Consider the following 67473-nt stretch of genomic DNA (forward strand, 5'->3'; position numbering starts at 1 on the left):
AAAAATTCTCTTTTTTCAGCCACCAAAACTTTGTTCACTATTTTGTGTTTTTTCTTTCGAAACATACCTATCAAATCCCTACCTACCCCTTGCAGTAGGTAAAAGCTGGTACCTAAATATGGCGCCAAAGCTAACCCACGTTGTGTCAGTCGGCGCACGCGCACACGCGCACACGCTTACCGCATTAGTACGCAAACAGACAAACAGCCGGACGTTTTCACCGCTAATCTAGCTTTGTTTGAATTGTTCGATTTTTAAACTCCGGTTTTACGCATGTTGCAGTAATGTGTGAAGTATAAGACTTTGGAAGAATGGTCTAATTTCAGAAATGAAATACTTTTCTAAATTAATTGTTGCTTGTTGCTTTTATTCAAGGTTTGATAGTTAAATAAACGTGCAGAGTAAACTTTCAGTCAATCTCTTAAACTAACTTATTACTACTTATTTCCTCACTTAAAGTTTAAAAATAAAACGTCTTCTTCAGCAAGGATCACGCCTACGTTAACAAACACACAACGTTTTAAAACAATTTGTTTTCTGATTCACAAAAAAAGCAACAAGAATACACATACTTTCTCGAGCCAGAAAAACAACACAAAAATGCACATTATTTATTGAATAAACATCAAGTTGGAGATTAAATCTTAAAATAAAGGATATTCATTCTGAAGGACGAAGGCGTCTTCAAACCCATTAAATAACCGTTAGGTACTGCCACAAACAATGCCTATGTTGACGCACTGTACACTCGATAAATAAAAATGAAAGAGTTGTTGGTTTTGTAGCGAATATTAATAAAATATCCAGAATTTTTTTATTCGCGTTGATTGTGAGGGGATTTTAATTAATTAGACATTTAAATCATTTTGTATAGGTATAATTGTAATGATAATTAAAACCGTAATGAACATTACAACTCACAAATAAAAATTAAAACTATATAATAATATACATAAATTAATAATGTTTGTTTTTTTTGCTCCTTCTTAGACTTTACTTATTTTTAGGCCCATTTAAATCGATATCCGAAACAATAACACTTTGGAGCAAACAATCAAAACGGATACCTACCTAAAAACCCAGACATACTTAAAAAAATCATTTTACTAATTTTCACTACAACATAATATAATTAAATACACAAACAAACGCACGGAAGTACAAACAACACATGTTAGTTCATGTTCTAACTGACAAACTGGTTAATCTTTGTACAAAACAATAATTAAAGTTAAAATAACTTACCTTATATAGTAATTAGTTTTTGTTTTGGCGATGCTTGCCTTCATCGCACAATGTTATGTCAATATTGTAGAGCTTATGGAAAGCGACGTCAAAACATAAGAAAATATGCAAATTATTTTGTTTACTGAAAACCCATGGGAAAACAATTTCTCATCATCATTTTATTCAAAATGCCAGGCTGCACATTCCAAAACGAAATCATATTCTATTATATATAGACGAAGCTTATAATTAACTCGATGCTTTTAACAACAAGATAACGATACCAGCAATAAAAAATAATGAAAAAGAAACTCGGTGTTGCAATCCCTAATCGTGGTGCAAGGGCGTCAAAATTTAAACCAGTAGCATCAACGTACAATTATCATTTAAAACATGTCCGCCCACAACTAATGCATACATTAAACACTTAACTATTAAAGCTACGATAATAAGCTGTTGGACCACTTAATTCTGGATTTTAAAACAATAAAATGCGAGTATATTGGTTTTATCGATAACTTTACTCGAATAAAACCATGTAAGTACTCAGTCTATCAGAATCCCATTGCGAAACGGCTATAAAAAAAGCTCTTATCACTAAAAATGTACTCTCTGTAAACTCCGTTCATTAATACTAATCCCAAGTGGACCATATTATCTACGCTAGCAATAAATTAAATGCCTGCGGTTAGCCAACATCCCGACTTGGCTGTATAAAGAGTTACCATGGCCACACACGGTGTTTAGAATAAAAAAGTTTATTGACGCCGCATTTCGTCTATGGCTGTTGCCCGTTGCACTTTTTCCTTTTGATAAAAAAGCTCTTATTATGCATTTAAATCATGTAAGTTGGATTTTATTAAGATAACTTGAACGTTGTAAAGGTTTTTAAGATTAGTCTTAGACAAATTGGTGGTTTTGTATCGTTATATGGAACAGAGGAAAGTAGGGGGAAGTGCCCAAACATTGTCGTGGTACCATGTTGACAAACTTATTAAGAATTAAAACTAAGTATAACTAGTTTTCAATTTTCTTAAAAAGAAGAAGGGCTAGATAAAAATAGAGCGTTGTTTTAACTAGATATCAATTCGATTGCAACGGCACTCGACTCTGTCGATAGAAACGTGTTATTATTTCCCTACGTCGTTGATCTCATAACAATGTCACGAGTAGTGTGCATGCCAGTTCCTCCTACTCTCCTATACTCTATGCCGAAACGAATATTGTGACAGGCTCGGTCAAGGATTTATTATGAGGCTGATGTTAATCTATGTTAATAAGGACACAGTGACATAGACACAGTTCATTTAGTTGGGGACGTTAGATTGTAAATAAAAACCCCACAAAAAGTTTTATCACAGTTTTACTATGCACTATTGAAGAAATTATTATTCTTGAAGAAAGGAGGACAAATAATTTGACCCTTTCGCCAAAAACTGGACTGAGACAGCTATAGGCTGAGACAAATGAAAAGATTTTTTAGAAATAAAATTGTTTGAATTACTTTACCCGTCGTTGGAAGGCTCTCAATGCGAGATATTGCTAATAAAACAACTAACCACATAACCAAATCTTTAAGTGATGTGTTAGCCACAAATGTTTATAACGATAATATTTGTTTGCAAATTTTGCGGTGTGGTATCTTGCAAAACTAACAACAAAATGGTTGTTGTTGTAACTTGTTGTAACTTAGCAACTAGACGAAACTTTTTTAAGGGATCCGAACCTAAATATAAAAAGGGGCTCTGCTTCTAAGGCTTCTTTGTGTGTCCACTTGTCCTTTCAGTTTTTATAAAATCTGTTATAAACTTATTCAACATTTTAAATCTGATAAAAATGGCCATGTCATACCCACTCGTTATCGACCTACTTTGAGACCCCACATTTTTAAATTACAGTGATTGTGATATTGGTATCCAATAAAACGCAAAGAAAAAGAATTTACTAGTTATTCTTAATATTATTTTAAACTATTTAAAATACAAATTTCGATATTGCACAGAACTTGGCACTAACTTAGAGCTCTATTATTTTTGCAGCAAAGCCGTGTTGAACTTGGCTCTCATTTTTTAAATTAACTATTTTTGGTGCGATTCTTGTTACCGACAATACTTCTAACAACACCTCCACACAGGGAGTAGCCAACTCTATTTTTTTAATTGAGGTACGGACATGAAAAGCAATAGAGTAGATTTAACTGCATTTTTTAGTTCGTGAACATTAAAAGCGTATTTTCTTTAGGAAAGTCTTGTACTTGATGTGTTCAACTGTAATTTTACTGCTTTAGCCATCGTAACACTGCGATCCATTGTAAACAATCGGCCATTGTTGCCCCCCAACATTGGTACAGGCACGTGCAAAATTACATAACTACACAATTTGGTACAATGCATTTGAGGATAGGATTTGTCTAACACCATATTAGATTTTAGATTTAAATAAAAATAATAATCTGCTGAAGTATGAGTTGGACTCGTGGCACGCAGGGTTCTGTACAAATAGGCAAAAGAAAAATGGCTCGTGACCCCGCATCGTCTTATGTGAAACTAGTCGGGCAACCCCGATAAAATACGCGTGAGAAAACCGTTGCATCATAAAAAAGGAATTGTCGTGCCAACCGTTGCATAGCTATGATTTTTATTAGTTGTTGTTCGAGGGGCAACAGAGCCAACAGAAATACATGTTCTTAAGACAGCCCGGTGACAGACGGAGAGACAACAAAGGCTGACACTTTTCTAACATTAAAATTTAAGTACGAAATACTAAAGACTATGTTTTTATACAACTTTTCTAATAAAAGGACAATTAGTTGTTCCTAGGTTTACGCGAATGTTAGACATTGAAACCTTATTCGACGAACGCCTTCTCAGTCTGCCCGTGACCATGATACCTGCAAAGGTTTCGAAACGTCGGGAACTAAAATCTAAAATTAAACCGCGATGAAATCCGTAAAAGTAATTTCATTTCAAAAGGACAATTATTACAAATTTTAACACCAGTTTTTTGTACAAGGTACTTTAGTTTTGCCCATGAATGTACACCTATGAGTATTGCGTAAAGGTGGCCCAGTATTCTAAGGTTTCCTAAGTTTAACTTGAATAGAACTCCATTATTTAACGTTTCAAGCCAAGTAGATTTAGATATTCCTTACGACTAAATCATTAATATAATTGTCAACCAAAACAATGGCTTACAAGTAACCTAGTATGAATAATGTATTTAATACATTTAAGTAGCAATATCTTCTAAGTGTTTATGAATGTGACGTGTTTTTAGGGGAATCTCAAAAACTATTGAGGATTTTTTTTTAATGTATTAATCACATGCAGTTAAACTGCAGTCTTCATCAAACGATTAGGTATCTACTTATTGATTGCACTGATAGCCGAGAGGCATAGGCCGCCACGACAAAACCACAACTCGTCGAGGATTCGATTCCTGCGTAGGACATGCATTAGTGTGATCCACGAATGCTGGTTCTGAGTCTGGATGTCTTGAGTATTTGACTTGAATGTTTGTGAAAGCTGTTCCAACACAAGCATTAAATTCGATACTGCGGGAGTCATTATAAATAAAAATATTATGAACGAATATAATATACTTACGACTTATCGCTCGTTTAATCAAAAAATAAATAGGTACCATCATTGCAGGTTGGATCGGTTACCTTATTAAATGTACTATGTAATTGTAAGGTAAGTAACTTATTTGGTAATCGAACCCGCTAACCATTTCAGTCTCCAGTGGCGGGCCTAGCGTGCCACAGGACGCAAACAGATTAATGCAATTCATTCAACATTTTATTTACAGTTATTTTATCAATAAACTACAATCAAGCGAACATTCTGCTTACAAATGTTTTGAATGCATGTGAGCTGTCATACTTATCATTATTAAAGCTCCAATGGCCAGTATCATACTACAAATTTATTTATACAGGTAAATGTGGCGCTAGTAGCAATGCAATTACTACAAGACTATAGAAAAAATGTTTGGCCAGATTTTAGTTCCAATTTCCGTCACCAGAAAAAATAAATTTGTCCTGATTTCTCAATTTTTTTCACCCACGATGTTCAAAATTAAGAAATGCTTTTTTAAAACAAAAAACTTATTTATGGCAATTTAAATGCAGGGATAATATTTTGTGGGCAATATCGACATTATTGATGGTGACTTTGTGCAAATGAGAATAGACAATAATTTACGTTTTTATTTTGTTTATGGGCATTGGTCGTTGCAGCCGCGTGCTGACTCCCGACCGTTAAGTAATCACCGTTCAATGTGGTTTTACAGACGTAAATCTTCGGAAAGTATTTATAAACAATGGAATATAAAATAATGTTTTATAGATTTATTATACTGCTTGTTTATTTCTCCAACTTGTCTCCACAATAATGGACATAGGAATGAATGGTGCATATTGTTTTTGTAATTATTAATTATTTCAAATATTTACCATACCTACGATTTAAAGATAATATAGTTGTGAAATCGCGATACACGGCGTAGACCGATATTTCTTTCACAGCCACAATTATTTGTCTTTTAGACGTGATAATAGGGATCCCTGGGTTGAATCAAATCAATTTTAAAACATCGCACATGAATTGGTTCACTTATTGAAATTGCACTGAAGAGTCATCAGTTTAAATCACTTATCCTCTGAACGTCATAATAAGCTATTAAATAAAAAAATAACAACCTACATTGGAATGTTCCTACACAAAGAGGTGTGCATAACCCCTTTTGTTATTTATTGAGCAATGCGCCGACGCTCGTGGGTGAAATAGTCTAAAAGGCAGATGTTGTCAGTAACGACTACAAGTCTACAACATAAATATTATCTTGTGGATCTTACTTAGTTCTTGTTAAGGCTTGGGAAATTGACAATGTACGTGGGCAGGACACGGATTTATTGTGAAAGATGTAGGTATGTCACCTAGTCCTACAAAATAATCCGTTTGAGTAATCTACTACGGGGCTGTTTATTCATTTACAGTCTTTTTTATCATTCATAAAATGTGAAGTTAATCGCGTTCAAGTAGCAAACGATAATATAGTGTGGAGTAGAGTCATTATACAACATTTTCTATTTAAATTGTTAAAAATAATTCGTTTCAATTCAATTAAAAACATCAGTTATCGAAATAACGGTACCTACTACCTATTCCGATTTAATTGAACACACTCCATAAACACACGCTAATAACTGTCAACTCCAATTTTTGTCATTGACATTTATACATTCAGTCAAAAATCATAAAAATCTACAAGATTGCCCCTGTACTTTTATTGATATTCTAATAGAATGTAAGGGGCAAAAAATGTTATAGTCACAACGTCTTAATACAATTTTAATATTTATTTTGGAATCTATTTTGACCGTGTTACTTTTTAATAAACGGTACCAGAAAACCACTTGTTTTCGGACGCATGTGACAGATGTCTAACAAAAACAGTGTTATTAATTTTTTGCTCAGATTTTAGAATGGACTTCTGATTCATAGAAGTGTTGTTACTTGCTAGTCCAATTTATAAACTGTTATTACCGTGCCGCGAACACTTTACCTAACGGTGTTCTTATCTACCAAAAAAGACTAGGCTGTATAACATCGGTTCTTTGCCTGCTCGTAGTCAACGACGAACAGTTTTCGCTAAAAGGAAATACTGAGCTGAATTTATAACTGAAAGAAAATTTCAAATGACTCATGTGGTTTTCCAATTGTGAAATTAAGTGTTAACAGTGTTAAGTACTCTGTTTCAATGTGTTAAAGTTTTAAGTGAAAAGAAAACACAACGATGGATAAAATAAAATATTTGTGGTCTAAAACCAACCGGTGGCATAGAGGTTTGTATTTTTATTCGTAGGTATATATTTAATCGTTAATAAAATTGCTCATTAAAACGTCCGTAAACGGATTATTTTTAAGGTACTTTTTACAGCTTGCGTTTACAATACCTACTATATTTAAATAACTGCGATCAAGTTCTTGGCACTAAGCTGGTATTTAATACCTAGGTAAGTAAGTAGGCATCTACCTATTACAATTATCTAAGTAATTATCCACCTTTACATAACAAATTAAAGATAATGTTGATAACTGAAATGTAAACAAAAAATGTAATTGAAGTAATAATAATATATATTATTATTTTTATTTATTTGTTAGAGTATTATTGTTAAAAAATAAACTTATAGCTCCCCAATTTTAATAAGAAATTTCTAAAGTGAAAATATTAGAGCATTACAACAATATACAATATTTTAAACTTTCAATTTATTTATTTTATTATATTAGGAAAACTTACAGCTAATAACAAAGATTGAACGAGCTTATAGCGAAATTCAATTCAATTCTTAATGCCATTTCTGAAACAATGAATTTTTATGATTAAAATTCACTATCCGAACGTTCTAATTGAGTATGTATTTCGTACAAGAAACAAATTAATACAAAAAATGTTGGATTAAGGCAGCAAAAAGGTTTTACTCTCTCACAATTGTTTTACAGCACTAATTACATATTACACTTCTCTTAATCATTCAGTGTGAGTAGTTTACCTACTATTTGTCATGTTTAATTAGAATTATTAACATGAATTTCTTTGTCTCTTAGTCCTGAAAATTCAAAGAATTCTCTTTATTAATCATGCTAGTATTATTTGCTTAAAGTTACTCTATAATGTTAAAATCAATAGATAATGTGTTTTTACAAATAAACTACTGTGTTAACTGCAGGCCAATTTATTAATTAATAATCTGATGAAAAACATTGTTAAAAACAGAATTTAATTATATTTATGTATTGTCGTCCTTAAATATTGCTTGTCTTATTTTTTTATTATTTAAAGGTAAAATTAATGTTATTTTAATTACTTAAGCAATTTGTCTATATTGCATTACCTATTAGTATTTTACAACTTGAAAAAGAAGCAGGAGCTTGATTTATCTGTATTTTGTTTATCTTAGAACTTAACACTAGATGCTCCAATTTTGCTAAATTTACCTCATGTAATGTGAAATAGCTGTCATTTAAAGTCATCAAATTTTGCTCAGTAGTTTATTAAATAAAGCTTCAGCCTTCTTTTTGTTGTTAAAACAATAATACCCTGAAATGTAAAAGAAACTGGTGCGTGTCATGATTTTATTTGAATAAGGATATATTTATACAACTTCTGCATTGAAGTCATACAATAAATTTTAATAAACATACATCATAGTGTTCATTAATATTCTATTCATGTACAACTCTTTAGATTTGCAAAGTTATCATGACTGTTTATTAAAGAAAACATTGTGTCAGTATTATCTGTGTATCTACTTGTCTGACGCAGATATGAAATAATAATATGCAGATGCATGATAAGATATCTATGATTAATTAATAACTCAACCTTTGAGCTTGACACAATATTAATTGTAATACCTATCAATCTAAATTATTATCTGATATTAGAAAAAAGGGCAAACATGAGATATTAATTGTTATGAAAGATTTTTTTGGCCAAATTGTTTCATGAGGTGCACATTTATTGATTTTATATTTTACTTATATCTTAATCATGTTACACTTGTTAATGGTTGAGGTTATATATTGAAATGAAATCGGATTGCATTAGTCATTAATGTAATTATCGCAATAATTGAAACCACATTGGTGAACTAAACACGGTCAATTTCGGTCGTAATCAGCGACCAAAATCCTTGATCGCGATCATGGGTTGTGATCGCGGATAGTGATCGTCAGCCAGTTTTATACTAAAAAAGTACCTGGATATACCTACTGAAGCGCAGTACTTCAAGTTTCAAATTAAATAAATAATGAAAAGGCAACTAGAGGGTTAATACTCGCAAGTGTGGTAAAAACTGGAGTAAGGAAAATGTTGGGTAACAGGCTGATTTTCGAAACGGAATGTGTTGCGAAACTAAACGCTGTATAAATTTAAAATAGGCGAAGTTCAATATTTTCGAACAGCAGAAACCCTTTTTTAATCGGGAAAGTCCTCATTTTTATACCGTAAGGAAGGCGACAAGTACTTATATTTTTTTTCTGGTTAAACCACCAGAATTCTTCACCCTTCCCTTGTTCCTAGGAGCATACTACTATAAACTAGACTACCGCGAAACCGATAACATTAGATGACCTACTCATCATTAAAATATCATAGTTTATGTTCATGACACAAGGCAACATATATCTATTAATAGTATTGTAGGTTAAGCGCATACATTACTATAAACTGTTCTATTTTTAAGATTTCATGTTTTTTTCCTGCCAAAGGCCATGCATTTTAATAAGACAGTCAGTCATAAAAAATAATTTAAAACCCTTTCGGTTAAAAACAGTTTTAATATTGCCATGATAACGTAATTAAATTAGCATTTTAAATTAGAGCCTTGTATATTTTTGCGATTTGTTAATTTTTACGAGCGTGTCATTCAAATGCGTATTTGATCTTCCATGAGAACTAGATCATAGTTTAATGTTCTCCTTAATTAAAACTGCAGGTGTTTAGTAACAACACACGTTCGATGGTTTAGCGCAGAACTTACGCAAGAGATCCCGTGACTCAGTCTAACCCTCTGGTTAGACTGAGTCACGGGGCGGGGCATTTCTAGTCACTTTATGTCCCTAGGTTTCCCTAATAATAATGGGCTAAGGTCACATGTACAATACTACATCTGTTACAGCATCATCATCATCTCTTATCCCTATTATTTTATTTGGAGTCGGCGCAACATGTCTTCTTCCTCCATACCTTTCTATCGGACGTCATCTCACAAGAAACACCCTTTGCAGTCACGTCTTCATCTATAACTTGGAGTTCTTAAGACTGAATTATTTAGTTTAAGGCTGACTAAAACATCGTGTCATCGAACCGGTTATATCATCTCAGGGCAGCTTAATGACATAACTCATATCGTGTCGTCAGTCGTTTAAAAACTGTAAACTATTTTAGGTCAATCGGATACAGGGAACAGGATAAAATTTAGCTTTTTCGAGATATTTGATTGCACAAAAAGAGACAGGTATTCTATTACAATTTTAAAATTGTAATAGAAAAATATGATTCTGTGACGTGATAAACCCAACAAGTCTCTCTCTAATACGTATAACGTTCTATCCATTCAGTTCTGTAGAACATTTTCCTCATTCCGAGTGTTATCTTTGTGATCTAATTGGATTCACCGTCATGCTTATGACTGCGTTATTGCGGTAAAGTACGCTAGTCTCTGTAAATAAAATGATCATACGTTGAATTGTAGAACTCAATGAGATAACTGCCAGTTATTTGTTTTGGGAGACTAGTAAGTTAGCAAGTATTAGGTAAGTGACCTACCCCCAAATTTCCTATGAATATTTTGTTGATGGAAGAATAGGGTCTATCAAAAACCTAAGCGATATTTTTTGGAATTTTCCAAAAAATATTGCATAGCTATTTTTATTTTACCTTCTAAACTAAAAATGAAGGCGATTCAGTGATTCAAAATCTCGTGTGACGTCACTTAGCAGTACGCTTTTTAATGGCAAATTATGTTTTTAGCCCTAATAGATTTCATAATTTGTATTGCTCCGAATTCTTTAATTTTTAATTATGTGATAAAATTATTAACAGCCTGCACAGCCCCTTTCCAAGTAATGTTCGATTCGGCTTCCAATCTCACCGGATTCATTTAGATATCATATTTCACATGGAGCGACTACCTATCAAACATCCACAAGCCATTATACCACCAAACTTGTTAAACTTTTTGTGTGCATCTCTAATAATCTGGTAATCATTCCAGCCTTCTTCATCTTCTTCGTGGTGGAGTCCAAGGTCCTGCCTGCAGGTCAGCTTGGGTTTACGTGCAATGACCCCGCACTATCTTACCCATATACTGGAGATACGATCAGCTTAAAGCTGCTGCTAGCTACCACGATAGTACTTCCATTAGCTGTGGTGAGTATTTTATCTCTAGATATTTCTATAGGCATACACAAAATTTTCTGTATGCGGCCCATGCATGCTAAAATTAATTCTAAGTATTGTGTCTATTAAACTCTTTTTGTCTTGAGTGAAAAGCTAATGACTTCAACCCTAGCCAAAGCTGTATGTCAGTATTCTTTTCTTAAACTCTCAGTACTTATGTAGTTCTATCTATTTAATAATACTGCTAATATAAATTATAATTAATTCTCTTTCAGATGTTAATAGTCGAGCGGAAGTACCACAGCGACAAGACAGTGAAACCGAAACAGCAAGCATTACACTGGTTCAAGGAATATTTGTTTGGAGTACTCCTTAACCTCATCGTGATACAGGTTATAAAACTCATAGTGGGATCCCCCAGACCTCACTTCTTTGACACATGCAGCCCTAAAGAAGCTTTGACTTGTACAGAGTAAGTTTTTGAAATATTCGATCAGCGTCTTCTACTTTGATAGCTAAGGAGACTCATGTATCAAATAATGGGAATAAACACAAAGCATGCATTAACTTTTGTTCGAGTAACTGTCGTCACACATGCAATGCGGAAATTAAGTACGGCCTTCCGAAAGTTAAAATCTTCATTTCTATCTCGAAACCTTTCATACACTGGCCAACAAGTCTCCAATTAAATATACGTCCTGAAAAATCTGTAATGGAAATATGGTTTGTTTGTTTTTTGTACACTTGAAAAAGCTTAAAATTTCCACAAATACTTTATTTCGGCCTCCCCTAGTATTACTCGCGCATAATCTGCTATTAGCCTATCAAACTAAATAATTTTTCTCTATAAACATCCTTCTTCTTCTACACCCACAGTTCAGAATACGTTCCCACCTACACGTGTACGAAGGCTCACTGGATGAGCCAGTCCGACCGGAGCTTTCCTTCGGGACACACGTCGCTCGCCGTGCACACGGGGCTGTTCTTAGCCGTAAGTATAAAGACCATGATTCTTCTGAGGTATCGTTGTCGGTTTGCCAGACAATATAAACTTTATTGAGATTAGAGAGGAAATGGCTTCATTCCTAGACAGGGTAATTATAACTACCTTGAGGTTTTTGGGACTATGAGGAAGATACTTAGAGGCGGGAAAAATACTTTTTGAGTCTGTGAACTTCGTACCGCCTAACAGATGATAAAATACAGACAAAATACAAAAATTAAGTAGCTATCTTATCTTTCAAGTTGGATTACGTAATTTGTACTAGCTGTTGCCCGCGTACCTGCACGCTACAAATCGAAAATGATCTGAACATAAAATCGGGATAAAAACTATCCTGTGTGTTAATAATCCTAATAATATTTTGTTAATCTTGGTTATTTAACTATCTGTCTACCAAGTTTTTTCTAAATCCTTTGTGGTCTTTGAGTTGAGGAGGAACTAACATCTATACATACAAACTTTCGTGTTAAAAATATTAATAGGGGACATTAAAGATTTAGATTCTCCACATCATCCTCAGCCTTTGTCCTCCCTCTGCTGGGCATAGGCCTCCCCTTTCTTGTGCCAGCATCATCCAGACTCGACCCGAGACGTTTACTGTCATCGACCCATCATGCTCCCGGACGACCGACGCTTTTTTTTATTCCTCCACATCAACTGAACTAATCCTTCATTCTTCCTCCTCTCTAGTACTACATCCGTCGTCGCACATCACGGCCGTCCAGCAAGACGATCCGTTTGATCCAAGCAGTATGCATAGCGTCCGCCGTCATCTGTAGCGTATCCCGTATGACGGACCACAGACACCACTGGTGGGACGTGCTGGCCGGGGCCACGCTAGCGACACCTATACTGTTTTATACTGTAAGTATTTATACATAATGTCTCTCTTTCATGTTCTTAATGTGATGTGGACTCTGTGTACAAAAAGGGATGAATCGAACAACTGCCATGCCAACAATACGTAAAGATATTGATGATAAGTAGTATGGGTAACCATCTTTGTCATAACGAGTTCCTCCGTGTTTCGGAAGGCACGTTAAATTGTGGGTCCCGGCTGTTATTCCTACATCTTTGACAGCCGTTACAGGTAGTCAGAAGCTTGAAAAGTCTGACAACCAGTCTAATCAAAGGGTATCGTGTTATCGTGCCTAGGTAACTGGGTTGAGGAGGTCAGATAGGCAGTCGCTCCTTGTAAAACACTGGTACTTAGCTGAAACCGGTTAGACTGGTAGCCGACCCCAACATAGTTGGGAAAAGGCTAGGCCGATGATGATAGTATAGGTACTAATACTGGCTGTATTACAGTAACACTCATTTCATAGGAAATATGGAATTAATTAATAAACACATTCTGATTGTTGGTTATCTTACACAAATTATATTTTGATAACACAAACAGTTTTGTAACCGCAATTGTTAATTAATTAGTAATTTAGTTAATTAACACTATTTATGTGCCGATAATAAAGTTGGTTCCTAATAAGAACGTAAGCATTCAAATGCAATATGCACGGAAAACGATAAAACAGTCTTGTGCGAACACAATAGTCTTTGACAAAACACAGTATTGAAATATTAAATTACTCTTTGAAATATGATTTTGTTTGACCCATATATTTTTCGTTTCATCTAATATTTTCTGACACGTGATTGTGTGAAAGACGATATGGCTGTAAAGAGTGTTTCTTGTGAGATGACGGCCGATAGGAAGGTATGGAAGAAGATGACATGTTGCGCCGACCCCAAATAAAATAATTGGGATAAGGGCAGGGGAATGATGAATGATGATGACGTTAACCACGGTCTACCCCTTATGAACCTCTTTTGACCCGATAGTTATCAATTTACTCAAGATCTATTAAAACCTTTCTTTGTCTTTCAGGTTTACTCCTTATGTGAAAACTTCGAATGTACCAAAGTGTCTACGGAAGACCCGACAGGTGTCGACACTAGAAACGACGCGCCATTAATAAGTACGAGAGAAACGTAACTAAAGTTCAGTATTACTATATTTAACTATTAGATAAACCGGGTGTATAGACTGGATTTAATTATGACATTAAAAAACGAACCTTATAGCTTGTGATATAAAGTGTATAATTGTTTGAAAACATCGGAATATGCGAGTACTTTAATTGTTTTTTTTTTCTTCAAACAATTATGAATTTTTAATTGATAGACTTAAAGTTCGTTTTCGAGTGTCACAAAAGTATGCCGGTCATAAAAAGAGTACCAACTGAGCTGACAATTTACAATCATGCAAGGAAATAATAAAAATGGTAAACATTTACCATTTTACCATAAATATGCAGAATTTTGACAAACAAAATGTTAAAATGAACGGAATTGAATTATCGCAATTTATAATATATTTAATTTAAATAACCTACCTTATACGTGACTTAGTAGTTATTTTAAACTGCTTTGCTTTGAATGTTGTGTAAATTAGTACCAAATTTTTGATTGAGAAAAATGATCCTTAAGTGCAATCGTTGTCTTCTTCTATAAAATGTCAAATCAAAAAAGTGTGTGGAATGTGGATGATACTTAAATAACAGTCAAGCCCTATACTGAATATATCTATTCTGGCTATTAATCAATCAGCATGAATGATGACGTCATTTCTTAGTCTTCCTCCTTTTTTCATACGTAGTAATTTAAAAATGTGTTCTGAATTTTCTACTTTTTGTAATACCTTTAGTGTATTCATCTTAAGACTAAAACCACGGCTTCTATAGGACTACTCACACTTATTTGACGAACGCGTCCGTGCAACTTGCTTATGCGTACGCGTCGATGCAAAATCGTTATTTTCCATATAGTCTATGGTCATAAACGGATAGTTTTGGCGAATTCCTTATTAAGTAATTGCGATTTCTGAATAATATCTTAGTAAAAGTCTGTTCTCATAATATGGATTCCATACAAATTTTGATGAGATGATGCAAAGTTTGTAGTTAGGTATTTTTTGACTGGTTTTCTAATAGAAAATTCTTTATTGTGTTATAATAGTCCAATTTATTTATTTTCCTCATAATTTTACTGTATTCAAAAATCTTCAAATTCAATTGAAAATAGATTGGTATCAGAAAAATGTAGGTACGAGTATATTAAATTATTATTTTCTCTTTTTTTGTGATTTTTATTAATTAGGTGTAAGCGATTAGTGTGGTTTTCATTATGTACCTTTGTATGTGCTGTGGCTTAGATGAATTATTATTTATTATTCTTATTCTTTTTTGCAGATTTCATGTTTTAATTAATATTGTCATAAACTAGTCCTAGCAATCTGTATAAGTCCTAGTTTTCAACTAAACCACGGTCTATTTACGACCCACAGCTGGGCACAGGCCTCTTTCCGTATTGGAAAAGTTTGACACTGTCATTGTAATGTGTACTGTATATTACAGATGTCGTGTCGTTGGTAGGTGTTTCGTTATATTTATATTAGTATCTATAACACCATAGCTCATAGAACAGACTTAAAGAAAAAATACGCTTAATGTGTTGATTTTAGTCCAATCTTACGGGCGGTTCGGGTTACGGGAGCTAGGTATTTATAATACCAAGCAGCTAGTTAATCATATTCTAAATAATAGTCATAAATTAGAATTCATTAGATTGACAAAAGAATAATAGATTAATACTAAAAATGATATATTTATTCCAATAACTATTTAAATGAAATACAGAAGCAATATCTAATGTGATCCATTTTAAAGTGCCTGATAATCTATAAAAAATAGAAAACTAAAATAGTAACCTCATATATTATGCTAAATACATAAACATCTAACTACAGTTACCGTAGTTTGAACCGCTAACCGCTAGCAAGGCTTTTAAAATAGTATAGTGAGATTATTGTTGATTCCAGGTTATATAATGTATTTAGATATTAGTATCCTTGCCATCCTGCAACAATAGGTATAAGTAGTATACCTATCGTTCCCGGATATATTAAGATACCTGTATACCTCAATATGATCCTAATAAAAAAACATGTAACGTGACGTTGATTTTTCTAGCGCGTAGTGTGAGAAAAGGATAAAAGATATTGTCGTTTTTTGCATGCATGGATATCAGCGTAATTATAAGTTAAGCATGTGTAAGAGAATTTTTAATACATCGCAAAGTTATATTTTGTAAAATGTTATGTAAAATATGTTCTATGATGCCTTGCCTTGTAATAATCACTTGAACCAAATATGAATAGAAAATGCATTTTTTATTGTTTTATATAAGTACACCACTATGTACTATGACAATGTTTAATCGGATAAAATAAAGATGGTATATTTTCATATGTTGTTTTATCTTGTCCTTCAAAGGTAAAATTATCACTTCGAACATAAAAGAAATAAGTGCTTTGGGGGCAAGAGAATAAGTAAGTGACGCAGCGTTTAAATTATCTCTGATTTTATCGTATGTATTATTTTCTGATTTTAATTTGATCATTTCTATTTTAATTTATACAGTTACAAATAATTGAGCCGTTTTAATCATGCCAAACAAGTGAAACCTTACAAAATGTACCTACTTCTTTTAATTACATAAAACAGTTTTTAGTTTGCCAATATGGCTTTACCTCATAAAACATTCATACCTCAAAAAGCCGTAGTCACGAAACCTATAATCAATTCATAATTATACGTTCTCGGTAAAGCGACAAACAGTTATTAAATATCAAACTAAAATCTATTCCCAATGCCTACTGAACCCCTAAATTATGATAATGGTGCTTCGAATTGATAATAAGGGTAATTATAAACAATTTCGTAGCAAAATCACTTGCAGAGCTCATTAAAATTGCAAGCTTCTAAAAGCGATAAATACGTGCGACTTGTGAAAAGCTTTCGACATTGTTGAGTTACTCAAATAAAGCAGTCAACTCATAACTAAGTGACTTCTTGAAACTTAGAGAATTTGTTTTGACTATTTTTGATTGTATCAAATAAGTATTTAAAATGAAAATAATCTTTAAGGCGTTTGTAATAGGGTTGTTATTAGTAAATAAGGTGGTATACGCCAGGGATCTATCTTGGGCCCAGTTTGTAACGAGATACGTTGCAAATGAAGAGAAACCAACTTTTTTGATTTTGAGTGATTTATGTTGGGGTAAAAGTAAGTTTCATAATATTTCCGAATAATTTTAAGATCAGTTTTGATATGGTTCTGTGTTTTAATCATATTTCCAGATGTAATTGTGAATCTTGTGAATGAAATATCGAAGATCGGAGGCAGATCGTCAAGCGAAATAGACATCGGCTCAAAGTATACTCACCATAATTTACTTTTTCTCATCGATTTGGATTGCCCCGGAGCTAAAGAAATTTTAACCATGGTAGTATTTTATAACAACTTTTATTGGGATCTCTCTCTCTTTCTCTCTCTCTCCTACTTAAGATCTGGATATATTGGTAACCCTCTAAACCCTCAGTCTGATAATCTATAATTCATCCTTTTTCACACGGACGGAACATTTACATTGCTGTGGAGCATTTTCAGACTAATCTAACATTTTATAATTGACGAGGACCTATTTCTTAATCCAACCTAAAGTATAGGAACACAGATTTCTATCCTACTCTTTCTTTGAAACACTCGTTGTTAATTTTATTTTATTCTGCAGGTAAAATATCGCAATCTATTTCGTTCGCCATACCGCTGGTTGGTCCTCACCTCTTCGGCAGATCATGAAAATATTGGCGTTTTAAACAATTTGCCTATTCTAGCTGACAGCGATCTTGTGCTAGCTGCGTCTAATGGCAGTTTCTTTAAACTTGTGGAACGTGAGTAAAAATGTGTTAAAAATCCTTATTATTGTTACATTAACAAGTATTGTTACAAACAAAACTATTTGTCAAAGAACTATGTATTTCTGTAGGTTATTTTACGAATATTATGTTAAAAGTTAAAAAGTTGTTAAAAGTAAGCGCTGATATTTTAAGTAAATACTATGTACATAAGTAATTGTTCACATGGTGTTAATTGAAAACACTACCAATGCACTTTCACTAATACCTAATGTAAATTCAAGGGGTCTATCACGAACTCATACTTTCATTGTGAAAATGAAACAACACTCTTCTCCGTGTTACCTCTTTCTCCAACTGGAACAATCTTATTTTAAGAAAAGAAGAGCTAAATTAGGTGTCCAAGTCTTATTTTTATAGTTACTAACTATTAATTAGTACTACCTAGTTGCAATAATATTAAATTTGCATAAAATTTACTTTTTTTATAATAAAGTCCACAAGCCGTCGGTCAACGGTTCTCTGGTATCTTCCCCGCGCGGCTTTTTCAATGGATCACTTATAGAAGTGCGCCCGCATCGGGAGCTGTATCGCAGACGACGTGACGTCATGGGCCATGCTATAACAATTTCTAACGTCATACAAGACAGTAATACTACGCAATACCATTTAGAGGACCTGATGTAAGTGAATTTATTATTTGAACGATGTTCAAGTTTGGACTTCGAAGGGACGTTTTCTGGACTTAAATTTAAGTCAAGTGTGTCGACACTCGACTGTCTAGACTGCTACGAATGAAAAACTTACAATGAATTTCTACACTAAAGATTAGAAGACTTATTTTAATACTGTCGGTATATCTATTTTTTTTCTTAGGGAACCTCATTTCGATTCAATAACTAAGATCTGTTGGATGAACGTGAGGCTAGCTTTCGAGATGTTGAATGCTACGCCTGGCTACATATACAGCTATCGCTGGGGCTACAAAGTTAACGGAAAGTGGTCTGGTATGATCGACGATCTGTTTTCAGGAAGGGCGGATTTGGGTAAGTCTATTTCAAGGTATACATTTTAAAATTACAGAAATCACTGAAGATTTTTTAAATGTATGCTCTTAATCGCGATCAGTTGCATCAGGGTATAAGTTTTAATGACAAAGGGGAAATGGGGTTACGCCAAATTGCATTTCTTTTATCTAGCCCCCTGCGTCCCACAGCTGGGCAAGGGCCTCCCCCAAATCCTGCCACGATTCTCTGTTCTGAGCCACATGGAACCAGAACCATGGAATTACATTTTGCCTCCAAGAAATAAAGTGTGTGTGTCAATTAAAGTAAAATGTTTAAAGATTCCTCTAATTTTGCCGTTATTTTCGACCTCATGAGTTTCTCATTTTCTAGGAACGAATTGTGTGGTATCCAACATAGAGCGACTTGACGTAGTATCCTACACAGACCGGCTCGCCCCTTTTCGAGTCCGGTTCATATTCCGCCAGCCGCCATTGCCATACGTCTCCAATATATTCTCCATGCCATTCTCCACAAGCGTCTGGATCGCGATGTCTGTCTGTGCTATGATATCTACTCTTACTGTGTATATCGCTACTAAATGTGAATTTAGGGGAAGTAAGGTAAGATAAACATTTGAAGACTGAATTCGACATTTAGTCATTCAGTTTTGTCACTATTGGTCATTTTAAGGGCCCGACACAATTGGATGGAATCGGTGATGCGATGCTGCTGACTTTTAGCGCAATTGGCCAGCAGGGTTGTGACATGGAACCAAAAAGGTTGTCAGGTATGTGTTTCAATACTACAAGTAAATTTTACAAAAGTACGGTATGGAACTATGGGCCACACTGTGGTGCTTGCCCCTTGGCTCTGAACTCTAAGGCGCCTAATTAAACAAAAACATTATTTTTCTTATACCAACAATAATCATATTATCCGTTAGAAAATTACTTATTCCCTGCCTAAAAAGGCTGATAATGTCATTGTTGAAGAAATGCTAAATAGGAACAAAAAAACCGGGTGCCGGGCAGGGTGACTGCTGCCCCACCCTGAGCCCAAGGCTGGCTACGCCCATGTATGGAACTTGCTATTAATGTACCTTCTTCGCAATTATGACATATTTTGATAGGTCGAATCATGGTTTTCGTGGTATTCACGGCTCTGATGGCGCTGTACGCGGCGTACTCGGCGAACATCGTGGTGCTGCTGCAGGCGCCGTCAGACTCCATCCGCAGCCTGCCGCAGCTCGCCGGAGCCAAGATCACGCTCGCCGCAAACGACGTCGACTATAACCACTTTGTTTTTGGCGTAAGTGTTGAGTAACAAGAACACGTTTCAGGGTACTGTTTTTAGTTCACTCGTGGGAGAAGCTCACGTGCGTTCACTAGCTCTTCGTGATATTGTAGAATTCAGGCGGTACGCTAAATTGGGCGTAGTAGCATGTTTTATCAATATGGCAGTAGTCACATTTGAAGAGCTCATTGCATTCATAAAATTTGTAAACATGTGATAGAACAAAGAACAGTTTCAAAATTTAAAATTGGTTTCATGTATTCCACATCCATATAATAAATAGTTACTGACTATGTATGTTAGTTTGTCCTGCAGTACAACGTTTGTTATCTCAACCATATCTTCTACAGCTGTACAAGGATCCTGTACACGTTACAATACGGAAGAGGATTGACCCGGAGAAGGGTAAGAAGCATTTCTATGATCTGAATGATGGCGTCGAGAGAATAAGACAGGTAACGTTCTTTTTTATTTACGCATAATATTTATATTATAATTATATATTTGATACTTATTTTATTGGTTCAATCGTGAATCAACAATTTGTCATAGCAAATTATACCTTTAATTGAAACCGCTCACTCCATTCGGGCGCTACGATGCCACAGACGAAACAGACAGACATGTCAGAATCATAACAGCCCTCTTTTTGCGTCAGGAGTTAAAAAAGCTCTAGTGTTAGGATTAACACTAGAGCCTTTTTCAAAAAACAGGAGAACCTAAAAAACCTTTTACACGAATATAATATTCTAAATTGATCTTTTGTCTTACAGGGTCTGTTCGCGTTCCATTCAATAGTCGATCCTGTGTACAGGCGCATAGAGCAGACTTTTCTAGAAACGGAGAAATGCGACCTCATGGAGGTTGACTTTCTCAACAGTTTGGATCCCTTCGTCCCTGTGAGGAAGGACTCGCCCTATATTGAGCTACTAAGAGTAGTGTGAGTATTGTTATTTATCTTGAGTTGAGGTGAAGTTTTACCACTATTTGTAACCTTTACAAAACCCTGGATATATACCGTTCATTTAACCATGACACCATCCTCTGGGGTAGAGCAATCCTGATTGGAAATAACGAAAAGGAACATTTGTTACTTACTCATTTCGACGCCTAAGTACGTAGCAAAATAGCCAGAAGAAAACCTGCCTGAATTATACTTCTAATAATATATTAAACTTCTTTATGACTTTTAACTCTTTATTACCGTTGCATAACGGTTTACTCGCGCATATTTATAGGGATTGCCCCATGAGTTTCGGAGCCAAACTTCCTTAAACATTTGTGCTGACGCGGCCCTAACTAGTCGGACGATTCCGATAAATACGCTCAAGTAAATCGTAGCATCACTTAATAACAAACTACTTCCCACCAGTTTTAAACAGATCCGTGAATCCGGGATCCAGTCAGTGCTAGCTCAGCGCATGCAGGTCCCGAAGCCGCAGTGCTCCTCGAAGGTGGCTGCCTTCAGCAGTGTGGGGCTCATGGAACTGCGCCCGGTACTCATCCTCATGGTGTACGGCGTCTGCTTGTCCGTGGCCATCGCTTGTGGAGAAGTCATATGGTTTAAAATGTGTGTGTTACGACTGTGGGCTGGTCACCACGTCTTAAAGTAATATTTTTGGGAGTGTGAAAGGGACTCACTTTAAGGTGTAGATACGTCTCTTTTACAACTCTTGGCGTCTCCGTTCTGGTAGTAGACACGCCTTCATAAGTTGTTCGTCCATCCTTATATTTCTGCCTGGGTTTTGAACTCGGCCATCGTTTGTTGAGTACGCCACACCAGACTGACACTTTTTTGAGAGAGGATCTAAAACGATGTGGGCTTTGCTCACTCCTGGTACGACTTAACTTTTATAAAAATAGGTTTGAATGAGTAAATTATAGGTCTATTTTGCCGACCTCTCTAGCATCACATAATTTGAAAAACAAACGTATAACTGATTTTGAATAAAATCTACTTGATGAAACTTCTAAAATAAATATTGGTTTACCCAGTTCGGAATCCTGAGGTTATAAAGGTAACCTTTTAGAAGTCACTTGAAAATTATGGATCCGACTTAAACTGTCTTTAAAAATGTTGAAGAGATCAAATGGTAACGGAATACAGTAAAACATGTATAAAAAGTGAATGGATTATTTTTCAGAAGCCAGCACAGAAATTCCAGAATGACGGCGTTACGTGGAAATTTCTGATGTGTCATTTGCATTAGACAGTAGGAGCCTTAGCAAATAAATAGATCTGCTTAAAATATTTTTTGCCTATATAGTTTACGTTATCTCGCTTTGGTCTTGTTGCTTTATAAATTCAATACAGTAAATAATACAAATATTTATGTCTTTATTTGTTGCAAGACTTGTTTTCAGTCATTCAGACAGGTATAAGTAAATAAAACATCATAAATAGTAGTTATAAATTTATTTATAACACAACAGGTTTAAAACATTATAAATGCTTATTCGTAAACCTAAACCGTTTATTACATTGGCTGAGGCTGCAAACATAGTCTACAAACATTAATTTTGTTGAAAGAATCCTTAGAACTTATAATATGTATAAGTATTTAAATGTAGGTACATTTAATTTGACAGTATAAACGCATGTAGCGGATTATGGGCTAATAGAGCTTCAGTTTACAGGTCGCACTTGTAATCTTGTGTTCAAAGGGTCGAAAGCAAAATGGTCATCGTGATAATTGTATCGGAACATTCTAAAATTGAGATTATTATAATTTTGCAGCCTCAGTAATTCTCATCTGTCAAGAAATGCTAACAAGCTTAAGTGGACTACTTCAAATAAATTACTACGAGAAAAGACAGACAAGTTTGATCCCTAAATACTATTAGGCAATTTTAACAAACTAAAGTGTTTAATTTAAATAAAAAAAGTAAAAATCTAACGGCTGGGCTAATGGAAAAAATGTGTGGGTAGTTCACAAGAAATTCATCCTAAGAATTTGAGCAAATAGTGGAGTTTGTAACTAAATCCAGAAAATTAAATGCCCTAAACATATTCATCTAATTGTGATTTTGTCTCACAATGTTTGCCCAGCAATAACACGTAAAATGCCGCAAATTAAAATCATAATTCCGTGACTTATCACTATTCGAATTAACAGAGATTCAACGAATCTCTTTCTAAATAAATAATTGAAACATTTTAGACAATATCAAACACTGGTTTTAAAATACTTTTATACCTTCCATTTTGTTCTCCAAGTTCGATATTTTAATCGTTCGTAGTGAGGCGGACACCGGAAAAATAAACATTCTGCTTATTTAAAGCAAAATAAAGTCATTAAATTGTTCGAATGAAAGAGATCAAGCTATATAGATTGATAGTACTATCTCTTTTCTTTGCTTAACTTCACATTAACCGAATTCTCATAGGGGTTTTGTTGGTTTTAACTCTTTTGCTTCTAAACATACATGTTATATACTTCTCATACAATAATATCATAAATGCAAATATCAAAAGCGTCGATAAAAATAAATAATATCGACAACACAAACAAAAGAAAAATCACGAATTAAATTAATTCGAAATTCGGATTAACGTCTTTATATTGAATGTAATACGGGCTCCACTCGTTGGATCCGACATTGGCCGAATTACACAACAAAACAAATTCCGCACTGTCCAACTTCCAATGCTTGCCAACATTGGGTCCAATAATTGTTTGCGTTGGGCCCAACCAGTGAAGTCGGCCTAAGAAAAATGCCTTGAACGATTGAAAAGTCGAACCTATCCTAACTTAAGACCACATACGTAAACATTATCCATAAGGTTTATATTCAAGTTTCAAGTTCTCAAACTTACTTGAACCAAACAGGTAATGCTTCATAACAGTCAGCAACGAAACTTGATCATAATTAGATTTACTAAATAGCTTTCACAATAATGGACTTTCACAATATTTGTGAATGTGATTTAAATGTTCGCGAACCGTAACATATGGATGAAAGAGGAATTTTGTATCAAATAACATTAAATATTCAAAGAAATAAGTAATTACTTTGGCGTGTTTAGACGAAATGTCACGATGGGCGCTGACATTACTCGTGCGGGAGCTGTGCAGGTAACTGAATGAAAACCGACATACCTACGTTTAAGTTTTCATACACACACTGCAATAAATTTTTATTCCACCGCAAGGTAAATGAACTACTCGTGTTAACTGTCCACGCGTTTGGTATTGTAACTAAGGTAAAAACCAAAACAAAAATGATAAAAAACACTGTTACTTCGCGTAGATCGATCTCAATACCAATTAAGATCATTTGACAAAAAAAAATGTCTGACTGTTGCAAAAGAACCCGTATAGATATTTTAGAAATCTAATTAAGTGAATTAACTTTCATTGCCGATTGTACCTTGGTCTCCTAGTCTTTTAGTCTACTTAAGCAGTTCACTATCTTCTGACAACGTCTTCTCCTTGACCAACGTGTTGAGGTGGTCGATCAGACCTTGTACGGACATCTCGCCGTGGACTTTGTTGTCTCGCGTGCGAATGTTCACCGTGCCTGATGTTTTCTCGCGTTCGCCGACAACTAGGAGAAAATAATAGTAGGAATATTAATATTTTCAGTTTGAAGATGATCGTTATTACTGTTATGTGGTTGTATGACAAACATTTTTTTTGTAATACTAATGTGTGAAAGTTTGTTGTCGGTCAGTTAAACAGATATTATTATGTTGAAGTTTGCTATAGATATTCATTGCTGTGCTAACTTATTATCTTGACAAGGCTTCGAAAAGAATCTGGGAGCTCGAATCGTAATAATATTAGATAGATTAAAGAATAACTTGTCAGCTAACGTTTTACATACGTCTTTAATACTCCAACCACATATCGTAATAATAGTTTTATAGTTTCTTTTTTGGAGAAGATTCAGTCACGCATATTTATCGGGATTGAGCTGAAGCGGTGACTGTCGGTATAATATAATATGTTATGCATACAGTATCTTACCTAGGATGTAGTTGAACTGTGCGAGTTGTGCGTTTCGGACCTTCTTGTTGAGGGTGTCGCCCGCGTCCGTGTCGGCCTCAGACATGAAGCCCGCCGCGAACAGCTGCTCGTTCACCTGCACACACAAAATACGATCAAATTAGGTTTGATGGATGGAAAATGAAACTAAAATTTGACATCTTTTGTTTTAATGACAGCGCTACTAGCGCCACTCTCCTGGACGTTTGCTATAGTTCGCACGCCGAATGATGATCCTTATGACGTTCCAACTGACAGTTGTATTAGTGATGCGAAACAATTTCGATAAAATACTGTTTTTTTGGGCATAAATAAATCTGCACTTATCAAGACTTGTTCATGTCTGTATTTTTTATAAGAGTTTAGAAGAATTTCACAATGACTTTTTTTTTAATGTGTCTTAGTGAAATTGGGCTGTCAAGATCACCAAAGAATAGAATATTTTTGGGAGGGCGTAAACTTGGAACAGTTTCATATGCCACATTTAATACAAATTAATAAACAGTACCAATAATTCTCGTTTATTCGTGGACTCACCACGCTAAGCGTTTCAGTAGTATTCGTTGATTTCGTTATACAACCAAGCTGACAGGAGGTGCAATAACGGCTTAGCCTCAAAAATATTACATTACACTATCTCCTCAACATACCTGCACAGCATAATCATCGTAGGCAGGTCCGACTGGCACGACGCAGACCTGTCGCGGGCTGAGCCAGAAGGGCCACTTGCCGGCGTACGACTCGCTGAGGATGGCCACCATGCGCTCTACTGAGCCCAGGATCGCGCGGTGTATTATCACTGGACGCTTTTTGTCACCACTCTCACTGGAAATTATGTATTTAGATGGGGTTATTATAAATTCATGTTTAGGTCGTCTAAATAAGTATTTTTTTCGGATGTGAAATCATCAAATTACTCCTCCCGCTTTGGGTAGAGCAGAAGGATGTCAGAATTTTGACTAAACCCACCCATGTTACTTCCTCTGCCCTTCGTGTACCGGGGGAACGTAACCCTTGCGGCCACGCTGCCCCAGTTAAGGTCAAAACCAATAGTGTTTGTACGTGAGTGTGTTTGTTTGATATATCTTCACGCCCAAAAGACTGAAAAAAAGATGTCCGATTTCGATGTTTGGAAGGAATTTGGACGGTACCGGGTACCGACGTACCCGTGTAGTCATTATAATTATATACCATGCTGTGACCTACCTGACATAGGTGAGGTTGAACCTCTCAGGCAGCTGGAAGTCCAGCTGTATGGTGGCACACTGGTGGGAGCGGCGCAGCGCGTCCTGTATGGTGATGTCTATCTTGGGGCCGTAGAACGCGCCGTCGCCGGGGTTCAGCTGCCACGGACGACCGAACTTGTTCAGGGAGTCTTCTAAAGCCTGGAATTATGATTTGGAGTTAGATAGCTTATTAATGGACTGTAAATTGGTTAAGTAAAATCAGATGGGTGTAGTTTACTTAACTAATAGACACCAAGTAATCAAGATTACACGATTATACGGTACAAGGTTTTCTGGCTGGATATTTCACAGAATTGCTATGTCAATTGTCTGTCTGTCACACAGTCAAGGACACTCAGACTCAGGTCAGCATTCGTGGATCTCACAAACGCCTGGGGATCGCACCCGAGACACGTCGCGTGCAGTAAGATTGGTGTGGTGACGTAACCATTCCACAATCAAGCGCGCAAGATTATTAGCAAATAAATACTTATCTCAATACCTACTATTATTACTAGCATAAAATCACATCATACATAAAGAACACAAAATAATCGTAAACTACGACTGACCACGTGTTTATAATTCTGTAGATAATTTTATAACTGTCATCAATTTAGTTATTGCACTTAACAAAGTATTCGATAACCTTAATGGATAAGTCATGTATGTCAATGTTACAATGAGTTTACGAATTGTGATTTTCAAACAGATATGCTTTCGTTATACATGTTATATTGTTTGAAATTCTCGTGTCTCAATATTAGTAATTTTTATGGAATTTGCTTTATTAAGTTGGTCTGAGAAGGGCCTACTAACTATTTTTCATAGCCCTAAGTGGGTAGTTTATTATTAAAAAGTAAATTTTATTTTTAAGAGTGCTATTCTTATTCTACTACAGAAATAATTATATTATAACAAAACAGTAAGTATATGACTATGATGATACCGTGTCTACAAAAACATATTTTTATCTATCCTTCAAAGCTATGTAGTTACACACAATAGTAAAAGAATTTGCCAGAATCGGTTCAAAAGCATCCGCTTTTTTATAAGTATTATTTCTGCAAGTAATTTTGAAATTAGTGTGTGTGTTATAGAAGCGAAGGGTGGAAGATTGTGTCATAAACTACACTTTAAGTTTTATAGTGTCAGTTTCAAAAGAAGACAGTGTTGAAAGATGAAATGAGGTCTGATTGAAGGGTCATCCTATCAAAGTGTATTTACCTTTTCAGCCTGGTCCCAAGTGGCGAGATCTCCGAGGTACTTCTCCGGTCGCGTGGAGAGCTTCAGTTGGAATGTGAATCCGAAGGTCGTGTAGACGTGGTTCAGGAACTCTAGGCATGACAGCTGAGGATAATAAATGGTCATGTTATTATATATAAACAAACACTTCTAACGGTTTCTTAAATATATACAGCTTTGGCCAAAAGTATTGAGCACCCATGATATCTTTCAGTTTTAAGTGGAGTATCAAATAGAAATAAAACAAAACGTTTTATATGGGTTTATTTTACTATTTATTAATAGAAAATTAATATTTTGTGGGTCCACCCTTTGCCTTAATTACGGCAGAAATTCTTTTTGGTAAAGAGTTAACAAGTTTTTTACAGTCGTCAACAGTAATCGAGTTCCATTCTAGGCGCAGGCAGCGTTTTAAATCTTCTTTGTTGTTAATTGTGTGGCGCCTAACCCTGCGCTTTAATAAACCCCATAAATGTTCTATGGGGTTCAGATCTGGAGACTGAGCTGGCCAGTCAAGCAGTTCCGTGTTATTTTCCCGAAACCATCTCATAGTGCGTGCAGATTTGTGGCATGGCGCGTTATCCTGCTGGAATTTGACACCATCCATATTCGTGTCGCCAAAAAGTTGCGTGAATGAAGGCAGTAATGCAGTTTCTAGTACATTTATGTACTTAGTAGAGTCCATGCGACCCTCACAAACGAACAATTCGCCAACTCCAGAATCGGTCATGCAACCCCAGACCATTATGCTGCCTCCACCGTGTTTAACGGTTGGGATCACACACTCTGGCTTAAATTCTTCGCCCACACGGCGACGCACAAAGGTCACACCAGGTGTACCAAAAATCTGCAATAAAGAGAAAAATATTGAGTTCTGTAAAACTAAAATAAATTCAACTATGCGTTTGGTTTCTAAAACATTTTATAAAATTATATCAGGGCACTAAATTGACTTACTCACCTCAAAGTTTGATTCGTCTGACCACACAACATTTGACCAATCTTCAGCAGTGAAAGTTCGGTGTTTTAAAGCCCATTTCAATCGAGCTTTTTTGTTGTTATCGGAGAGCCATGGCTTCTTCCTAGCTTTACAGCCTTTCAGACCAGCTTCTTGAAGTCTTCTGCGAGTAGTTCGAGCAGAAATTGGCTTCTTAATTTGTTCCGACAACTCAGCAGCGAGCTCTGAAGATGTTTTTTTCCTATTTCTTAACGACTCTCTCAGTAACTGACGATCTTGACGGTCTGTGGTGATGCGTTTGCGCCCGGTTCTCGGTCTATTTTCATGTGATCCGGTAGTAGAGAATCGCTGAATAGCATATTGCACGGATCGGCGCGAACATTTCACAGTTTTAGAAATCTCTACTTGTGATTTCCCTTGCTCATACAGAAGCTGTATCTGCACACGTTTTTCTAAAGAAAGTTCGTTTTGTTTTGGCATATTGCAACGATAACACTTAAAACTTCTGAAATAAAATACAAAAGGCGCACTAGATCACTGGATGTGTTCACAACGAGCGATGGTAGCGAACTGATAAATAAACACAAAAATTGTAAAAACACATTTTATTGCACCCAGGTGTTTTATTGCTAGTTGTGCGGCGTGGGTCATTGTTTAAACCTTTGTATATGGCCGACAAATGAATTCTTCAACAATAGATTTGGTTTACTCTCATTCTTTCCGTGAATGAGCGAAATTTGTAAGGTGCTCAATACTTTTGGCCAAGGCTGTAGTACATGACACCTTGTTTAGTGGAACTCTCTTGTATTTGACACAATACTTTTATAGGATTTATTTTTAATCCATAAAATGATGATTCATGACATTTTGTGGAGAAAAGAATATTTTATAAAATGTAGTGAAACAATAGCTTGAATTGTTGTTTTATATTGTGTTAATGTGTGTGTTAATCTTGGTTGTAAACTATCTGTGTCGGAAGTTTATATAAGTTTACGTGAATGAGGAATCAACAAACTTTTGCGTTTATTGTTTTTTGTTCTTTAGTTGCAAATATTTTTATTTGAACTTAATATTGTGATAGTTAAAAAATTTGCACTATTTTATGAAGCTAACATTTGATGGTGTAATTGTCTTTTTAGTGGAGTTTTTGATGGTGTTATTGATGTCTGAAAACAAGTATAAAGTAGTTGTGTATGTGTCGTGTTGTGGCTGACCATTTCCTGCTCGATGTGCGCGGGCGTGCAGAAGATGTGCGCGTCGTCCTGCTGGAAGCGGCGCACGCGCGTCAGCCCCGTCAGCGCGCCGCTCAGCTCGTTGCGGTGCAGCACGCCGAAGTCCGCCAGCCGCAGCGGCAGCTCGCGCCACGAGCGGATGCGGTTGTCGAACAGCAGGCTGGCGGAGGAGGCAGACAACTTCAACGACAGTAAAAGTGTAGAAGGTACAATACTAGTGCCTCTATTACCCTCCTTATCGCCTGTATATGTCTTTCATCGACACCTTTCTCACTGTCCCTAATGGGTACTTAATCCCTGACTTTATATCCTTGGAAAATTTGCAATAACCCTGCTCCCTTTATTTATTTTCACCTCAAATTACATCACTGGAAATGTTCTTTACGTCGTCAAATCGTTTTCATTTGTTCATTAAACATTTAAATTATTAAAATGGACGTTTTAAGCTACTGAACTCCTTAATCCTACACAATACATCCCAAGCGACGAAATCATACAAAAACTCCATATTCTCCATCTATGCTGAGTGAAGCAAAGAACAACGAAAATAAAACTGCCTACAATATTATTACTTGTATTGAAATATCTACATCAAATAAAACTACCAAAACTTAAGATATTTTTTAACCGACAAATTATCTGAGCCAAGTACAATAAACCTGAAAAAAACTTCATTCTAAAACTCACCAATGCCCCGGACAGTTCATAGGCTTCAAAGCGAAGGTTTCCTTCTCGACGTCGAAGGAGAACATGTTCTCAGCGTAATGCGCCCAGTGGCCTGACGTCTGCCACAACTTCGAGTTGTACATGTTAGGGGTCACTACCTCCTGGAAGCCGCGTAGTCTGGGGACCAAAGTTATTATATAGTAACTAGCTGTTGCCCGCGACTTCGTCCGCATGGTTAGAAGAATTTGCGACTATAACTTGAGATTTAAACTATCCTATTTCTCAAGTTGGATCGAACTGCACATGGTGTGCGAATTTTATTATAATCAGTTAAGTGGTTTAGGAGTCCATTGAGGACAAACATTGTGACACGAGATTTATAAATATTAAAGATTGGTGGCTTTGCGGTTCTAAGAATGGATTTGAATATAGGACATACACAGACATAATAGCAATGTGACTTTTTCAAAGTTACATGTAACTTTACTTGTACATGTCTTAATTACTGGAAGACGGCACTGACTGACAAACGGTTATGGGAAATGGCGTGAGGAAACTTGGATTTCAAATATTGGAATCTGAAATCACTAACAAGCAGTGAGCAAGTGTGGTGATCAATGTTCAAACCTGCTTTGCAAGTCAGCATTAACTTACGAGTTACAATTATAAATGTTTTTGAACATCACGTTTTGGCAAGTACAGTCGTATTGTGGGATATTATGCAAGGTTTGTTTATTGTTAAAATAACGTATTTAGAATAATTCAGAGTTTTAGTGAACACTTAAACTTAGATAGGTAACCAAAAATAAAAGTTTTACTTAGACCAAAACAATACGACCTCGTCACACAGAAAAGAAAACGTCATTAAGAACACTTGTGAAAACAATTGTACGTTAAACACGTGCTACGTTACATAAAACCGAAAAATTACTAGTTAAAAAATTATTATAGAATCGTAACAATTAGTGAACTTGATATTGTTGTTTCTCAACATTCTTTATTCATTAACAAAGATCTTATCCACATACCTGTACTGGTCCCTTATAAAGTTGACGAGAGTGTTGTAAATGTGTGCGCCGCGCGGCTGGAAGAAGCAGGAGCCGGGAGATAGCTCGTGGAAGAAGAATAGCTCTTGTTCCTGTGGGAATAAAGATCACATTCACATGGTGTGTTATAAAAGACACTACCGACTACAGACCTATAGAGAGATGGAGGATGAGACCCTTACAAAATTCAGGATTAGAACCGGGATATATACCCGGGGAAATCTGGTTACTGGGGTTTTTTTTCCTACCCAGGCTTGGTCTCCAATAGGGATGACAACTGGGTATAAAAAGTAAAAATCTTGTCTCTCAGTTTGATAATAAAATAAAAACTATTAGACGATATTAGACGCTTTTTTCTTCTGAAAAACTAAAATCGATAAAGTTAAACTGCTTTTAGGAGAACTTGTGTCGTAAAGACATCGTTAAATTTATACACAACAACATGCGTTAGTTTCACTAAAATTTGATCAATTTATGTTGGCGGGACAAATAAAAAAATACGTATCCATTATTAAACATTAAACTAAAAGGCGAACACTGAAATGAGATATCACCAGGGAAATCGATGAGTTACTGCGGGCGTTTTTTCTTTACCCAGTGTTCGTCTCCTATTCACGTACAGGTTTTCCCCAAGACCTACCTTGCCGATCTTCCTGTGGTCTCTCTTGGCGGCCTCTTCCTGTATGATCTCCCACTCCTTCAGCTGTTTGGGCTCGGGGAACGAGACGCCGTAGATACGTTGGAGGCTTTCCGCATCGGCCTTGCCTTCCCAGTATGTGGCTGAATTCTGGAATAAATTGGGATTTGTTAGAGTAATGTTCACTTTTGCTTGAGACTTTCTTTTAATAGGAAATCAATAGTTAATAGGAGGAAGTTGTTTCTTCAAAGATGCTTTAGTTACCATATGACCAAACATCACCGAAGCACGTCACATTAACCGGAAAAATTGCTATGGTCCTGGCTGCAAATGGTGTTTTAAATATACAATATTTTCTATTCCAATTGATTCGAAGGCTGCTTTCTAGCCCTAAAAACCTGGCTTTCCTGGCTTTTAATGTGACCTGGTTCGAGAGCATTAGTAATTTGCATGAATCTTAGACGGAACGCATTTCAACTGCAATGTAAATGTACGATTCGATTGCAATCGTCGTACAATCGGGCTGTACGTTTGGTTTGCAGTTCTATACATATGCCATACATGGTATTGCTTCTTACCTTCGTAACCTTCACAGCCTTGACCTTCCCAGTATGTCGTACATGAGGTCCCCTGCACAAGTCGATAAGTGGTCCACAACGGTACACAGTGGTGGTGGGGGTGTTCACTTTCTCGTTCAGAATGCGCACTTTGAAAGGATTGTAGTCAAACATTTCTAGTAATTGTTCTTTAGTCAGCTCTAGGCGTTCGAAAGGCTGTTTTTCTTTTGCTATCTTCTTGACTAAGCCTTCTAGGACGTGGAAGTCTGTAGATGAGATCTGGGGAGAAAAGTATTTTTTTTCATTTGAGATTTCGCTAAAATTTCTTCAGAAATACAAAAGTATTTGAAAAATTATGAGCTTTTTTTTTAATTTGTGGTTTTCCTTAACTTTCATCAGAGCTCGAGTTTATGGGTTTTGTATAGAAGAAAGCGTTACGTAAACTTTCATATCGTGACCAGTTAATATTCTAAAAGTGACTACAGAAATCGAATACATATTTTAAATGTTCTTTTATAAGTATTTAGGTTACATTGAAAGAGTTTTTACTTACACCTTTCTCAGGATAATACATGTCGTAGTAGAATCCTTCTTCAATAGGCGGCCCGTAGCATAAGCAACCGCCATATACCTAGAAAGCACATACTCATAAATAACGTTACCTCAGTCAATGACATCAAATATCCTCTTTAACCATGGAAAAGGCTTATTGGTCAATCACACTGGGGACTAACCACACTGTCCGGATGATTGCCTCTATCATATTTTGTAAGCAACCGCTTCCAGACAATTCTGACCTTTGTGGTCTTAACAATCGGTTGCAAACAAAATGGAAACAACCGGCCAAGTGCGACTCGGACTCGGACACTTAGAGTTCCGCGCCAAGAGGTTAAAGAACCTAAAAAACCAAATGCTCCAGTCCAAAAAAAATATAAGTCATTATCGCCTAGCCTCGATTTTTATTTCCGCTTTCTAGTTATCAAGGATCATGATATACAGACTTGTTACAGACTGATGGGCGTTCAGCAGAACCATACTAGGGTTTAGTGTTTACCCATCGGATACATATCCCTAAAAACCGATTAGCCTAACAATTAGCATATATTGCAACCTACGTCAATGTTAATATAAACAAAAAAAATCTGAATGTGTAACCAGAAAAATCCATTAATAAGCTTTTCGATAAGATTGATAGATAGTCCAATTCGAGTGCCAATAACTGATTAAACAATATCACACAAGGTTTAATGATAAGAAGTTAATATCACTTGGCACGTGGCCTTCGCACCAGGCCAATTAATAAGACTGCTTATCGATAGAATGTAAGACTTTTGTCCTTGGGAGCACTTGACATGCCTTGACATTTCTAGGGAGGGAAAATTCGTAATGATAAAATCTATTTCTATTTTATTTGATGTTTTTCCTTGTACTGTCATTGCAAGAGCTTATAAAAACTGAGCAACATTGAGAATTCATTACTTAAAGCAAGAATATTTCCGTTGCGGAAGTGAGATATGAGTGCGTGATATATATGAGCTTGAGATACGATAGTGAGGCGCTTAATTGAGCAGAATGAATCATTTATACAAGCGCAAGAGTATTACTTAAAGGATTCAAAGTACTGCAGGTTTCAGACAAGAAATTTTCATCTAGATTACGAAAGGATTTCTTACTAATATCCAAATAAGTTTGTAGTGTTCATATAACAGATGTGCGTTTTAAAAGGCATCAAAGTTTAAATCTTGCTTCATAAAATTGCTACTCTAATTTCCGTATTTTACGAAGATATAACAATTCATTAAACTCAAATACAGTATATGGCAGCAACATACCCTTTCCATAGCTTCTCCTAGCATATGTGCTGAGGAATGCCAGAAGACGGCTTGGGCATCAGTGTTGTCCCACCGGAGCAGTTCCAACTTGCAGTCACCTTCTAACGGCCTGTCCATATCCCACAGCTCGTTGTTGACTCTTGCCACGATGGTGGAGTCTGCCAAACCCTGGCTGCGAGGGAGGACAGTCAGCATGAGGGTCGGAAGACGAGAGGTAGGGTGGAACTGGTTAAATGGCTCTTACTGGGAACATCTTTATTAGACTTGGCTGGATTCAGGTTCAGAACAAATGTTAAATAAAGGTTTTAAGGCTCATATGTTTGATATTAACCATTTGTAATGTAAACACAACACTTAAGTATCTGACATGCAATTTGCATTAGTCTATCAATGATTACAAATAGAGGTTATGGTCTATGTTCCACTATTACAATTAACAATTATAAGCATTCTTTATACACATAAATACTTATAAATATATAGATAGATTATTGTATTTTAGGGTGGTAACATAGAGCACAAAATACAACAGCCAAGCGAAGGATAGGTTACGATAACACAAATGTCTTAAATATTCAAACAGCCAAGTTTTATAAGCATGCTTGTAGTTTTGTTATTCAAACTTTTTGGAAATACTCATTTATAAACATTAATTTCTTTATATATCATGCCAGTTTAGATTAGGCGTAAGGATAACCAGTGAAAGCCATGTCAACAGACCACCCATACGTAATGTACTTACTATTCGCTCCAAAACTCGCTTGAGAGCAGGCAAATAAGTAATTAATATGTATATAGTATATCAATTATTTCATGTACAAATGAAGTTAAAATAGTGAACCAGTCACCTAAAACCTTACTTCTATCTTTCCTGACTATCAAAATGTTGTCTGGATACTGCTATTATCCCTACTAATAATATGCGAAAGTAACTCTGTCTGTCTGTCTGTTACATTGTCACATCTAAATCACTGAACCAATTTTAATGAAATTTGGTAAAGAGATAGAGTTGACCATGAGAATGAACATAGGATAGTTCTTATCCTGGACTTTTGAAGGGTTCTCTTCGAATCGCGATATAACCAACATCTATTGTACCCTTATACTGTATGTATGTTTCTAATTTCGCTAATGCCATTCTATAGTGTATAGAATATTCTATTCCATTAATTATAATACAGCAATCTAGCAGTATTTGGGACTTTGGGGCTGTAGGTCACTAGTTTAGTTTGCTGATAACATTATTGTGTAATTTCTTATCAGCTATGTAAATGAGTAAAGTTCAATTCTTGTTTAGGAAGCAAGTGATTATCACACCTGTTCATTGAAGTTTGGAAAATCCAGTTTCTTTAGCATATCTTCAGCTTAACAAGGAATTGTTATGAGGAAATGATGCAATTTTAATTGAGATTTACAATATTTGATTATAATAACGGCTTTCCAAATAATAAATTGGGGTTTTTTGGTTGATAGATTTCAATGCAACAGAGGAGGGTTAACAAACAAAACTTACTCAAGATTTACACACACTATCTAAATTCTTTAATAATTTATAGTATGTTATAACATTTTCTCATAACAAATACAGTCTATAAATTTATCTGATAGCAAAAATATGCGAACTCACCTGATGCCTTTAGCAACATCGTAAGGAGTAGTTTTCCAGGCTTTCGCTTCTACGGTCTTTCCGTCCGGTAACGTAACTACAATACTCAAATCTGGCTTGTTTGCTAATTCTTCTGCATACTGCGTCTTGTATTTATCCCACAGCGTGATACGTTTCTGGATGTATTCTGGCCATGGATTCAACTCTGCCACTCCGCCTGACGGTTTGTCATCTGTTTTTTTCTTTTTTTCTTTCATGGCTTTGGTCTTTGACTGTAAAAAATATATTAGTTTAAGTAAAACTCATAGGTATAATATGGCATCATTTAGTTTTTTTTTAATTTATGAGTAAGTCCAATTAATTTCAAACCATGTGGGGATTGAATCATAGCAAAAACATTGTTTCCATTAGTCCCAAATGTTACTTCATATAATAAGAAAATCATTTCACTGCACCAAGAAGTTTTATTGGACTATAAAAAATAAACATGATATATACAGGACTAGTAAAACTATAGTATTGTATGACCTAGAAACTAATACAATCTGTAGTATTTACATAGGCACGCAAATTCAAGTGTAATTACAACAAACAGATGTGTATAATTAGCTGTATCAACAAGACATTTGTCAAATACAATAAACTTATAGTATTGCGTCGAGGAAATTAGCAATCACCGGCTGACTAATCACTTCCTACACTTATAATACTGTCTTAATCTATTCTATGCAGAAAACTTGAATTAAAATACATCAAAATAACTATAAAACGGGACTACCAATGTATTCAACACTAAAGTTAACTTAAATTTACAGATTAAGAAAAAAAGGTTATAGGCAAAGGCAGCCTTGATGTTATTCCAGCTAAAAATGCTGACGAAACTCGCTACCGACCCATGTGGCATATGCGTAGTCCTTGCAGCGGACCACACAGCCTCCACGGATCCCAATAAACTTTATCATGACTTACATAACGTACTTAAATACTTTCTCAAACTAAAAATATAAGTTTAAAACCCTGCCTTGGCGTCAATGTTAAGTTTTTGGATATCTTCAGCCGCAGTGTCACCCATTGCAGAACGTGTATCTTTCGAATTTGACACTATTGACTTTGACATGCGTAATTAATGTTACTAGTTTTATAAAATGTGTGATTTACGTTCCGTTTGACGCCAATGTGCGACAGGAACATTAAATAGCTTTGCTGTTTTGTTGCTCTTGTTAATATTCATATCCATTACGTATACGATAAACAGGGGCAAATTGACATTTAGTATGACTATCGATGAATAAAATTATTCTAGTACTAAGATTAAAAGATCATGGTATAATAAATGCATTAAGAATGTAGGTAAAAATATAATCTATCAAAATAAATCAATGTTTTAGTGTGTCACAAATGACAAGCTTGTCTAAAACAAAATTCAAAAGTTACAACGTATATTATTACAATTTTCTAGTATAATTCTTTTTAGACCACAATGTCTTCTCAGAGGACTCGGCCGATTGATGCCTTGCAACGTATAATGGCAACTTTTAAACATTTTGAAAAGAAACTAGACAAATTACAAGACGATGTGAATTTCCATGGGCAGACACTTACAGACCTTCGAACTATGGTAACAAATCTTTCGGGTGGGACAATATTAGGTGCTGATGGTAAATTTGAGGACAATAGGCGTCCCCTGAAAAAGAACACTGCCATTCAATACGAGGACAAGATATATAGTGAAGAACCTATTAAAACTAAGAGAAAGAACGCCGTTCAGCCGTTGCCCACAAAAGTCAAGGCGAGTTTACAAAGTCAGAAGCCGTCGAAAGTATCTCCCACGGAATCACCGCTCCACGTCCAACCTACGATAACAAAATTGGAGCCAAGCCAAAAAGCTTTGAAGCATGCTCAACGACACAGGAAAGCGGAAGCTTTCCGAAAACCAAACACGATAAGGACACAAAAGACATTAGATCAAAGGACCAGGCTAAGTAAATGAGAGTTAAACTAGAAAATTGTATCTACTGTCCACTTAGTTTGGTGTGATTGGATTGTAAAATTTATGTTAACATTTGGCACGTGGAATTTGATTGGGAAATAAAACTAAGATTAAATGTTTCTATTCCATTTATTCTGCCTTTTAATTTCTAATTACAAACGAAAATAATCATTAAGATATTTAAGAGACTAATCTAATTATACGTGAGATCCTAAAGCAATAAAACCAATCGTAATTTGTGACGTGGTTCTTAATACTTCGTTTTGATCATTTGAACTTTTGAATTGTGTTTATGGCGATTCATTCTGTAACAAAATATAGAATCATAAGATAAAAATAAATGCGTATAATTAATACTAATAGTGTCTACACTTACAGTTTATGTAAAACGATCTCTCCAATAACAATAGCAACAGAGACAGCGACTCCATACAGCATCAGGATAAGAACAGGTCGCATGTCCATAAGGCCCACACTACTGAACGATGACATCTTAGTCGTGCAGTGCGGCTTGGATACCAAGTAGCGCTTGCGAATGGCTGACTGGATTCCGGACTCTCTTATCTGCTTATGACTGAAAGGCAAACTAGAGGTGAACGTAGAATGAAGAAAATATAGCAATGGATAATTCCCTTAAAAAACATTCCAGGGTTATTTAATTTTTACGCTGATCTAAATTCTCTGCATTTAATGGGTTAGCACAATACCGTCTTTGTTCTTAAGTGCGTAAAGTAAATTTTTCTGTTTGATTTTAGCTGTAGTTAGTGCTCATATCCAGACATTCACAATATAATACTAACACAACTCTAATCAGCTCCAAATAAGGTGATCCTTTTCTGACTGGCGTGAAGGAATCGAAGGTTACAAGGTAATCCACTGTCGATATGTCACATTTTTCGCTCTCCAAAAACGTGGCTTCAATTTGTCGGTACACTGGTTCTGCAACTGAGTGGAGAGCGAATAAACCCTGGAATATTAAAAAAAATAATAGTAGGAATATACTTTTAAGCAGGACCATTCTTAGACTTCTTTGCAACAGATTTCTGATTGTACCTTTCGGATCCTTTCGACACCGTCTGCGAGACTATAGAGACGTGGTTTCCCATTTTCCGGAAATACTCTGTCTCGTACTGCAGTGTGTAGAGGTTCTCTGCTTTGATTCTGAAACGTTGAAGGTCTAAAGTAGGCCAAAACAGCTCAATAGTTTTGCCATTGCTTTTAATATCCTATGATAGGTAACGTACGAAAACAAAGTGGTTATAGTCGACGTCGTTTGCGGCGAGCGTGATCTTGGCTCCGGCGAGCTGCGGCAGGCTGCGGATGGAGTCAGACGGCGCCTGCAGCAGCACCACGATGTTCGCCGAGTACGCCGCGTACAGCGCCATCAGAGCCGTGAACAACACGAACAGCATCATACGACCTACACAGTACAAGATAAAGTAGGTGTTCAGGCTTTTAACGCCCGATTATATACCTTAAAACGTTTGCAAAAGGTTCCAAATGCTCTCATACCTGGTGCTCTTCTAGGTTCAATGTAACATCCTTGCTGAGTAACCGCACTCATAGTTAAGAGTAAAGCGTCGCATATTCCTCCATCTAATTGCTGTTGTGTTGTAGTCTAAAACACGTAATTACGGCCAAATTCAAAACCGACTATTGGCTAAGTGTAAACTTGTAAGCGTAAACTTTTTACAATTATTATGCGAACTGTTTTTTTTACAAAGTCAAGATAAGCAATTTAAGATTAGCACGTTTGATTTTGTTTTTTCGATAAAGACATAAATCTCACCTTTGTCAGAGCCAGCTCCCATCGACTGGCCAAGAAAAGAGTAACAGTTGCAATAGCAGTACACACAGCGATAGTGACCCAAACCCTCGTGGAAAATGGCAGGTAGAACACATTAGCGACGTATGCTAGAGGAGGCTGGCGGTAGATGAACAGCATCCTCATTGGAGCCACTAAGTCCGTATACGTCACCACGTCAAACCGATCGCGGAATATCACGCAGTTGGTGCCTGGGAAGACGAAAGGAGCAATAAAATTTTGAGCTTACGTGCACACTGCTAATATGTTTTTGGGGGCTGACAACTGCTAATATGTTTACTAAGTGTATTCTTTTTCCTGAAATTTTATAAGGGCCTTTTTAATTCAGGTATAGATCAGGCAACTTCATATTTAAAACGAGCGAATCCGCGGGTAAAAGCTATTAGGTAAATAAAATTGTGTAGTATATTATTTTAGAACTATGTACTAAACTAATCGTTTCAAAATACATTACGATAAAAAGATGTCATCCAAAAAGTGGTGTAATACTATTAAATCTTGAGTCTTTATAATAAAAGCCTGTTATTGTTCAACAGCTGGACAAAATACTAATCTCGTATAGAAAAGCAAAGGGTGTGAATTACTTCGGGATCAATCTTTTAACGTATGGAAGAGGGATGCCGCGCTACGCCATAAAGTGCCCTCTCTCGCCTCTACAACTAAATCCGTCCTTCTTTAAGAGGCAGTGGTAATTCCCGGTCAACCAACCTTAGAATAACTTACCGACATCAGCTTTATTATTATAAAGATCAGCGATCATGCCAGACCACTGCCCGTTCACTTTGTAACCGTAGCGATAGCTGAAGATATATCGTCCTGTGGCGTTTAGCATGTCGAAGCCAATATTAGCGGCGGCCCAACAAGCTTTTGTAATTGAATCGTACTGGAGTTGCCTGGAAACCAAATTATAACTAATAAGTACTTAGGTAGTATTGGTGGGTTAACACAAAGGTAGAAGTTGCCCAAATTGTGATCTGGATAATAGTGCAGTATTTTTTGTCCTTTTCAAGTCAACAAATTAAATTATTTAAAAATATCTTGTTAGGTTTTACGAGGTGTTATAAGATATCTGACGTTACGCGTTCGTGAACTTAACCCAAATATGGTGTAAGCGGGAGTAGTAGTAGAACTCATGCAATCACTACGCACCAGAAAATATTTTACTTTAAGACGTTGCATTAGCCCATCAAACTGACTTAAAAACCTTTCTTTCCGCGGTACATCTAAATACATATATGCTTACAATCGATCTTCCCTGGGCAGGTGATAACGTGTGGTATTACTGTCCTGGATGACGTTAGACATGACTATGGGATGTCCCATCATGTTCCGGCGTCGTTTGTACAGCTCCCGATTAGGACGGGTGTCCACCAGGCTCCCGTTGTAGAAGCCACGCGGAGTGATTATCATGGTACCGTTGATGCCGGGTCTGTGCACTTAAAGAGTATGTCTTTGTATGTAAGTACGAAGTAATTACTTGAATGGTAGAAGAACTATGGAGGACATTACATTTAGTTAGTCAAGAGTGGGTAGTTCGTTCGTATCTTTTCTGATGTTTTGTTTTTTTTTTCATTTTATTTTTTGTGTTGTAATACAAATAGTTTTACATCGTTTGATAGTTACTGATTTAGCTTTTGAGTCTTATTTAACAAATGAATCTAATTTATTAATGAAAAAGAACAAACTTGGCTGTAATATATAAGACTGCATTTTATTGGACCCAGTTTGAGGTATAAACATTTCTAGAAAGTGCCTCTCGAAATTCAGGTCTTAAAATATCTGTCGCACCCACTTCACTTCCTACCTCTAAAACCTTAAAATAAAAACATACTTTCGACCATCTGGAACTGGTCTCCAACCCTCTCAGCTAGCACCAGATCACTATCCACCAGAACCGGTCCATCTTCTAGAAGAGGCAGCTTTTCTTCCTTCAGTTCAGGTGAGCTCACGAGGATCAGCCAGCGGTAAGTGAATTGCAAGAGCTCTTTTTCTGAAGCCTATAGAAGTTAAAACCATATTTGTCACTGCTCTGAATGCAATAAAAGAGAAGAAGAGATTTTAAATCATTGTATCTCATAATTTTTTGGTTTACGAGATAATATAAAAAAATACGTAGGTATCTATAGTTTTCGAAAATCTGTCTGAAGGACTTAACAGATTTTTGGCAAATAAATTGACTATGGTGTAGCTTCATCTCATAATAAACCTTGTTGCTAGAGAGCCAGGGTTGAAATTTTAATGGTACTTACTTTATTTATTTATTTATTTATTTATTTAATAATCACACTAATCTACCATTACAGGTTACTTAACCTAATGCGGTAGCTAGGACTTAACAAAGGTTTTTATTAAAGGGTATTTATGTGAACTAGGGTTTCAAAGATTGAATTATTATGCACATAGTTGCAGGTCTAGATTCCAGCGACTGTTTTAATATGTAATCTTCTGATAATTCTGATATGCATAGGCAATAAGTTAGCCTGATACACATGCCCATCATTGCTCCTCCTGGAATTGCTTGTTGCTTCATCCACTTTTCTCCTAGATATGAAATCCTTACTATTTACGATTCCCATGTTTAAAATTTCTGTCATTCCGCGAGTTCTTGGAGTTCTCTGAATAAATTGGTTTCCAAGAATTTCAAAATCTTTTACGTAGGATATAACGTCATTTGACTGTTCACAGTCCAAATCTGTAAGATACATGATAGCATGGTCCTGGTACTTCGACAGCGGTTTGAAGGACGCAGATGTTCGTACTCCTATCTTGGACATTTCTATTACCAAACTGTTTATTACATCTGCAATTGGAAGGGATTGTCAACCATTGGCCCGTGAACAAGTTATATTTTTAAGTTTTAGACCTTATTTGGAACTTTGGTTAGCTAATCAAATTTCTTAATAGTATTTAGTTGGCGAGGCAAAATATTTGACGAGACTACTTTACAACAAGCTTACTCGTACTTAACTTTTTAACAAAAAAACTTCTCGCTTGCTTTTTTGCTTTGAAATTAAAGTACTTAATTCAAACGAATCGGTTTTCAGCCAATCTCATATGGCCACATTTTAATTCGAGCATCAAGTCAGGTGGGATGGTTGGCGCTCTTTGGGGGAGGCCTACGTTCAGCAGTGGACGGCGATAGGCTGAGATGATGATGATGATCAAGTCAGGTCTATGTAAAGTCACAATATTGTATTATCACGCTATTTATAGGTTAAGGAGAAGGTATTTAAAGGTTTTAATGAGGTCTAAAACTTGTAAAAAGTAACGTGTGAACGGATCCTTGGCTTATTTTTTTTCCTTTAAAAGTACACTCTTCGTGAAATAAAGAAAGAACGTACTCTTCTTCCAACACAGTCCACCGTAGATCAAATGTGTAGGTTTACCATCATTTTTAATAAACAGTTTTATAAAATTCAAAGTAGTTGCATCTTTAGCACGAACTGAACTATGTATAAACAATAATAAAATAGTTAAAATCACTTTCATTATTATTTTGAAAGTAATTTAAGGAATGTTTTTTTAGTATTATTTGTAGGAAGTCTTGCCCGGTTCGTTTTTCTATGTAAATTAAGTTTCTGTGGAGCTTCAGCTAATAATGATGTCAATACTGACGTTCAGTAATTGGGGTAGTCAGGTCTTCAAATATAAGTGGACCCAATTGGAGTTGGTAAATAAATGTACAACGTTTATGTTTAAAATGTGGGTTTGGCCGTCTTTTTCAAAAGATACCCAAAATGTTAGAATTAATGTTTTTTCAGAAGATTTTCATACTGTGCATAATAGTAACAGCGATCTATTTAGACAGTGCAGCCTTGGTACAGCGTTCTGACGTTACTCTTTGGCTAAGATACCCCTAAAATAAAATAAATCCCTACGAATTCGTTCACTGGTGCCTGGGCCTGGGCTTTTTACCCCATTTATACCTGCGTCTTAAAAATGATAACATAGAAGCAACGCAGGGCAAACCTATATAGCCAAGAAAGACAGTAAGAAAAAATGCAAACAAGGTTTTTTCCTATCACAAAAGGCGTATTTACCTACCATTATCATCTGAATATTTAACGACACGCCTTGTTAGCTTTAGAACGTCGATGGTGACATCCAAATCGTCTCATTATCTATTTGACAGCGTAACAAGAAGAAAGTTACATGAATAAAACACAGGTTTTGTGACATTTTTATTGTGAACGATTCTAGATAATGTGAATTCATTATAATAACCATTTAGTGCCTGAATGTGGTCTAAGATTTTTGTTTTGTCTTTTTTATAAAATTAAATAGTTTATTTAACTCTCACAACTTTTACTTCTAAATCTTAGGCAGTGGTCTTCTTTTTAGTAAAGAAATACTTGTGGAAAAGAAAGAAAGGAATGTCTTAAAGGATCTTATAAAGGTTTAGAATTAGAAGAAACGCTTCCCCCGCTAAGGAAATTAATCGTTGTGTCGTAGGGTGTTCTACAAACATTTAAGTCACATACGCAAGACATAATATAGACTCAGAATAATGAATTTTGAATTTCGCGACTGTCTACGCCGGGCTCCGAACCGCTAAAAGACGCGCCCAGTAGGTTTTGCCTATATCCGTGCAGTCAAAATGCTAGTCTACTCTAAAGTGCAAATAGAAATATGATGCTTCTAAAACATAAAGACGTTTGGTAAACCTAAGGTTTCCCAACATATGATGAATGGCCAGTACTCTGGCCTGGATTGAAGCATTATTCTGGCCCTTAGCTTAATGTCGGAATGGGATGTAGTCTGGCCCCACCAGATGTCTTTTCTGTCTTACAGTTATTCTGAAACAACAAATTCTAGTAAAATATGTTTGGAAGTAATATGTTTGGCATCTTTCCCCAATTCGAAATATCCCAAATATCCCAAATGAATATTTTCGAATTCTTATTTCTAGGAGAATACCAATTTTCTGACTTCTGAGTTTTAATGATGCATCCGTGTGACTCGAAGAGTATGCTATGCCAAGACAACTACTTACATTTAGACAACTAGTCTAAATGTAAGTAGTTGTCTGTTAACATTGCAAGGTTTCTGGGATAATGCTCATGGACACTGCTTTCTCGGGGGAGGGAACGGGTAGTGAAAGACTCTTAGTGACTAAACCTGATCGTTCCGCCGTGCCACGTCATCCGCGTTATTTTATCGGATTATGGCAACGCGTTGCAATCCACACTTCTGAAAACACCCCTACAATTTCTTCTCAATGTTGAACATAAGACAACTGATATCAAGATACAAATATCTGTATCTACATCAGCTGAACATGACTCACAGCCTCTTATACATGATTTCCATGAGCAGCACGGCGGGGGCCAGCAGCATGCCGTACAGCGTCATCAGCATCGCCGGGTACATGTCGGTGATGCCGACACTGCTGAAGGTCGACACGTGGCCCGAGCACCGGGGCCGCGCCACCGTCAGGCGCTGGTGCACGGTGGCCTGGACTCCCGACTCACGGATTTTAAGGAAACTGGTGAATGGGACGCTGATTAGAATTCTGAGAAATAGAATTGTGAATAGAAAACTGTAGCTGTATGAATTTTGTGCCAAATAAGTGAAAGTGTCTGGATTTTTATCAATGAAATAAATAACACACAGCATTTGTGGAAAGACAAATCGAACCAATGATTCAATTTCAGGTTCTTAATAATCAAATGGTCCAAACTCATACATCTTAACGCGAATCGATTTTTTTCTGCGAGTGTTAATTTAAAATAATGTAAGTTGTCTGTTATATATGTGAATTCATTTGATAATAATAGGAGTTTTAATGGAACATCCTTCCATCCTCTCCAAATCTTCCCCTTACTTGATCTTAAACAAGTCCTTGAAAGGCGATCGCTTCTGTCCCGGTACCCAGGGATCTATCTCATTAATGTAGTCGATCTCCACCAGGTCGCACTTCTCGTCTTCCTGGTACGTCTCCTGAATGAGCCTGTAGCCAGGGTTCAGCTCCATGTGGAAGGCAAAAAGACCCTGCAATATGTGACTATGAAAAGTATTACTGATATTGTTACGGTCAGTTCCTACCAAGGATGCGGAATGAGGGATGTTTGTTCTAAGTCATGTAAATGAAGGGATTTCGTTAAGTACTTCTTAAAAAAAATCTTTGTGTCCATGGTTGATGGTAGAAACCAAACTGACATACTTAGATTGTAATAAGTATTTGCATTGGTAGGAGAGTCAGGCGCAAGAAGGTACCTGTGACGTTCCTACGTTGTAGTGTTTTGATTAAATAGAATGAATATAGGCTCGTAAGAAACGCGGAATATTGTAAAAAATATGATGCAATTTAATTAATAAAATACACTATTAAATCAAACGTAGGTTTTTATGGCTCAACACCTGTATAATCAGCAGGATGTATTAAAAAACAAATAAAAATCCAATTATTGCTGGTTTTAACACGATTGCTATCTCTATCGAATATATTACGTAAAAAAATTAATTATTTCAAGCTAAAAGATAAAATGCTTATCGAAATACAGATTTACAAATAATGTGGTATTTATTAAATGCAGGAAGAAAGATACCATTATCTTTGAATTTGATAGCGATAATTGTAAAATATATACAAAATGATGTAAAAAGCATCCGACGAGGATGGGATTCGAACCCACGCGTGCAGAGCACATTGGATTAGCAGTCCAACGCCTTAACCTCTCGGCCACCTCGTCATGCCGTGGCAGGGAGAAATAGGGGGTCTGATGTGTATTATTCTCACTATTTGCAAGAAGACAATGACTACTGATATTACGGTATAATGTAAACGTGTATTAAGTATCTCGTAGAATCATAACAGATGGTTAATGTTTGCGAAAGTCCATTTTTTGTTACATGTTTTTATGAAATCGACCTCAACAATTTCATAAAAATACTTTAACCTACATTTCTTTTATTTGAGTAAACTTCATCCCTATCTACTAAAGAATAATTCATTTGCAGATTTCCATTACTTTTGTAGAGTTTGATTTATCTCCTATTAACTATTCATTAACACAATTCATATTGTTTATAATTATCATAAATTATGCAACATTGTAACTACCTCCTCATATTTACACATACTTGTTATTTAATTTGAATATTGCACACAATTGCTATTAATAGATGACGTCACAATTTTTATTTGTCTGGTCTCTTGTCATTCATTTACATACAAGTCAAAGGTGAAATAATATTATCATGTGATATACTTAGTATTTTGGCTGATATTATTTCTAGATATATTTTGCATAGTGTTTATTTTTGCCCAGCCCGAAGGACCGATGATCAAAAAAAGATGGCTGTGTCCAGCATTGGACCTCGAAAAGCTGAATTGACATGTTGTTTTTGCTTTGGGTGTCTGTGTCTGGGTGTCTAAATTGTAAACAGCTAAGTTAACTATATTTCTGGTAGAAACAAAACCTCTTTTATGACCAATACGTATTTGTAGTTTAACTTTGTTAGTTGGAGAAACCCTGAATACATAAAAAAAAACCTATGTGTGCTCAAAAGGGAATTTAGTGTAGGTACATGTACTAACTATATCTGCATTCTACAAACAAACATTGTAAAATTAAAGAGTTTGTTTGAAAGCACTTATATCAGGAAACTCCCATATGAAAAAATATTTCAGTGTTACATGCCCATTTACTGAGGATACATTTTTTGTTTACTATCACGCTATGATTAATAAGAGTAGAGCAGTTATAAAATATGTTATTAAAAAGGAGAGAAGATGTTAGCAACCGAAAACAAAAACGTAACTTATATTCATAGCCACACGAACGAATTTACGGCGTTAGCTAGGGCATAAAGGCGACTGCCCACTACACCGTACCATACCATGACCGTGCTATGAACGTGGCCGGCAAAAAAATATTCTCTGTATTAAAAAGTATGCCACCATGCCCACTAGCCCGTTACCAACCAGCATCGTCGCCTTTTTAATATAGAGAATATTATTTTTTTGCCTGACACGTTCATATCACGGTCATGGTATGGAACGGTGTAGTGGGCAGACTCCTTTATATAAAAGAGAAGTAACTAGCTTCAGTTATTACCTTTCGAATCCTGTCGACTCCATCTTTCATAGAGTAGAAGTTTGGTTTCTTTCCTTTAGGTGCAATTTTCTTCTCATAAATTGACTTTCGTATTGGGTCATTCAGTTTCTGTAAAAAGCATACACTGTCATTTTCACTTAATTATTTAAGGTTATTATAAAAGCTATTATAAAAAAATTACCTTCAACTCAATACACAAAGGCCTAGGCTAGTAATTTCAGAAGAAAGTTTTAGATTACTTCCTTTATTTAAATCTTACAATATAAAAATTACATTTTTAAATATATATAAAAAAAACAACATAGATTACTTATTATTAAGTTTGCTAATACTGTAGTTTATAAGGAGAGCAAAGTATTGATGGTCAGAAAACATTAAATGGTGAATATGTACAAGATAGGACGGCGGTATGTGATGATGGCCAAACAATAAAAGAGGTATTGTGGCTGTTTAGGAGCTATAAAATAAAAGTGGTTAACAACTTGAAAATTCTTCAGCATTGGTCAAATATTTCCTTACCTTAAAGAAATATCGATTGTACTCAAAGTCACTGGCACCAAGCTTGAGTGGTGAGTTGAGCAGGTCAGGCAGACTCCTGACTGAGGAGCTGGGGGCTCGGAGCAGCACCACGATGTTCGCGGAGTACGCCGCGTACAGGATAGTCAGCGCCAAAAACATGATCAGGGTCACACAGCGTCCTGTAGGAGTAGGAGCAGAAGAATGAGACAGGTGCAGTTGTGGAAGCGAGACGGCGCAAAGCAGAATGTTTTCCAAAACTGCAAAATATTTCTTTAACGGGGTGGTCATCATGATAATAATGTATAAGAGCTTTTAAAATGTACTTGAAGTTACGAACCTGCTCCATATCGTGGTTCTAAAGTACAACCTTGCTGTAAAACTGCTCCGATAATCAATATTAGAACATCTGCCCACGATCCATCTAATTGTAAGGGATGCTGAACAAAAAAGAATTAATAAATATTCTTCTTCTTCTTAATATGTTTTCACAGCGATATACAAACATGTTTTTTATTTGGACGGTTGGAAAGCGTGAAGGGTGACTCGCATAGCAGAGGAGTATTTAAGTCATTAAATCAATAATCTTTGGACACTTATTTTATTTCTAAAAATTGCAACAAGTATTTGGAGGACTTAAGAGGATGACGAACTCTGACCTCAACTTCATTGAAAATTTGAAGAAAATTAAATATTAACGAAACTCCTTGCGTTAAAATGGACAAAGTGCAGGAGTATATCAAAGATACCAACCATACCCATGGTGGCTTCCCATTTCGAAGCTATGTAGAGGAATATGGAGCATCCGAGGATACAGATGAAGATGGCGAGCCAGACAGCTCCTGAGAATGGTAGCGTGAAGATGTTGGAGATGTACGAGAGGGGGGGCTCTCGGAACACGAAGCGAACCGCTGTGGAGCCCACCATAGCGATGTAGTCTACTGCCATCATGCGCTCCTGAGTGAAGATGGTGAGGGTACCTGCCATAAAATCAGTATAAACAACTTGCAAAGTACGATTAGGTTATTCCAAATGAACTAAATTTGATAAAATTCTATTTCATTGCTCCAAAAATATATCTCGCTATGTAAGCTAAGTAAACGTTCTAGAACGTTTTCGTGTTCGTGAAACTTTGGTCGAGTAATGATAAGCTAAGTACATACATATTTTTAAATGTGCCACTGTACAATGATTTGTAAAACATTAAAATCTATTTCCTCAAGTTATTATGGCATCAAACTGATGAATAGAAACTTGAAATTGTTTAATTCTTTTGGTCGTAGACGAACTCCTGATTCAAAATAATAATAACGTTCTACAACTTTCACACAACGCCACCTAGTCTCAAACTAAGCGAAGCTTTTATATTGAATTGAACAAGCAAAAAACATACTTTGTATCTCTAAATACATAATGTACTTATTTCAGATTCTACCAGACACAGAACAAATAATCGTGCTCCTATAAACGTTTGTCCTGGTTGGGAATCGAACGCAAACCTGTGGTATAGGAGTCAGGGCTACTAACCACTAGACCAACAGGTCAGTCAATTGAAGAAAACACGTTCCTGGCTCACAATAAATTCAAAATAACATCTTATAATATTTTATTCGGATCAATCTTCAAAATACGGTTATTTTTAACGTATTAAGTCTTAATCGTGTAGGCAGTTAAAATAACAGGTCAATATCCTATTGAATAATATTTATGATGTAGTGCAAAATAAGCCAAAATCAATTATAACTGTTTCAGACAGGAAACATTAACACGATTAGTACAGTTATTGTAAATTAGATGCAGCGTCATGTTAGTTGCTAGGCAACCGACGAGTTCTAATTACATGTTAATTACAGACAGCGGTTTTGCCTATGCTAAAAACTTGCTAAAGCATTTTCGGAAATAAACAAGTTTTGAGTTATTTTAAGTCTTGCATGTAATAAAATACTTTTTAAAGCATAAATTAGTTTTGATATTGATTGGAGTAAAGTTAATGTAATTTGATCCATTATCATCTAATTGAGATTTTGACTAATGATCGAGTTAGTCTGGCACTATTATTTAACTGCGTGAACAAAAAAAAAGGTTAGACAGAGAGATGTAACCTCGTGTATCTACTGACAAGTGACGTCATTGCCATACTCTCCCCAACTTTCATCCGTTTAACTTTATATGTTTGATGGGTTTCATCTCCGTACTTTTAATTGATTAGATAGAAGCAAAAATACGTACCAATTTTTTATCTATCTGAATGTTTAACCATATTTCTCTATTGAAACATATTTTCTAGCTTTTTTATCGAGTTTTCATACCTAAATCAGCCTCTTTCTTCAGTAGATGGTCCACGATTCCCTGCCACTGTCCATTCTTGTCCTTGTAACCCCAAGTATGAGTGAATATCAGCCTCTCTGTGGCATTCAGCATGTGGAAACAGATCTTCACTACAGCGTAAGACATCTTCGTGATGGAATCCTGATGGAGATTCCTGAAGGGAATTAAAATTTGCAAGATTATAAGTTTTTTCTTTGAATCTTGCCAATACTAGTGCACGGATTTTATAAGATTCAATGGTTTGGGTCATCGCGCCAAATCTTTTGTTAGTTGGAATGTGTGTTTGAGTTTGGGACAAGAATTACCTACATGATTTTAATTATGACATTTTGGGTGCGATAGCACGGTGGTAGTCGCTTGGATACTAAGAATCCCGCCTATTGCTAGGTACTTAAGAAGGGGTGAGAACAGCTTCAACATAATGTTAACGAATAAAATGTGTCCAGCATCATTTAACCAAGACTCTACACAAAAATTACCTTCTCCATACTCTACATTTCAACCGTAATTGCCAAACCACAAATCGCAATTCTTTATTCCCCATAATGTGTTAGAATTTGCTGAGGAATGGCGATTTGGCATATTTTTGCACATAATCTGTCAAAAAGACTCCACAGCTAAAAGTTACTGGTGGTTTAAAATCCATTCTTATCGTAATCACCATTATTTGATGCTTTGACTTGAAGAGATGAGTATTTTCAAAGCTCTTATACTATGGTACATATTCCTTCCTTCGTCATAACAAAAAAGGTCAGATCACGATACAATTAGTATGGATCCCGTCTCATCCCGGTCACGTGCGCACCAACTGATGACAGAAACTTCGACGAAGTTGGAGACAGTGGAACTAGGCCGCCATTTTATTTACAAGTTTCGCCGAAGACATTAATGGAAATGATATCTGAGTTATAAGTTTTGTTGCGAAGGAAACTGGTGTTTCAGCCTGGCTTTTCTTAAACTTTGACTATTATTATATTTATTTTTGTATTTTTTCGGTATTATTGAGTCAACCTGACAACTTGATACTGGACAGTCAGTCAGACACCTTATACAAAGGCCTTTTCTTTTTAAAATGCTGAAACTAAGTACCTATACAAAAACTAAGAACTAATTCTTCAATCGATTTTTCAGATTTATTTTCTTAATGAATTATGTTACTACTGTCAAGTATTTTTATACATTTATCCAAATCTAGTATGTCTCCAACCTAAAGAAAAATGTGCGCTATGCAGATAAAATACCCAGATTACATTTATAGGTACTACTTCAAGAATTCCATAGAAATCTGTGCATTAACTAAAAATAATACTGACGCATCAAAAGGTAACAAAACTTGTAATGCAAGTGAGTTGCAATACGGGTGAAGGCTACTTATAAATAAGTGAACAAATATCGTATTATCTGTGTTTTAAGCAAATGAGTGGTTTATTAACATAAACATGCATGTTACATGTTACGGTTCGTGGGTCTGTGGTAAGTCGTGATTGTGTGTTGTTTTTTGTGAGATCAGGGGTTCTCGGGATAAAGTGACGAATACAGGATAATTGTAGAGAGATCTTTTAAGAAATATTTCACTTATTCAAGATAATTAGTAAGTCGTAGTAAGTCGTTGCGGGTGATGTATATTTTGTTTTTAGTCCTGAAATCATCAGTCAAGTGGTTTGTTATCATAAAAGCAGTTTCGTAGGATCATTTTCGCTTTACAATTTGGTGGAAAATGATTCCTTGCACTGGACTAATACTGGACTGGGCTGTATAGAGTTAAAAGAGGCAAAAAATTAATGAACTCAGAATAAAGAAGTGTAATTAACAATTGTATAATAATATTTAATATTAAATCAATATTTATCGATATTAAATTATGACCCCAATCAAATCATCAGTGTCTTTAAATAAATTGTCAATTAAATGTTTTACACCAAAGGAAATATATTCATAAATGTAAAATACATGTATTATGTAAATTAACAACCAAAACTTGATTATCAGGTCCGGTTTAGAACGTGGTTAGCATAATTATACCAATATCTTACGATTAAATTATACAACAATAATTGTTAAACACTAAAATGTCATATTAGTTATTTGTAATGATTTTACTGCAAAAGAAGAAAAACAAACAAAAATGTGTTTGTCAATAGCTGTATACTGTGTTATAAAGTAACACTTTTTTTGAAAAAAAAGTGTGTTTGGTCTCAATATCACTTTCGAATTTCGCATAATTTTACCTAGAGGCATGCAATAGGACACATACTCACAATCTATCATTCATATGTTTTCTGGTCTCATTGCTGTCAGTGATAACATTAGCCATGGTTAACACATGCCCTCTAAGATCGCGTCTTCTTGCAGAAATCACCAGAGAAGTCCTATGGTCTTCTATAACACCGTACTGATTGACAGATATCTTCGGAAACGTTTTCTCATTATCCAGAACTGCTAAACTGAAGTCTGCATTCTTTTGTTTTTGTGGACGCCATTTTAGTCTCTTCGTGAAGATCACTTCGGAGTTTTCTGATATTTTGTAAGCTGTAACAGTAAACAAGTACAGTACTCGTCGAATAAATTACGTATATTGAATAATAGTATAGGTGTTGCTTTTGTCGTATCATAAGTTTAAAATTGAGGGAACAATTATGTAGAGCCCCTTAATTAGAGTTTTTGATGGTAACATTCGTGAAGATATTTAAGTAATGCATCATATGATTCTCATATGATTAAGGACTCCGGTTGGGTCCGAAACTAGTTGGGCGATCATAAGAAATGGGCATGAGTAATGCATCATTAAATTTTCAACTATAGTTGTAAAGCTGTCACGAAAATCAGTCCTCGCCTTGGCTTACCGGAAAGGTCTGTTCAAAAAAGATATGGAAAATATGCGAAAAGTTTTAAATAACAATCATCATTAGAACAATGTATTTTACGAGATATTTTTGCTTTTAAAGGTATTTCATCTTATGTGATCACAACATAGGAAACCGGTTACGTTAATACTAAGTACTTGACTGGAATTTTATCGAATACCATCAATTGATGTATGTTAGTATCCTTAATGAAATTAATAATCATTTAACTGCATGTAAATAATATAAAAAGCGATGAATTAGATAGTCTATTTTTTGTGAAAAAATGATGATTTTTAAGCGATGGGGAATTGAAATAAGGGAGGTGGGAGTCTTTGGTAAGCAACATGACAAACTGATACATAAGTACTGGTAAATATGAAGAATAGGCAAATAATAGTAATCGGCGTCCATTTTATCTAATGCTTGCAATGGAAGGGAGTGGAATAATTAAAATCTCTTTGCTTATACTTTTTTTTACTTTTTCTTATAAGTTTCGAAGAAGACAGAGAATCGCTTCCCCTGGGACGACGACGGGATTAAGTGTTTGGTAGTTTTCGTTTGTTTTATTGTAGATTCTGGATTACAGAAGTTGCAATTACAGGTAAGAAAGATGCAGTGAAAATATTGTGGCGCCCACTTGAGGGAAGCAATATCAAGTGTTAGTTTGTTGCTGATCCCAAGTAAAATTATAAAAAGAATTTCATCTTTCCTTTAGCGTTACGTTTGACGGTGGAAGTATTCCACCTCTAGCGTAGAGCACAGTTCTGAGAGTTTGCGCCAGGAGAGGCAAGACTGAAACTTCAGACCTTGGCGCCCCCCAGAATTTGTCGCCCTGGGCCATCGCCCCATCACCCCCCCCCCTAACGCTGGCACTGGAAAGTTGGCTAGTTCCAAATAGGAGTTGCAATTACAGGCATGGAAGCTGGTTAGGTCCACAGATAAAGAAGCAAAGAAACCAGTGTATAAATATAAAACATTCAGTGTGCTCGATAGGAAAATTTATGCAACTACTTTACTAAATCTAATTATTTTTACTTCTATTTATTTTATTTCTCTTGCTAAATAAGATACAAAAAAACGTTACAATCAATGAGAATGCAATAAAACGGTTTGTCATTGACATTGACAAATGTCAGATTAAGCTAAGTAGGTAATTAATGTGCACAAAAACTGAGGCGTGTGAGGTGTCTGTCTGTCATACCTACTGAATGTTTATTTAGCACTTATTAGTGTGAAAACGGTATGTAATGTGTCTGTATATGAACTACCTCTACTTTCATGATGGCTTTTGTTTTTTTAACTCATAGCTTATGAAAACTTCAAGAAGGATATAGAAATGTAAACTGAATTTTTTTTTTTTTTATATAGTTCAGAAACATTTCCGTTAAGAAGATTAAGATTTAAAAAATCTTAACTACTAACTTTCGTGACGTGGATTAATAACTGTTTATTAAATAACGGTTTATCAACGTATTTATCGGGATAGACCGACTAGTTACGGACTCAACCGGAATCCTTAATCATGAACTGACGCGGCGCGGCGAGGCGGGGTCACAAGTCGAGACTATCCCGATGAACAACGGTCCCGATAAAATAATAAAAAAAAGTGATACTATACAATAGGTCTGAATGCCGATTAAACTCTCCATAACCTTTATATTCTAAAATCGATACGGTCGGTATTTTCGAGTTTCAAAAAATAAATAAACTCAAAAGACTTTAATACTGATTGTCATTTATTAGTTCGTACGCATTACTTGGTGTCCTTTTCATGTCCTAGACAGGACTATATTATTATGTTCAAGGTGATTTTTTGTCTCGTTTATTTTTGTAACTACCACAACATATTCTCACGTTATCAGCCTTATTAGTTCCTGTGTCTACTAAGATTTTTTGTATATTTTCTTATACTGCGAAGTTAGTTTGTTATATGTTTAGGTATTTTTAGATGTGTTAAGTGTGATCTATTTACCTAATAGATGAGGCAAAGATATTCGTAAGGCAGTCGGCAGGGATTGGAGAAGAAGGGTTGATTATCAAGCTTAGTGGTATGACAAGGGAGAAGCCAACAGTGGACTGAGACGGGATGATGATGATGATGATGACGATGATGGTAATGATGATGCCTGTATAAGTAATTCACCATTTTTTTATTCATACGATGAGAACGAAATTGACGATTATAAAACGCAGTTTCTAGCTACAATTATTTCCTGCTTTTTTTTACTTGTAGGTATTTAGGAATTTTGAATATTTACCATACAATGAATTCCAAAACATGTCCTTATGTACCTCATAAGTTGCGATACTCTGTACCTTATGTAGCAAGCAGTCTAAGGCATTATAAAACACAGTGATTCAAAATAAATTACCCACATCCTTATAATTACTATTTAGTACTTTCCATGATTAATAAAATACTTCTGCTGTTAATGGTGATGGTTGTAATTAATTGCATGTAATATTTCCTTAGAACTAAGAATTATATTGATGTTTGTAATGAGTAAGATTGTAAGAACGTTTAATTACTCATAATGATTATCCTTTAAGAGTAAGTCTTTAGATTCTAAGAGACAGTATCCATGTGTTACTGTATTTAATGATTTTTAAGCTTAATAAAAAACGAAAAGAGCAGTTATGCGCTCTTAAGTGCGGAAAATTCACCTAATTATTTAGTAAAAAAATTGTTTTTTTTTAATCGAAATCGAATGTTTTACGAATATTTACGTTACCTTTACTTTCGCGTATTTAAATCGGAATTGCCTGGTTGTTTGCGTCTGCCCATGCATCAGCACATAGTTAAGGACTCCGGTTGCGTCCGAAACTAGTCGGGCAATCCCAATAAATACGCGTGAGTTAACCGTTATCAAATAAGTCACCATTTCATCAAAATAACAATTAAATAGTTTTAAAGAATCTTAAAAATAGTTGCGCCTCAATATCAAATTGCTGTATAACCTATATCTTAACTTATAATGAACACAATGATGAAAAAATAAATCTTTTGTTTCACATACCTTCAAGAAACTCATATTCTTCTTCGTTTATCTTCTGCGTGACGACCAAGTCGCTATCCACCAGGATATCTATAGTATTCAGAACTGTCATATCTTCCTCATAACCTAGCAGAAGCCAGCGGTATGGGGCTTTAAAGAAACCATATTTGTTTATCTGTAGAAAAGAACTTGTGTTTTAATAAGATAGTCAGGTGGGACACAAAAAAAGACTTTTGCTTAAATCTAAATGCACATTATGGAATAGATGATTTTTTAGCTCATTGTTTTTTCTTCACACCCGATACTATGAAAATCAAATTATAATAATTTCCGTAACTCTTTTCCACGTTTATAGTAATTACTCCTAAGTCCTACTATCTGAATATTTCATAATATAATTTAATCAAAGTCCATCTTAAACTGAAACCTCTTAAAAATACATTACTCACGCTAGCCAAAAACCTGTCAGTACCGGGGCAGCTCAAGTCGGCGATAATCAAGACATACTGAATGCCGAACTGCGTTCTGTTGTACTGCAGCGACGTGGCTATACCGGCCCCGACTGTAGATACACTCCTGGCTAAAGATTTTAGTGTATCTGTAAATTAAAGAGAAGAAATTTACTTTAAAAGTAATGTGATCTTAAAATTGGTTAACAGGGAAAGAGTAAAGTGAGAGCTAGAATTGCAGGTCTATGCCTAACCGTGGAACTACATGTATTGTGGATGATGATGATTTATTGAACCATCAAGACAGCCGCGAAATTGTGTGATATTGCGCAGAATACTGTACAGTTTCACACAATTTTGCGACTCTGTCAGTCGATGTTTCTAATATAACATATTGTATCGATTATGTTATATAAAAAGGATAGGTATGTTATTGATAATTAGATATTGCAGATAGCCGCAACCAACTGTTGGACTTCTTTATCGAACCTTATGAGATAAATTCAGAAAGACTTGAAGGATTTTTTCCTCATCTCCATTATGTTGGAACCAACTCTTTTGACTGATTATTATCACAGATTTATTCGCAACTCAGCTTTAAGCGACTCTTCTTTTCTAGTTGTTTCTAAGGTGTAAACATACGACAGAATGAACTCACAAAATCAAGGACTAAATTATTTTATTATGCTGGTACGGTCACAAGAGACGAGTACAGGACATTTATTTATTTAATAATTTATGAACACACAAAAAATAAAAGAAATTCACAACATTACAAAATAGGATGTACAAGGGAGCTGCTTATTTCTAAAGAAATCTCTACCAGCAGACCCGCGGTAGGAGAAGTGGTTGATATTGGCAGTCAACAGTGTGCAGCATAATAAAATTACTCGCGACTTCGTCCCCGAGGGTAGAAGATATAAGTTATGATTCATGTACACCTGCCCGGTTTTTTTTTTACATTTTCCATTGTATCTTAGCTCCTATTAGTCGCGGCGTGATGGTTTATAGCCTAAAGCCTTCCTCGATGAATGGTCTATTCAACACAAAAATAATTTTTCAATTTGGACCAGTAGTTCCTGAGATTAGCGCGTTCAAACAAACAAACAAACAAACTCTTCAGCTTTATATATTAGTATATATATATAGATAGTATAGATGAATAAATCGGACATCTACTTACATTGATTCCAACATGTAAAGGGCATAAGCAGAGTTGTAGGCTTACTCTCCAATGTAACAAACGACATGACCATATCAATCTTACTGTTTTCAATACATTTTACACAAGTTATGAAGAAAAATATTACTAGAAATATTATTTTCATGTTCATTCTGTTTGCTTTTGATAAATGGTTTGTATTTGGTTGAATGCCGCTTAAGAAGTGCGTATTATAATAACATTAGCATTTAATATGCAAGGTTCTACGAGTTCAATGCGATGGTGGTACAATTGAAAACAGTTGCTTTTAGGTTAATTTATTTTGTTAGGTAAAGGATGTAGATTTTTACTAAATCTTAATTGACAATAATCGTTATCACAATATTCTAGTCATGAAGTTGGTAAAAAAACTGTTGCAGTTCCCTGGAGCTGGTTTACAAGTAGTCGTCGATGATAATGAAGTTCTTTAGGCTTTAAATTCACATTTTATTTGCGAATGATGTGGCAAAAGTAACTGGCTGAAAAATCAATAATAAGATTTTTTTTATCTCATCACTATCACTATATCTCTTTACATTGAAATTCACCAAAGTCAAGAAATCTTTACTAAAAAAAAAACTTCATTAAAGAAATGTGTTTCACAAGCATTTAGAAAGAAGTACTGAGAGACGTACTAAGAGAAACAAAAATAAAAACGTTTATTTCATTATTATTAAAAAGTACTGTATTAAACAGAATAGCACACTCAGTACACAGCAATACCTTTTCGAAAATTTCAAAAAGATACCCGAGACGAAGAAAACACTCAAGACAATAAACAAATAACTTGTATCAGCGACTGTACGAAGTCTCACCGGTCTGTGATATCGTATTACCTCAACCATAATGATAGGTTACAGCTGAATTACCATAATATTTCACTTTATCGTTACACATTAATACTGTTAGCCCCAGTAAGTATAGCTTAACGATACTTTGATTTTCATACTTATTTATTTATAGTTAAGGTTGTCTCAGTTTCTACCTTTAGATTATTATTGAACTAGGCATTTTGTGGTTTATTAGAACTCATATTTATAGTTTGTACTCCAAACCAAATAAGTTGCATTATATGTATGTACAAACATTCATATTGTAAACGTGAAAGTTTGCACGTATGGATTTGCGTTCGCCTTAAAAATAATACATAGGTAAGATCTTTTTTACAGATGGGAAATCATTTGACTCATCCCGCTTTGGATTGAACCGAAGGGAGTGTCGGAATTTTATTAAAACACCCTTAACTTTCTTTGGCCATTTGTGTACCGAGGCCGTAGTAACCATTTCGGACAATCCAGCTGGTCCCTCAGGCATACATAGATTACGTATGTGATAGTATTCTTATAACATCATTATAACTCAAGAAAAAAAAAACTTCATTTTTAATATTGTGCAGTTATAATTCAAAAGACATCTGGTTTATGATTAAAGGAAAAAATACGGATTTTTTCTACAACCACTGTACGCATACCAATTATCATAAACGAATCCCTTTAATTACTTTCAATAAAAACCAATTAATGTACTCTAAACGACTTGTTTTTTACATTTTCATATCTGAAGCGAGTGAAAACCAATTTTTTAAGCTAGTTTTTATCAATTTGTGATTAGTGTGAAGTCAATAATTTAGTTGCCAATTTATGTTCGTTGGAAGTAATTTGAGAAGACGTCTAGACATGCGTCTGCGCAGTTATCTGGAAGATAATTTGGTTGTTTGTATGTCTAGCGTATAGGATGTGATTGTAGATAATACGTGAAAAAACTTTAAGTTTGTTTGCTTATCATTTATAGCTGTTGCCCGCGACTTCGTCCGCGTGGTTAGAAGATATAAGTTAGGAATATTTGAACGGAAGCCCTCGAAGATGAATATTTTTCTTGGTTGCAGCGTGGCTATATAACATATATAGCCTAAAACCCTCCTCGATGAATGGTCATTCAAAACACAACAATTTGAACCAGTAGTTCCTGAGATGTTCAAACAAACAAACTCTTCAGCTTTATATATTAGTATAGATCAGTAGAAAAAGTTGCTCAATGCCAGGATCTGTCAAAATCGATGAAGAAATTTAGCCAAAAATGTGAAACACACTTGAAAATTTATTATTATTTAAATTAAAGTAGAGATGAAATAGAGACTAAAAGTTTTCGAATAAGCCTGATCGTCTTACAATGTATGTACTTTAAAGGAGGAGGTTCATAAATCGACAACTTTTTTCTATTATGTTAGAAATGCAAAACGAATATTGGTGATATCCCCCTGGACTCATACAATAACCAAATAGGGAAGTGCCCATAAAAGCGTATCGTGTGATATGACGTAGCCATTGTATGGTTTTTTGCTGGCCAGTATTATCATAAAAACTGACCAGCCTTATTTATACGCTGTTGTTACTATAGTTAGTGAAAAAAATGAGGCACGTATTCGTGAGTTTTGCTAAAAAAATCAGTTTTAACCTCTACTGTGTTTCTTTTGTACAAATGTCCCCCTGAAGACTTCTGTCTCTATGTACTGTTCGGCAATTACTTCACAAGGTGCAGTTTTAAAATCCGGCGCAAAAAGAGAGAAGGGATTATTGTCGGGGGAATTTGTAAATATTTAACTTTACCTATAACTTAATGCTTTTAGCATGCATACGTCTGTATCATAGAAATCTAAATAATAAGGTAAGATATGATAAGGTAATAAGGTTAGATTTCTATGGTGTCTAAAAATAAGAAGGGGTGAGATTTTTTCATTCGTTTTTTGTATTTCATTGCGAATGTTTATCGGCTTAACAACAAATATTTCTACACTTTATTTCTAAATGCAAAACAACATAATACACGTTAATAAACATACATTTCCAGTCTTAGTTAAGTGATTAGTAGATTCCTGCGATTAGATCGCAAACTATTTGTCAGCTATCAAAGCTATGCGTGCGCGTGCAATCATCATGCATCTAGGTAATAGTCGTCGATTACTCTTATAATAACTATTAGTCATCTTGAAGTGTTTTCTAGTCTTTCCATATATCCTATGATTTAAAAAAGACGACACCTGCGGTAAGAATTTACACACCTTTTAAGAATTTAAGCGCCATGTCGTGATATTTAAAAACATTTAAATCACATGCACAAAGATACCTAGACTCAGGACAAGCAATTGTCGTCTGCGTTAAAGCAATACTAAGCAAAGTTATCCTAAGAATTATATGTTCAAGAGAAAGAGCTTCTCTAATTTATTGTGCACGTAGATTAGGATATAATTTTGGGATAGACCCGTCTCGTCTTGGAGAGAAGAGAATGAATATCTAATAATTACCACTAGCAATGATTGAATAAGTGGCGTTTGCCTTTCCTAAGGCTGTGGCTACATTAAACAGCGATACCTGCTAAACGATAGAAACAAATCACAGGAATTTTGTTGCAACGTCTTCCAAATTCAGTGTGTGCATCGCAATGCGTAACAATTCATCATCATGCACCAATCGTGGGGTATCATGGACCCAAAAGAACTTTCCTTCCTTCGTTTTGAGGTTGCCTTTCTTGAATAATATTTTTAAGTATAGACGTCATAAATCTGAATCTAAACAGGTCATCAAAACACAAGAACAACACTTTCCTTCTCAATTACCAAGAATGAACAGGAAAAACCATCTTAATAACAACATTTAAAAATGCGTAATAAATAACGATTGTAATACAAAATAATTAAGGCACCACATTGGCCATGGCCCACAAAATAAGGATAAATACAGTACCAAAAGTTGACGCGCCAAATATGAGTCAGACATCTTGAATTCTACGAATATAGTCTGTACTATGAGATACAAACGTCATGTCATTGTAAAAGTGAGATAACGCTCTACACGACGCTTTAAGGCATCTCGCTTTTACATTTGCATCAGTTTTGCGTTAAGAGTTCATAAAGAGCGATGTTTTCTTTCATTTTTGGTTCTTTGCCACACCTTTCAAAGTAAGTTGAACTGTGTTCCTCATGAAATAAGGTTTAAATTCCTATGCCCTAGAAAATGCAAGTACCTATGAATGAGTTAGACATCAATCATAATTCTTTCTCGGATTTGGTCCTTTAAAAGGAAGTCTTGTTTAAAGTGCTGACAGACTCAGGCTAATTGGATATGGCTTGTTTTTAAATAAACGAGAGATGAAATTATAGAAATATGTCGTATTGATCATACCAAACGTTGCCAAATCTCTTTTTTTTATTATAATACGAACAAAAAAAGCATACTGTGTGCAAATTTCCTCTACCTAACTGTCTGGGTTTATTTGCGGTGATATAAGTACATAGAGAGCCTGGTGACAGACGGACAGACAGACCACAGATCCTCAGTAATAGGGTTCCTCTTACAAGTTTTGTGTACAGGACTCAATATGCCAAAGGATTTGTTAACAGAAAAAATAGAAGTAAGTATTTCGTCATACAGTCCGCACGCCCGGAACTCATAAATGCATCTCTCAGTATCATAGAGTTAATCCCAAGGAATTGTTCGACTCTTGATTCTTGCTAGCAGAAGTATCAGCATTTTTTCCTAACGTAAACATTCTCAATCATCCCAAATTCAAGACTGACTCTTGCTTTTTCCTTATAAATCATATCAATCATCATTCCCGCTAAAACATTCCCATTAAAGCACAAATTACCATCATAATATCCCTTTAAATTGCATTAAGTAAGTGTGTCAAGATCGAGCGTCCCGCCAATGCAGTCATAAGTCATACACCTATGTTATTACCAGAACAAAACTCTACTATCGCCTCTTCAAGTAACATAATGTCGTTGTGGAAAAAAGATGGTGCTATACGCCGTGAGAGCGCTGTCTCGCTCACACACATACAACAGTCCAACTTCGAGAATTATTGGTAGGCCTCCAGAATACCGAGAAACTATATTGAACACATGATTTAGTACAGACAATCTCACTTTGTAAACGGTACGGGATATTATGACTTCTATTTTAAAGACGATAAGGTTGATTTTTGTTTATTTGTGTTTTATGCAAGTATTTAGGTGCCCTTAATAGTAGAGCCTTGTTTTATTAATAAATGTTCCACTTATTGAATTTAAAGGGGTAAATTAATTACTTCGCAAATAATGCATTACGTTTATTAATGCATTTCTGTGTTAATTTAACAATTATTTTATTCTAAGAAATCATTCGCTTTACGATAAGAGCATTATAAGGGCACCATCGCTAATTGAGGCTCAAAAATTTAAAAAACATTGTCTTCTAATATATTTTATAAAAAAGTCACATTGGTACTTTGCCTGCGCGGGGATCGAACCCGCACCTCGCAGACAGATTCATACATAGAACTGCTAAGCTGCTACGATAATGACTGCTCGCTTAATGCGTAATGATTATGACATAGACTTTATTACAACCTTCTTAACAAAACTCCTACTTCTTATATTATAAACGCGAAAATTTGTATGTATTGATGTATGGATATTTGTTCCTCTTTCACCCAAAAACGTCTGAACGGATTCAGACAAAACTTGCTGTACAGATAATTTATAACCGTTATTAACACATAGGATAGTTTGTATCCGTATTTAATGTTCTCGTGGGATAATTTTCGATTTATGCGGGCGAGTCCGCGGCTAACAATTATTACATTTATAATGTTTGGTCATATCTTTACTTTAGCTATTCGTAATTGGGTTATATTTAATCTCATGCCTCACAGTTTTTCGTAAACCAAATAATTGGGCTTAGGGAACTTAATGACTTATTTGGTCAGTTTCCTGTATTGCGGTTTTCTATTGATACGAAAAGGAAATTGAGTTTTAGGCAACGTAAACAAAGATATCGAAATATCTGAAATATACGTTAGCTTAATTATATTAAGCTAAGCTAGAATAAATTTTGAAATGGAACGTGGCAATTAACACATACAAGGCGTAACAGGTTGCTTAAAGAAGGTTGTTTTAGAATTTCTTTTTGCAAATATTTCCACGATTCTTTATACTAGGACACTTGGAACTAGCCTACGTGGTGAGCGTTTCTAGGTAGACCGTCCCTCCACCGCTTCTCAGATCGGCCTAGGCCGACGGGCCATCCATCCGCTGGCTTCGATTGTGAAGTGTCTTTTGATCAGCAGTCATTGTATATGCGGCTGAAATGACTCGCGAGATACCATTTTAACCTGGCAAGCTTGTAAGGAACCTTCAGTGTTTCGAGTCCAACGACCTGTTTTGATTTCAATTTTTGGGTCTACGCTTAAACACATCAGCACCAAATCCATCATAATAACAGTCTTATTTCAAAATACTTAAAATTCATTTTCCTAAACTCTTAAATTTTAACTAGTACCGTCCTACCTTACAAAATGATTATGTCACTACAATGACTGATGATCGTAGGCGGATCTGCGCGTACGCATACTATGACTAACATTGTACGAACTATAGTATTAGTAATGCCACCACAAAGAAATTGATACAAAGGGATATTTATAATATATTAATATTTAATTCAGTGTTTATGAGTCATGACTTTATCATACGGCTGAAGTTAAGTGACATTTCTTGCGGATAGATTTTAGATAGGTTTTGTGTAGCTTTGATGCTGCTCTTTTTACTCCATTTTTTTTTGTTTCAATTAAAATTCAATCTCAAAATACTAATATTAATTTAACATCTAAGCAAAGAACTTACTTTTGGTTGAATCCGTAAGTTTTTAAATGCAAAAATATAATTCAACACGGTCTACGAATACAAATTTAAGTAGGACATACGTAATCAATACAATAAAAATAAAAGACCACATTAAATTAAAATAGGTAGCTGATAAATTAATTAATAACTCGGAGTAGGCGTCTTATCATTACCATAATAATATAACGAGGAAACACCTTCCGTATACAATCAACCACTCATCAATTGTAACAGACAATGATAAACAACCTTATGCTTTTGACATAAGACTTAAGTGTCAATGGCAAACTTAGAAAATGTGCTGTAGATTGTACAGCCAGCAACAAAAGTCAATAAACAAATAAGAGATTCGTAAATATGTGAAACGAAGGACCGACCAGGCCAATACACGAATTTCTATCATTAGTATTGAATATCTGGTATTGATCATATATTATACTTTTGCTGTTGAATGTACCGTCTTAATATTTTTCGAGAGTAGCGACTATGGTATCGATCTCTAGAGCGATTAAAATATGTTTCAGTTGTCAATCCATTTTTTTTATAACAGAAACTTATAGAATACTTACTAACGCGGCGAAGTGCGAACTTTGTACCGCCTTAAAATCTACGATAACAAGTATAATATGGTATCTTTCATGTTGAAACAAAGTGCACACGGATTAAAATCAGTTAAATTGTTAAAGAGTCCATCGCGGATAAACAAAAAAAAAATCAAAAGTTTAATTGTGATTATTGATTTATGTTCCTGACTGTACAAGATGACAGCTGAGACAAATGCATTGACAGTTACATCATTGTTACGTACTTTATAAACTTAACGATACTATGAATAGTTTGTGACGAAGTTAAAATATAGTACTGTAGCACTCATTGTTAACTTGATTGATATGTATTTATTCTTTACAAATACTTACACGTTCAATGGCACTATTGCAATCAATAAAATATTCGTTTGATTCAGAATTAAGTTGGTAATAATCTGAGTTTATATAAGCGAAGTTTTGTAGGACTATTTTTGATCTGAACATTCAAGTTCATTTCCGATTTTCGTTTATTTGGTAATTGAACTAGCTGTTGCCTGCGGAGCCGCTATAAATCGAGAAATATAACGGTCACATCAGGATAAACCTATGTGTTTATCCTAGTTAAAAATTATCTGTGCACCAAGTTTCGTCGAAATCCGTTAAGTAGTTTTTGCGTGCAAGACGAACAAGCATCAATAAATAAAAACTTTCCCGTTTAGGAATATAGGAACAGTACTATGATGCAAAGGTTTAAATGCATATGACACCGAAGTCGCGCATGAGTCATTATTACGTAAAGGGAGATAAAAAAAAGATTGCAAGTACATCAGTATACACGATCGCCAATACCCGATGGCAATGGCCGAATTCGTAATACCATCTTCGTTTAAAAACTAGTTTTATCGAGATTCGTAAAATGTTCTCTTGATACAAATATCATTGACCTCATTAAATGCTGTTATTGTTAATTACTTGTTTTTTTTTGTCACTACGATTACTTGTCATACTTATTAAAAATACAGTACTGTTTAATACGAATGGAATTGGATTATTTAAATTGTTATTTTTTTTAATACGTCTCCCGCACTAAGAAATTCAATCCATGTGTTTCAGGTTTCACAAACATTCAAGTCACTGTAAGCACAAAAACACAGTTTCAGAACAAGCATTCTTGGACCACATAAACGCTAATCCTACGCGGTACTCGAACCCGCGACACACCGAACAGCATTAGTCACAGAATAACAAAAGAAAATACATGGAAAACATAAGTTGTGTTAAAAATATTTTAAAGTACCTTCAGCTAGGCTGAATAGAACGCTTATTAATCGCGGAATCATAAAAGTTTTAAAAATGTTTTTTTTCATTGTTTTATACTTTCAAGCAGATGGAACCTATTAAGTTTATTTTGAAACCTTTTTTTATGAAAATAAGGAACAACGTGTTTTCGATCTACTCAAAACAGGCTGGCCACAAACATTTGGTATTTTGCCAACATCTAGTCACGAGCATCAGTCTAGATATTTTTTACGATCCAGTTTTTGTTTTGGAGAATTTTAATTTTAGATGTTCGTATCTGTTCTGAAGTAGGTTATACTAAAATGTTTTGAACATTTATCAACATATTTTTATATAAAAACTAGCTGTTGTCCGCGACTTTGTCCCCGTGAGTAGAAGTTAGAAGTCATGATTTATACCTGCCCTGTTTTTTCACATTTTCCATTGTACCTATCTTCGCTCCTATTAGTTGCAGCGTGATGGTTTATAGCCTAAAGCCTTCCTCGATGAATGGTCTATTCAACACAAAAAGAATTGGACCAGTAGTTCCTGAGATTAACGCGTTCAAACAAACAAACAAACAAACTCTTCAGCTTTATATA

General features: G+C 35.4%; 6 protein-coding genes, 1 long non-coding RNA gene and 1 other non-coding gene across 9 annotated transcripts; 3 read left to right on the top strand and 5 right to left on the bottom strand.

Annotated features, from left to right (window-relative positions):
* The first annotated feature begins 6676 nt into the window (after positions 1-6676).
* On the top strand, positions 6677-14770 carry LOC113502527 (putative phosphatidate phosphatase). The gene is made up of 6 exons (XM_026884137.1): positions 6677-7075; positions 11018-11172; positions 11418-11614; positions 12019-12133; positions 12836-13009; positions 14031-14770. The coding sequence occupies exons 1-6, from the start codon at positions 7027-7029 to the stop codon at positions 14136-14138; spliced, it is 798 nt and encodes a 265-aa protein (XP_026739938.1). The 5' UTR covers positions 6677-7026; the 3' UTR covers positions 14139-14770.
* Positions 14771-16511: 1741 nt separating this feature from the next.
* LOC113502519 (glutamate receptor 1-like) lies at positions 16512-22526 on the top strand. Its single transcript, XM_026884127.1, has 12 exons — positions 16512-17269; positions 17344-17489; positions 17778-17937; positions 18398-18584; positions 18778-18947; positions 19299-19528; positions 19599-19695; positions 20038-20216; positions 20552-20656; positions 20975-21141; positions 21574-21771; positions 22346-22526. Exons 1-12 carry the CDS (start codon positions 17113-17115, stop codon positions 22392-22394), a joined length of 1845 nt encoding a protein of 614 aa, XP_026739928.1. The 5' UTR covers positions 16512-17112; the 3' UTR covers positions 22395-22526.
* Positions 22527-22602: 76 nt separating this feature from the next.
* Positions 22603-37319, bottom strand: LOC113502506 (threonine--tRNA ligase, cytoplasmic). Of its 2 annotated transcripts, none has more exons than XM_026884107.1 (14): positions 37216-37319; positions 36216-36466; positions 34589-34760; positions 33310-33387; positions 32778-33035; positions 32203-32349; positions 31545-31654; positions 30538-30693; positions 29833-30010; positions 27643-27765; positions 26396-26574; positions 25840-26014; positions 25172-25286; positions 22603-24749 (listed from the first exon to the last, which is right to left on the bottom strand). In XM_026884107.1, the coding sequence occupies exons 1-14, from the start codon at positions 37309-37311 to the stop codon at positions 24595-24597; spliced, it is 2193 nt and encodes a 730-aa protein (XP_026739908.1). In that variant the 5' UTR covers positions 37312-37319; the 3' UTR covers positions 22603-24594. The 2 variants fall into 2 exon arrangements, with proteins under 2 accessions (XP_026739908.1, XP_026739916.1); XM_026884115.1 differs by lacking the exon at positions 37216-37319 and adding an exon at positions 37088-37177.
* Positions 27908-28694, bottom strand: LOC113502537. The gene is made up of 2 exons (XR_003401361.1): positions 28622-28694; positions 27908-28507 (listed from the first exon to the last, which is right to left on the bottom strand). It is a non-coding gene; the product is annotated as an uncharacterized LOC113502537 (long non-coding RNA).
* A 250-nt stretch (positions 37320-37569) lies between the features above and the next one.
* On the top strand, positions 37570-38316 carry LOC113502543. The gene has a single exon (XM_026884156.1). The coding sequence runs from the start codon at positions 37675-37677 to the stop codon at positions 38182-38184; it is 510 nt and encodes a 169-aa protein (XP_026739957.1). The 5' UTR covers positions 37570-37674; the 3' UTR covers positions 38185-38316.
* An 85-nt stretch (positions 38317-38401) lies between these two features.
* Positions 38402-43527, bottom strand: LOC113502551 (ionotropic receptor 75a-like). Its single transcript, XM_026884168.1, has 11 exons — positions 43351-43527; positions 42664-42809; positions 41841-42006; positions 41253-41445; positions 40733-40902; positions 39974-40200; positions 39697-39802; positions 39429-39604; positions 39238-39345; positions 38985-39151; positions 38402-38758 (listed from the first exon to the last, which is right to left on the bottom strand). Exons 1-11 carry the CDS (start codon positions 43496-43498, stop codon positions 38557-38559), a joined length of 1809 nt encoding a protein of 602 aa, XP_026739969.1. The 5' UTR covers positions 43499-43527; the 3' UTR covers positions 38402-38556.
* A 392-nt stretch (positions 43528-43919) lies between these two features.
* LOC113502560 (glutamate receptor 1-like) lies at positions 43920-58649 on the bottom strand. Its single transcript, XM_026884177.1, has 12 exons — positions 58388-58649; positions 57205-57353; positions 56777-56930; positions 53172-53442; positions 50895-51067; positions 49339-49565; positions 48926-49025; positions 48589-48767; positions 48070-48177; positions 45834-46000; positions 45297-45494; positions 43920-44805 (listed from the first exon to the last, which is right to left on the bottom strand). The coding sequence occupies exons 1-12, from the start codon at positions 58536-58538 to the stop codon at positions 44745-44747; spliced, it is 1938 nt and encodes a 645-aa protein (XP_026739978.1). The 5' UTR covers positions 58539-58649; the 3' UTR covers positions 43920-44744.
* Trnas-gcu lies at positions 46620-46701 on the bottom strand. Its single transcript has one exon. It is a non-coding gene; the product is annotated as a tRNA-Ser (tRNA).
* Positions 58650-67473: the final 8824 nt, after the last annotated feature.

Source organism: Trichoplusia ni, chromosome 2, assembly GCF_003590095.1.
Source record: "Trichoplusia ni isolate ovarian cell line Hi5 chromosome 2, tn1, whole genome shotgun sequence".
NCBI classification, from domain to species: domain Eukaryota; kingdom Metazoa; phylum Arthropoda; class Insecta; order Lepidoptera; family Noctuidae; genus Trichoplusia; species Trichoplusia ni.

Excerpts from the sequence above, each read along its gene's own strand:
- LOC113502527 (XM_026884137.1), top strand. The coding sequence starts at position 7,027 with ATGGATAAAATAAAATATTTGTGGTCTAAAACCAACCGGTGGCATAGA. Across the intron at positions 11,615-12,018 it reads GAAGCTTTGACTTGTACAGA|TTCAGAATACGTTCCCACCT; the intron begins GTAAGTTTTTGA and ends CTACACCCACAG. Across the intron at positions 13,010-14,030 it reads CACCTATACTGTTTTATACT|GTTTACTCCTTATGTGAAAA; the intron begins GTAAGTATTTAT and ends TTTGTCTTTCAG.
- LOC113502519 (XM_026884127.1), top strand. The coding sequence starts at position 17,113 with ATGAAAATAATCTTTAAGGCGTTTGTAATAGGGTTGTTATTAGTAAAT. Across the intron at positions 17,938-18,397 it reads TTTCTTTAAACTTGTGGAAC|TCCACAAGCCGTCGGTCAAC; the intron begins GTGAGTAAAAAT and ends TTTATAATAAAG. Across the intron at positions 21,142-21,573 it reads ATTGAGCTACTAAGAGTAGT|TTTTAAACAGATCCGTGAAT; the intron begins GTGAGTATTGTT and ends ACTTCCCACCAG.
- LOC113502506 (XM_026884107.1), bottom strand. The coding sequence starts at position 37,311 with ATGTCAAAGTCAATAGTGTCAAATTCGAAAGATACACGTTCTGCAATG. Across the intron at positions 31,655-32,202 it reads ACCACAGGAAGATCGGCAAG|GAACAAGAGCTATTCTTCTT; the intron begins GTAGGTCTTGGG and ends TTATTCCCACAG. Across the intron at positions 30,694-31,544 it reads TTTATAAGGGACCAGTACAG|ACTACGCGGCTTCCAGGAGG; the intron begins GTATGTGGATAA and ends TTTGGTCCCCAG.
- LOC113502543 (XM_026884156.1), top strand. The coding sequence starts at position 37,675 with ATGTCTTCTCAGAGGACTCGGCCGATTGATGCCTTGCAACGTATAATG.
- LOC113502551 (XM_026884168.1), bottom strand. The coding sequence starts at position 43,498 with ATGAAAGTGATTTTAACTATTTTATTATTGTTTATACATAGTTCAGTT. Across the intron at positions 40,201-40,732 it reads TAATAATAAAGCTGATGTCG|GCACCAACTGCGTGATATTC; the intron begins GTAAGTTATTCT and ends TCGTCTTCCCAG. Across the intron at positions 39,152-39,237 it reads GTGTCGAAAGGATCCGAAAG|GGTTTATTCGCTCTCCACTC; the intron begins GTACAATCAGAA and ends TTAATATTCCAG.
- LOC113502560 (XM_026884177.1), bottom strand. The coding sequence starts at position 58,538 with ATGAACATGAAAATAATATTTCTAGTAATATTTTTCTTCATAACTTGT. Across the intron at positions 48,178-48,588 it reads ACAATCGATATTTCTTTAAG|AAACTGAATGACCCAATACG; the intron begins GTAAGGAAATAT and ends TGCTTTTTACAG. Across the intron at positions 45,495-45,833 it reads AAGGACTTGTTTAAGATCAA|TTTCCTTAAAATCCGTGAGT; the intron begins GTAAGGGGAAGA and ends CCCATTCACCAG.